The 71,929-nt window shown below is 37.6% G+C and overlaps 4 protein-coding genes across 7 annotated transcripts; 2 read left to right on the forward strand and 2 right to left on the reverse strand.

Moving 5' to 3' along the window:
* The first annotated feature begins 8,177 nt into the window (after positions 1-8,177).
* LOC148867735 (putative N-acetyltransferase HLS1-like) lies at positions 8,178-10,520 on the forward strand. Of its 3 annotated transcripts, none has more exons than XM_088979759.1 (3): positions 8,178-8,245; positions 8,819-8,952; positions 9,464-10,520. In XM_088979759.1, the coding sequence occupies exons 2-3, from the start codon at positions 8,870-8,872 to the stop codon at positions 10,329-10,331; spliced, it is 951 nt and encodes a 316-aa protein (XP_088835885.1). In that variant the 5' UTR covers positions 8,178-8,245; positions 8,819-8,869; the 3' UTR covers positions 10,332-10,520. The 3 variants fall into 3 exon arrangements, with proteins under 3 accessions (XP_088835885.1, XP_088835883.1, XP_088835886.1); XM_088979757.1 differs by lacking the exon at positions 8,178-8,245 and adding an exon at positions 8,257-8,554; XM_088979760.1 differs by lacking the exon at positions 8,178-8,245 and adding an exon at positions 8,440-8,565.
* Positions 10,521-20,897: 10,377 nt separating this feature from the next.
* On the reverse strand, positions 20,898-36,642 carry HCF107 (high chlorophyll fluorescent 107). Of its 2 annotated transcripts, XM_088980602.1 has the most exons (8): positions 35,956-36,642; positions 35,607-35,750; positions 34,493-34,798; positions 34,314-34,373; positions 33,950-34,195; positions 32,545-32,655; positions 26,176-26,352; positions 20,898-21,729 (listed from the first exon to the last, which is right to left on the reverse strand). In XM_088980602.1, exons 1-8 carry the CDS (start codon positions 36,523-36,525, stop codon positions 21,328-21,330), a joined length of 2,016 nt encoding a protein of 671 aa, XP_088836728.1. In that variant the 5' UTR covers positions 36,526-36,642; the 3' UTR covers positions 20,898-21,327. The 2 variants fall into 2 exon arrangements, with proteins under 2 accessions (XP_088836728.1, XP_088836729.1); XM_088980603.1 differs by lacking the exon at positions 32,545-32,655.
* A 6,485-nt stretch (positions 36,643-43,127) lies between these two features.
* LOC148867737 (rust resistance kinase Lr10-like) lies at positions 43,128-46,781 on the reverse strand. The gene is made up of 3 exons (XM_088981089.1): positions 45,946-46,781; positions 44,415-44,468; positions 43,128-44,311 (listed from the first exon to the last, which is right to left on the reverse strand). Exons 1-3 carry the CDS (start codon positions 45,971-45,973, stop codon positions 43,260-43,262), a joined length of 1,134 nt encoding a protein of 377 aa, XP_088837215.1. The 5' UTR covers positions 45,974-46,781; the 3' UTR covers positions 43,128-43,259.
* An 11,913-nt stretch (positions 46,782-58,694) lies between these two features.
* On the forward strand, positions 58,695-62,279 carry LOC148867738 (TPD1 protein homolog 1-like). The gene is made up of 4 exons (XM_088975380.1): positions 58,695-60,103; positions 60,324-60,488; positions 60,677-60,778; positions 60,956-62,279. Exons 2-4 carry the CDS (start codon positions 60,416-60,418, stop codon positions 61,255-61,257), a joined length of 477 nt encoding a protein of 158 aa, XP_088831506.1. The 5' UTR covers positions 58,695-60,103; positions 60,324-60,415; the 3' UTR covers positions 61,258-62,279.
* The last annotated feature ends 9,650 nt before the right edge of the window (positions 62,280-71,929 follow it).

The raw sequence follows: 71,929 nt of genomic DNA on the forward strand, positions 1-71,929 counted from the left end.
CACCAGGCAGCTCGCCACCAAGGAGCTCGCCACCAGGCAGTTCGCCACCAGACAGTTCACCACCGGGCAGTTCGCCACCAGGCAGTTCACCCCCAGGCAGTACTCCACCGAGCAGTTTGCCAGTAGGCAGTTCACTACCAAGTAGCTCATCACTAAGGCACGCCACCACAGGGTCAAATAACGAGGTACTTAGCCAAAAAATTTGACATCACAAAACATTGGTACGTGGCCGAAAACGGTTACATCAATAGCCAAATGCCATAACTTGGTTCTAGATTGATTATTAGAACATCAATTAATCACTTCAGAGCTTCATATCATTATTTTTTTTTATTGGTGATTGATCATATTTTATAGATTTGTTGATTTCTTATATGTAGGGGTGTTAATGGACCGGTTTCGGGTTGGATTCCGTCCAAATCAAAATCCATTTGGATGGATTGGACGGACTAATATAACATATTGAATTTGGACGGACTGGACAGACCAATATGACATAGTGGATTAGACCTGGTCCGTCTGTAATGAATTTATATTGTATTGAGCCAATATCTGGTCAATTGATAAAAGATAAGAACATAGGTGTCAATAAACCAGGTTTGAGTTGAAATCAATCTAAATTAACAAAAATTTGAACAGATTGAACAGTCTTTGAACCAATCCAAAATATTCATTGGATTGGATTGGACCAGATTCATTTATAATAGACTCACATTGGACTGGACCGGATTGGACCTAATCCAGTCCAATTGACACCCCTACTTATATGATTGTGTTGTTATTATTACTCCTGCTGCTACTGCAATTTTTATTACGATACCACCATCATCACATCACCATAATTTGGCGGCCAAGATATTAACTAAAAGATGTGGCCTCAAATAGGCATAGAAGTCGTATTTGTGTGATATATGCCTACATTGTGACAATATATTGTTTTTACTAAAATTAATAAATGATACAGGAACACATTCTTTTGGTATTGGTACGGCAAAAATGAACCTTGAGCTGTAAATTTTGCAGCATGATCAGTTCTATAATGCTGCAGCCCGTATGTTTGCAGATTCTATATTGCATCACCCATGACAAGATGCAATGCTAAATTGCTCATGGTGCATTTAAACTTTGTTTATATGAAAAATATTTTTGTTTGTTTCTTTGCTTGTTTTTGTTTTAAACTCAACCATATTAGTTATTGACATCTCTGTTAATCTAAAGTTTGCTCAAAACCATATATGTGTGGACGTTTGCACTCTGCAGCTTAATTAATTTGCATCTATCAATAGCTGTGATAAAATCCAACCATTTTTTTCCTACGAGAAAACAAAAAAGAAGAGAAGAGAGAGAGAGAGAAAATCCCCAAAATGCCTCAACTTTCAAAACTAATAACCACTTGCAGCTGGTACCGTCCAACAACAATATTGACTTCAAGTTGGTATCACACTGTGAGATTTGTTGCTTACAATAAATGGCAGAATTCAGTACTCTGAGAAATGCAAGCCAATATGGTCCTGTAAAGCAGAAACAGACGAAAGCAAATCAGAGGTGTTTTGGCTGTTACATGGAGCCCTTGATTGATTTTGTTGCTTTATGCTTTCCTGGTCCCCTATGACCAAACGTCCATTGCTAGCTCCTTGTAGCGTTTTGCGACTCTACAATCGAATCTAACGGTCCATTTGATTTGCAGGAATAGGGGTCTGAAATCGGAATCGACATTTAACTGTTTGGTTGAATGGAATTGGAATTTCATCATTCTCATTTCAAATTTTGGAGGAATGACATTTTCTTATTTGAAGGAATGACAATTTCCTCCCCTTTCCTGGAGAATGAAACCTCTTTTTCAGCTGATTCCAATTTCCATTTCAATTTCTGTCTTAACCAAACATAATATTGAAATATTATGTTTTTTCTTCCTTTCTTTTTACTCCACGTGAAATGGAATCATGTTTTCATTACGCAAATCCTGCAGCAGAGTCCTGATTCTCTTCATGATCATGATCAGTTCTAACGGGGTTTTAACAAAAGGTTTAAGGTTTGAGTAGTTCTACTTCTACTTTTACCTTGCTGCAGGTGTGCGGGTAATTTAATTTATATATACATGTATGTATGTTGGGTTGGTTTTTGGTTGCAGAAAGAGTTAAATGTACGTAGTACTTGAACCATGATGAAATCGTATTGTGGTTGGTCAGTGGAGAGCAGACCAGTTATCATGGTTGGTCCATATCGCACAGGGTTGGGCGAGCTGAGTCATTTGTAGGGCTTTCCGCCTTCAAACAACAAGTAGCAGGCATGCACACACCAGGTTCAGGTTTCCGAGTACTACTGATGTCAATTTAGCGGGCTTACGGTTCAAACAACACAGCCAATTGGACATGTACTTTTTATTAGTTTTTTTGGACTCTTACCAAATTGATTTGTTTGGGGTTTTATTTCTTGACCCGGTCCATCAACTTTTGTCTTTTGGTTGGATTTTTCACTGTCACCTTGCACTTAATTGTTTTGAACCACTGACCCACATAACATATAAGTCTTATCCCAGTTTAGGGACCATTAGTCTCAACTTAGATTCAGGATTGCCCCCAGTCATTATTAGCAATGTTGGGGGGGGGGGGGGGAGCATATCTACAGAAGTTCAGTGTAGCAAAAGTGCAAATCTTTGTGTTAATTATTACTTTTTTTTATAAAAAAATTAAGACCTAATTAATACAGTTTCATTTTAAAAATTTGGGGTTAATATATATATATATATATATTAATGTATTAATTAAGATTACATAATACATATTATTCCTTTTTTTTATCATACTTTTGAAAAAAAATCTCACAGTTAAAGGTTTTTGGGGTTTATTTTTGTTTTTTTTTTGAAAATTCATATCAATAGCAAAAAATTGCCACCATTACTACAGTTTACTGCTGATATACAGTTGATAATATGGTATTGCAGTCCCTACCTTGTTATGGGTTTCACTGTGATCTGTACTGATCTACAATATCTCGTGAACTGCATGGTACTATACTACAATCTATCTATATAATTTCTTAAAGACAATCCCCATCATTCGGGCTGTGTTTGGTTCATTGGTTGCAGTGCAATTTTTATTTGCACTAGTACAAATTCATGGGAGTGCAAATGAAAATAATGCAAATTTGGTTTAATTTTGATTTGCGTTTTACTTCTTTTTGTTTGGGGTTTTATCTTATTTCATTTGTACTGCAATCAAACAAAATAAAAAAAAAAGATAAAATTTAAAACAAAAATAAACCAGACTTTGCACCCAAATCATTCCCATTATCATAATTTAATTTTCTTTTGGGTTTTCCTTCATTATGTTTGAGGTCTTATTTTACTTCATTTGTACTGCAATCAAATTAAACAAAGTAAGATAAACTTTGAAACAAAAATAAATTAGAATTTACACCCAAACCATTTTGTTTTGGATTTTACTTCATTCTCTTTGGGGTCTTATTTTATTTCATTTTATAAAATTTGTAACAAAAATAAATCAGAATTTGCACCCAAATCATTCGTACCATATATCATAGTTGTACATAATTGCAAATGAATGCACTGCAACCAAACGCAGCCCTAAATTTGATCAATCTATATATATCAACCCTTCCATGTCTCACAAAGACGGGTATAATTCTCTGTTGATCCAAAAATGGAAAGAGAGTGATGTAGAAACATAAGTTGGACCAAGGACAATTGTCATGTGGAGGGGCTAAGTTCCAAACACTGGTAGATGTGATTTGGTCAGGTAAGTATCTTTGGATGATTGGTATTCCTTTGCTGGCCAACCCCCCTTTTCTCTTCACATAATCACATGGTCTCTTCACATCTTAGGTGATATGAGAATCAAAGAATATGAGGGTGAATAAAAACAATTGAATGTTTTAATCACAAGTACAAGGTCAACAGATTTCGCCGACATTTTGTTTGCAAGCTTTCCATGACTTTGGGATTCTGAAATCAACATGTGGATGTGACTTGGAAGGTAGCTACAGTAATGGCTGAGACCAACATGGCAATATACAGATGTTAATATATTTGACAACTTCAATATTAATTTCATCATCTGGAATAAAATATTATTATATATATATATATATTTTTTTTTTTTCCCCTCTTTTTTTAGGGGTTAGGGGCCGGGTGGTGGATCTCCCAGTGGGGTTGTGGGGTGTGGAGAGGGGACAGTTTTCAGAGGCCAAGTCTGAGGTTTTTGGATTGTTATTTTGACAATGATTCTATTTTTTTGTTGAGGGTTAAGCTTTTTGAGTAAGATTATAATATTGAAAATACATGATATTGGAAAAACTTATAATCAATCAATTGATTCTTAAAAAAAATGACGAATGGAAGGGTATTCATCAAAATTCACGGGTGCTTTATTAGTCAAAGCTCTTCCGGTACCGTGTCTTTTCTATGTCATATTGTAATTTACTTTCTAGCTGTTTAAATTTGATACTCTGGGTTATCGACAAAGCTCTCTCAGAATGATACGTTAATTCATATAAGCTCTTTGTAACGAGACCATATCTACTCCTCACATAGGATGCCTTATACGCACATCCTACCATGCATTGAGAATATCTCCCGTACTTATAAGTTATTTTTCACGGGAAATGTTTTCAATGCATGGTGGATGTGAATGTGAGGCGCCCAAGTGTGAGGAGCAGATCCAATTCCCCTTGTAACAGTATCAGTCGTGGATTCGTTTTTTGGATAAACTATTAACATGTCATATAGGACAGTAGGAAGAGTACCAAAAAACTTTGGCACTTAGCCAACAGTCTATACTGTTAATAACATTTCCGGGAATGCCACGTTACCATGAGAGGGTTAAAATAATAATTGCCCCTATTTCCTTTTGAGCAAACAGAAAGACATGTGGATGAACGCATCCAGCACATAAATGCTCCCAACAGCAAAGTTATCCTGAAAGAGTGTTGAACTGTTGACAGCGCCCTAATTAACTACCTAATGTGGATAGCCAAAGTTTTTGTCGTCATAGCTATCTAACCATGGAATTTCATCAAAATTCACTGGGTGGCTTCGATTGGCTGAACTCTAAAATGTGAGAAGTGGTCCCATGATTTTGATGAATTTTCATTGGCTAGTTTATGTATTAGAATGCGTTTAGCGTAGGAGATCTAGGGCTGGGTTAATTAATTTGTATGAGAAAACATTCTTGCAGACAACCAAAATATAAACCCAACAGACAGCAATTCATGAGCTTTGTTTACAGTAAATAGATTTGATTTAATTTAATTTAATTTAATTTTTTAGCAATTAATCTTTGAAACTTCTTATTGGGTTGGCTTAAATTTTCACCTGTGATGCATTACTCAACCTTCATTATGAGAAATATCTCTTTTTGGACTTTGGAAAGTTATGATCAAAGCAACAACCTTTTGATTTTCGAATATATATACACACACATTTGACACTTTGGTTTGACAATTCAAGTAGTTTAGTAAAGTATCAAGTAATCAAGAAACAACATATCCAGAAAATGAGTGTGGCAGATTAAGATGAAACTAAAATGAAATCATTTTAGAAACTTAGGAATAATTCTAATAGGTGATAAAATGAAAGAAAGTAGATTAAGATGATTTGATCATGTGCGTAAAAGACCATTAATAGCACTCATAAAGAAGTGATTTGCAACAAATTGAACTGACAGAAGGGCAAGGGGTAAATCAACAAAGGCATGGGTAGAAGTTGTAAAAAATGACTCTAAGTGCTAATAACTTAACAATAGATATGGCATTGAATAGAATGAACTAGCCGAACAAGATTCATGTAGCTAGCTAGTCCTATATAGTTGGAATGAGACTTAGATGATGATGATATATTCCTTATATTTTTCTTTTTCAAATGACAACATTGTTAATTGGCTTTATTAATTTGGGTAAACTTTTGCTTTAGAGCTTTGGGCTGTGAAAAAGAAAATTGAATGAAAAAAAGTGTTTTGTTAGTAAGAGCTGCTTTCAAAAGCATAATTATCTGAAGCCAAAACACTTTTAAACCTTAAAACACTAGGGCTTTAAATGCACATATTCTGAAGCTTATCCAAATGTATCCTTCGCTTGTTTTTGGATAAGCTTTAGGATCTATGTTTTAAAGCACCAAAGCACAAAACCTCAACTTTAGGTTTTGTGTTTTGGAGCTTAAAAGAGTTTTTAATTTAGTGATGTTTGGCATCGATGCTGATTTTTCCTTATCAATTTTTCAAAAACTAGTGAATTTTGTCATTTGGCATTAGTAAGCTGATTTTTGAGAAATCAACATATTATTTTTGCGTTGAAGTTATCATTCAATGCCACGTTGGATGCCATGTCATCCTCAAAAAATAGGAATTAACTGGAAAATAGGGACTCAATGAAAATGGTACGTGATCCTTAAAAACGGATCGATTTTTGGCTGATTTTCCAAAAATCACCAAAATCAACCAACCAAACAGAGATTTCAACACCAATTTCTCTAGCATTAACGTAGCTCCGACATGACAGTGATTTTCAGGAAATTAACATCAATGCCAAACATCCCTTTTATGTTTAGATTACACTATATATATATAAAACACTTGCCAAAAGCTTAACACACACTTTTTGTCACATTTTTGTTTACCACAACCCAAAGTTCAAAAGGTAGAAGCCTATCCAAACATATCCTTAGTTTCAACATTTCATAACTTCTTACATTACAATTTCAGTAATCATTACTTTTAAACTGTTTTAAAAGAACATAAAATTTTCCTATTTTAGTAAACCCAAATATAAATATAAATTTGGATTTGCTGCAGCATTTGCTATACATGGCTATTTGATGCTACAAAGGTATTAATTAGATACAAATCAAACACCACTCTATAACAAACAAACAAGGGATATACATATATGAGGGTAATTATATAATTAATTTTATCCCACCAACATTCTACATATACATATATGAGGGTAACTATATAAATAAAACTATTTTATTGGCTCCTCTTAAATCATCCTTACTATTCCAATCTATGTCTTTTTTTTATGGTGTGTTGTTAATTCATTCAGCCTAGGGATGGCAATTTCATGGGAATTTTTGGGTATCTTACCTTAATAGGATCCGTTTATCAAAAGCCTATAGGGTTTGGGATTTTAGATTAAAATCCTATAGGGTTTGGAACGGGTTTAGGTTTTGACTTTAGGTATCCGATACTCGATACCTGGGATGTATAAATATGAACCTATTATATTATATATCATGCACAAATTTATAAATTTTAAGTACTAGGATAATTATTCTATTATTAATATTTTATTTGTATAAATTTTTTGGGACTGAAATCATCATTTGATGTAAATATTGTTTATTTCTTTTAGTTATAAAATGCTAATTTTAAATATTATTTATTTTAATTTTTATTTGAAATTATTAATCATATACATGTATTGATTGTTTTGATGAACACAAAAATTAATAAAATCTATTTTATTTTATCAAATAAAACAAAAGATGAGATGGTTTAATAGCTTAAAATAGTATTAAGAGATTTAACGCTATCATTAATTGATCCAGGGGTTTAACGGGTGGAAATGAATTTAATGAGTTTGAGACAGATTTGGAATTAGGGATATAGGCGGGTTTGGGAATGACAGGGTAATTTGCACGGGTACCCTATTGCCATTCCACTTCAGCCAGTGGAATGGGCAAATGGGGAGCTACTGTTTTATTACTAAAATGCCCTGCACCAGTTCCCGTGTGTGGACAAATAGGGCGTGTCACGTCATGATGTTTGTTGCAGCAAATCTGAGCTTGTTTTCATTTAGTGTCGTTTTGCATTGCTTGAGAGACACAAGTACACAATATAAATAAAGGCAGGTGAATGATTATAGAGATTCGATGAATCGTTTACGAAAATAATTGATCTTTCTCTCTTTTTGTATTTTCATGTACATCAGGGGTACGCATTTTGCTTGTCCCCATGCTAAAACAAAGGAGCTATGGATATTGCCAAGATTACACTAGTAAATAAGCTCATCTCCCTCTGTCTCTCTCTCTTTCCCATTGATGGGTTGGTATCTACCACAGAGTAAATATTAACTACCGCCTGCATTCCTTGTCACCATATCAAGTTTGGTGCCATTGAGGAATCAAAACCCAACCATATATTCTCTTACATATAAGAACAGCTGTGGTTGGATGTGCATATGGCGGTAATGTGGGTAGCTAACTCATTCAAGCAGGATATATAACTAGGTACTGTTTGAACCCCCTTCATGTCTCCCTCCCCTTGAAAATTAACTTCTCTCAAGCTGCTGCTGCTTCTTCTTCTTTTTTTTTTTCTTTTTCTTCTTCTTTCTCTTTCTCTTCTAAACAGAGAATATGAACACCCGCATAGAGAATCAAGTTCTTATAAGGGAATTCAATGAAGATAGGGATACTGAAGTGGTGGAGAGGCTTGAGAGGAACTGTGATTTTGGATCTAGAGAAGGGATCTCCATATTCACTAATATGATGGGTGATCCGTTGTGTAGGATAAGGCTCTACCCAACTCATGTTATGATGGTAGGAGGCGGGTGATTCCCTTTCCATATATCTATCATCTCTTCCTAATAAAGTCTTAGCATCTACAGTAGTAGTAGTAGTTTTTTTTTTTTTTTTTTTTTTCTCCCATCCAATTGAAATTCATTCTCTCTCAGGCTTTGTCTCCCTCTTCACCTTTACTACTTTTCTATAAACAGATCTTCTTGTCCTCTAGACTAGGGAACATACACAGATGTTTAGATATTATTATACTATTGATTAACATGTTTGGAAGTGGGATAACAGGTAGCTGAGCTTGTTGCCAACGGGAAGCTTGTCGGAGTCGTTCGAGGATGCATGAAGCATGTAGGGACTGGCTTTGGGGAAAAACATGTCAAGATGGGTTACATCCTGGGCCTTCGTGTATCTCGTAAGCACAGGTTAGTTCCATTAATTAATTCCCCCTCTCCCCCTTTCTATTTCCATAAACAAATTCACTTTTTTTTTTTTTTTTGGTGGATGTGTTGAGTCTTGAGTGGCTCTCAGCTAGCTAGGGCTCAGTCTTGGAATAATTAAAGGGATATATCAGAAACAATACTAGCTACATGATAAAAAACATTAGTATATATCGTTGATTTGATGGGCAGAAGATATATATGAACCAAATTTAAGAGGGGCTAAATTGGAATCAAGAGGAGTCTCATTGGTTGTTATTGATGATGATGATGATTTTCTTCTTCATTTTCTCCTTTACCACCACCACCTCCTCCTCCTCCCCCTCTCTTCCCCATTCATTTAAGTTATCTCCATGGAACTGTAATCATCATATTCAGCAACTTGGTATAAAAAAAGAGAGCACCGATCAACTAATGGGTGGGGTATTGATATTATTTTCTAAGTCATATGTCTTAGAAAATAATATTGTTCTTGTTCTTGTTTACTCTAATGCAGGCGCATGGGAATAGGGTTGAAGCTGGTGAAGTCGATTGAGGGTTGGGCTATAACAAATGGAGCACAGTACATCTGGGTGGCCACAGAGGAGGACAACGTTGCAGCGACGAACCTCTTTGTTCTGAAATGCAATTACGTGAAACTAAGCTCGCTTGTCATACTGGTTCAACCAATAAGCTCTCATGTTAAGGATTCCCCTGGGGATGTCACAATAGAGAAGTTGAGCATAGATCAGGCAATCTCCTTGTACAAAGACCGTCTGGGAAGCAAAGGTTTCTACCCAGTAGACATGGATGCAATCCTGAAAGAAAAGCGGAGCCTCGGCACATGGGTGTCGTTCTTCAACGAGGAGGACTGGGTTGGTTTACGTAGCAAAGAAAGCAGTGAGGACTTCACCAGTAGAACTCCGAGCTCCTGGGCCATTCTCAGCATTTGGAACACTTCTGAGGCTTACAAGCTTCAAATAAGGAGGCCATATCCATTCAGGTGTCTCCACGCCACTCTCAGCCAAGCGAGAGCCAAAGTTTTCCCTTGCCTTCGGATATCATTCTGTGATCTGCTCCACAAACCTTTTGGCTTTCTCTTCCTTTACGGGCTTCATGGTGAGGGGGAGAGACTCGGGGAGCTTATGAAATCTCTGTGGTGCTTTGCTTCTAATATGGCTGGAAGTATGAAGGATTGCAAAGTGATTATTACAGAGCTGGGGAACTGTGATACTCTCGTTGGCCATGTCCCCAGAGGGGCCTCTATGTCGTCCATTAACGATGTTTGGTACCTAAAGAGAGTGAATGATCCCAGCGAAGAAGACGACCAGTGGATGACAACACAACCTTCTGGGCATTTGTTCGTTGATCCAAGAGACTTCTAGCTAGTGTTGGATCGATGATATGAGCCAGCTGCTACCCTAGCTAATTAAAGCTTGGTATTATTATGTATTAACATTGTTTCAGAGGATGAGTTTAGCTCGTATGCTTCAGTTCAGTCACCTTATCCTGGCTACTGTAAACCCATGTTTCTAGCTAATAAATTCATCAGGTGATGAGAGAGATTGGGATTATCTTACTGCTAGCTTTTCCAATTTTTTTTTTTCTTCTGTTTTGAATCTTAACGTGTCCATAGAAGCTTACACCTCCACCAGGCCAACTTCTTTTTCTTTTTTCTTTTTTGCTTTGCTCTGAACGCAATAAGAGTTGCGATCGAATCCATGTTCCTTGCTCGCTCAGGGAAGCAACTTTCTGAAAACTCCCCTTGGAAAACCACTCAACCAGAAGCTAGCTAGCTTACATTGCCGGAAAAGCTTGTTGGGTTGTCTCTTTCAGTTCAGTATATCTTTGAAATCTTTCGACTACGTACCGGGTTCTTCACATTATATTGGTCTGGACTCTGGAATGAGGGCTTTCCCAGTTCCCCCAGACACTATCTTCCTGTGTTTGCAGAATCGTGGTAGATCCACCATTATCATCCCTCGGTAGTTGAGCTAATGAAAAGTTAGTGGAGAAGAAGAGAATTGCCTTAGACCAAATAAACATAAAGTTGAGAGGGGAAAATAAGGCCATGTTTCTTTCATTGCTCACTGCTTCATTCTTTTAATTCTTGTTCATTCTAGTGACAAAAATCCTTTCGGAATTCTTGTCCGGCCTCATTCTTTAGGAATGAAAAATCAGTCCATAGCATAAATTTTAAGATAGCCTGCAACATGAAAAATAATATTACCCCTATCTTGCTTATTTTCATTCTTTACAGAAATTCTATGCCAGTAGTGGCTTAGGTCTACAAAACTGCTACCATATTAACTGATTGCTGTGGAGAGTTACACAGACATTGACAATTGGCTATCCACCCGTAAATATTTTATACCAAGGGTTTTTTGAGAATTAGGCCAGTGGTTTATGCTTGCTGATACAAAGTTTTTTGAAAAATGAAAATGAGCAACATAGGGCACTTGTCTGTCTGAAAAGAATTCACTTCTTAGGAAAAGTGTTTGGTTTATAACAATATTTTCTCATTTTGCCCATTTTTACTCATTCTTGTTCGTTTTACAATTTCATCTTGGGTGAGAATGAGAAAGAATGAGAAAACCAAACAGGAGAGCAAACTTGCATTCCAAATTTCCAATTGCTTGTAGCAATTGAAGTAGCATTGTAAATAATTAAAGTGTAAAGATGCAGACTTAAGTGAGCCCAACCTGAGCCCAGACCGACCCCGTCTGAAATTTTATGCGACTTGGGCTTAGATTTTTGATTCTCAGGCTGGGTTCAAGCCCAAAATTTCAGGTTTTTCTTTTTCAAGCTAGGCCTAGGCTAGTCCTTAGGTAGCCTAAACCCTGCCCGACTTTGTTCCAATCAGATTATACAACATACATACATACATACATACATGCAAACACACACATGCATACATATTTGCACATATGTATACATACATATATAATCTTAGATTGGGTTCATTGACCAACCCGACCTTGGCCTGGGCCCAAGTCCAAGCCCAACCCAGTAGTGTGTTGAAATACACTATGGACTAGGCTCAGATTGAGAAGATCAGGCTTCATCTCGGGCTCAGTCCAGGTTCAGGCCTTAGGCTCAAATCTTAGGGTTGGGCTTAAGTTGACCATAAACCCCAACCCTTGAGTTGACTATAAACCCAACCCAGTCCACCCATCTTGCACCCCTAAAAAGGTGTTATCATTTGAATTGCATAAAGAAAAATTCGATTAAAAATCCATTTCCTGACCCAAGGATGGCCAAAGAAAATGGGTGTTTCACCAACTCTGGTACGTATGTGACAAATATGCTATTCACATGTTAGTGAATGCTTAAGTTGCAATAATATATATATATATATATATATATATATATAGGCACATTCTCTCGATTACGGAAGGAAGTCCACATTAATAGGCACACCATAGTAAGCTCATTCAGTAGGCGAGGAAGGTTTGACTGAACAGGATGGCAGTTCAGCACAGATAGAGCTGACATCGTTTATAGTGGAGCCCATGAATTTATTACTGATATGAAACCTCATCATTGGTTCCATAGTATGTTGAACAGCCATCATGTTTCATGTTTCAGCTAATCCAAATTCTCAGCAGGCACCCAATATATCTTTTGATAAATGTATTAGAAATCAAATGTAGGCGGAGGTATTTTATGGGAAAGTGGCACATAAATTTGTTTAAATTAGCATACTCATCTTGAGTGCCTACCTGATCCAAAATTCTCCAAAAACAAGTGTTTTTAATTCATGATTGAACTGGTTGATCTGACCGTTGTCCCATCACCTGGTCATAATTTTGATTTGGGTTAGTCCAAACCTATCATTATTAAAAAATTTATTGACTTGGTTATCAATCTGTTGACATGAGCGGATATAACTGGTTGAAACATGAGTCAGTATCTAACAGGCACAACATTGTAATTTGTAAGCATGTTAAATGAACAGTTAATAATATTATGACAATTGTATAAAAAAAGGGGATAACCTTGGGGTATTTTAAGGGACTAGTAATTAAGTAAATGCGTTGTATGTGAGAAAATTTTCTTCATATTAATTAATTAAATTTTAGATATATCATAGTTAAAATAGAAATTGAAAATTAACAAAAGTAACAATATGATTAAAAATAAACTTAAAGATTTTTTATTTAATCATGACATCATGTGTTTCTTAGAAAATTTGGATCATTGACCCACCATCTAGATAAAACAAATAGCATTGCTTTTGGATTAGTTTTAAGTTAGGGAAAATTATAGTCAAAGTCGGTTGTACATTTAAAATTAGGCTACAAGTTGGTCCATAAACCAACATAACTCTAACAACCGGATCTATATTTCAAATTATAAAAACCCCCGTCATGTCATCGGAGGCATATGTGGCTATTGCCAACATGAGACTCTTAATCCATGTTAGATACAATAAAAAACTTATACTAAAATTGCCCTTTAATGTTGGGTGATTGGAAAATTAAAAAATTGGTTTTTAGTTTCTCTCTCTCTCTCTTAATCTCCCTCACACCATCTCATTCACGATCACCTTTATCTGCTCAACGATTATGTGATTTGCAAATAAATAAAAATGGTTTTTGGTTTTTGTATTTACGTTCTCTATATCAATTTCTCTCATTCTCATTCTCATTCTCTCTCTCTCTCTCTCTCTACCTATCGTTCTTCCTCAATCTCTCCCATTTTCTTTCTTGGTCAATCTTTCATTCTCCTTTAATTTCTATCGTTCTTCTTCAGTTTCTCTCCCGCCCCCTCTCTTGTTTATTTTATTTTCTTATACACTTATACCAATTAATCAAGTCGTATAAAAGAACATGAGACCAACTTGGTATATGGTTCAAAAACTATTACACCAATTTGATAAAAAATCACAAGAAACTCTTAACTATAAATTTATAACAACTGGAGAACAATAGAGATTGAGGGAGAAGGAGATATTGATCGAGAGGGAAAGTGAAGAAAAAGAATGAGAAAGATTGAGGGAGAACAATAGAGATTGAAGGAGAAGGAGATATTGATCGAGAGGGAAAGTGAAGAAAAAGAATGAGAAAGATTGAGGGAGAACAAGAGAGAGAGAGAGAGAGAGAGGTTTTGATTTGGCCACAAACCGAAACTGAGAGAGTGGGAGAGACAAAAGAAGTAGGAAATCAAGAGATGACTGTGAGAGTGAGAGAAAAGAGAGGGAGATTGAGAGACAAAGGGAGTGGGATAGAAATTGAAAACCTATTTTTGGTGTAGGTTATTTGCTATGTCCAACATGGATTAAAAGCCCTATGTTGGGAACAACCACATATGCCTTTGATAACATGGTGGGGGTTTTATAATTTGAAATGTAGAGCCAGTTGTCAAAGTTTTGTTGGTTTTTGGATTAACTTGCAGCCTAATTTTAAATGTACAATCAACTTTGTCTATAATTTTTCCTTTAAATTATATATTTCATTTACATTATATAAAATATTTTTTACTTTTCGCACTTAATTTTTGTTTGTCTATGGTATCATTTGACTCAAACCATTAACCCGCCATCTAAAAATAAAAATTGTTTGATTTCTAGGTTGACATTAAATTTTGTATTACATTTCCATCATTGATAAAATTATTTCTTATGTATAAAACTTATTTTTGTTTAATATAATGAATGCACAATATTATAGATGTGCCCAATATTTTATTTTTTATAAATATATAACATTAGATATGTGTCAATTGGGTCCATTTAGGGGTGTCAATTGGGTCCACCCCTGTATTTAGGGGTGTCAACTGGGTCCATTACAAATGGAACTGGTCCAATCCAGTCCAATGAATATTTTGGACCATTTTGGACCGGTTCAGCGACTGTGCAATCTGTTCAAATTCCTGTTAATTTAGATTAGTTTCAACTCAAACCTGGTATATGCAATTATCTCCCTATCAGTAACAACTATTTTATAAGTTCACTTGCACTTGAATCCTACTTTTGCTGATACTTGCACTCAAGTGTACACCACATGAATCTTACTTTGGCCCATAAGATTTATATTATTCTGTTAACATATTCTACAAAAAGTCTGCAGGTGTCTTGTGTGAATTGACATTTGATGGAATTTAGGCAGATATGAATACATGTGACCAACGTTTAGAAGCTAAAAATTTTACTTCAGTTAGAAAGTTAAGAAAATTAGATCAATTAAAAAGATTTACTTTCCTGAAGATATCAAAGAAATTTTAGAGAAATAATTAAAAGACGCACTGAAGAGGGATAAGAAGTTGGTCCCATATGGTCGGACAATGCTTTGTTGAATTACTGAATTGATTTCAAAAGGAAGCTTTCCTCTCAAAATGAAAGACCAAATAAATAATCAAGTAGAATAGAAGGAACAGTCATCCCCTTGTGCAGATACTCAAAAGAACAGAGGAAATGGATTCAATGGTAAACAAATCATAAAATTTATTTGGAACATTTAGTTCAACTCTTAAAAGATAGTATAGATTCCAAACTTTTAGTTTTGTTCTTTAAGTCATGGATGCACTAACAGGTATTTTGTTCTATTTTTATTGTTAACATGCATTTTATTCTCCTTACAGGAATAAACATAATTCATAGTGTAAGCATGCCAAAAGAAATCAAAACCAAGTTACAAAGTATGGAGAAACCTACCCATGTAAGTGCTATCTGTGCTGATTCTTTGATAACATCACCAAGTTTCCCAGTGAGATGCAAATCCCCTTTTCCTTCCATAGTTGTGACCTCAACAAACTGAACCTCCCCACCAAAGGAGGTCCAAACAAGCCCAACTGATACTCCAGGAGTTGCAACTCATTCTGCAGTCTCTCATCAATCCTTCGAGGCTGCAGCATAGTACGACCATAATATATGATCAGCTATACCAAAAGTACAGTGAAAAAGCTAAATCTGAAAAATGAATAAATGAGGAAACCTGGGTATTCAAGCAGAACTCAGAATCATGGCATATGTGCCCCATTTCAAGAGAGATAATATTGATTGAACACTTAAGAGCGGCTGAACAAAAACGGAAAGGATGTTCTCCAATGATGAATTGGTCAATCTGGGTTTTGATTTATATAGGCATCGCCGGCTGGTGTTGTCCAGTGGAGAATAGAGAGAAAATTTAGGTGAATTGAATACAGAGAGAGATTTACTTGTGAATCAAATGCTGTCGATGTGCGACTGAGAGAGAAATCGCGCGCGCGCGAGAGAGAGATTTACCAATGTGCACTAAGAGAGAGAGTGTGCATGAAAGAGAGAAAGAGAGAAACAACTGAGAGTGAGAGAGTCGACTGGGAGAGGCAATGGACGGAGAGTGCGGAAGAAGACGAAACGTGAAGTAGAAGATTTGCAGGAAGGAAAAGTGGAAAACCTACCCGGCCCGCGCTTTTTTTAGCGGAATATCAACATTTCTAGCAGCAGTCACCGAATAGCCAGTTCAAGAATTGCCTCTAGAAATGTATATTTTTTGTATGGAATTGGATGGGATGGGATGAGAAAGTGTGAAGTTTTCACTTTTCATTGTATGGAATTGTTTGTTTCATGGAAAAATCATTAAAGCTGAACTAAATTTCTTGCACCCCTCCGTGTTTCTTCCTCTTTAACTTGTAGAAACATCAATTTGTAGGAATGATGAAAAACTTGGGTTGGATAAATTTTAACACAACCTGACATGGTCTTTTTAAATTTTTTAGTAGGTTGGATCTAGCTAGCTGGGATTCAAGCAAGGTGAAAGATTGAGCTTAGCTCTAGTTAGGCTTCAAGCGTGTTGTGGTGAGAGCCCAGCTGAGCTCAAGTTGGGCTTCAAACAAGGTGAAATCTCAGCTGATCTTGAGCTAAGCCCCTTGTTATATGCACCTGTCTAAGTTTACATGTAATTAGCAAACCGAGAAAGGTGGAAAGCCTCTTAACCTAGGAACTAAACTTAGGAAAGGTGTTATATGCACCTGTCCAAATTCAAAGATCTCCAAGTAATAAGAATTGGATGGACAATTACAAGCATTAATCACACAAAACAAAGAACATGATTGGGTATTGTTACTATCAACTTAGAAGTTTGAGGCCCAACATCTTCAAAAGTACATCCCAAAACCTGCTAAGAAAGAGTACATAATCTTTTTTAAGAGAAAGAGATAAAGCCTAAGCCTGAATGAGAAATTTTGATTCAAGAAATCAATGCATAGTCCACGAGTTTGTCGAAGGTTTCTCATAGATTTCTAATACAAGTTTGCAGCCTCCATTGCTCTATAATGCCAAGTGTTCCTGTAACATAAGAAACATAGCAAATATATAAAGAAGTGATTAGGAAGGGTGAACAAGAATTCAAAAGAAAAAAAGGATGTGTCTCAAATGCTTGATATCAAAGAGAAACCCAATATACATTAGCCTAACAGAAAAACAGAATAAAGAGGGCTGCTTATTCAAGAAAGTATTCCCTACCTTTTCAGGAACTTGTGGCTACACAAAGGGGGTAGTCCATTCCCTAAACCCATGACACCCCCGCAAACTTTGGTGAAAACAGAAGAAACAGAGAAGTGATCGTTCGGAGGTGTTTTATCTACAATGACACTAGGGCTTTAGCAAGCTACCCAATACCAAGCATTGCTAAATCAATTTACTTGCACAAGTTAAAATTGATGGTTTTAAACAAGGAGGGAAAAAAAGATAAAATCCTGAAGTTAGAATTGACCTTTCAAGTTGATAATTCATTATAAGTACCTTATAAAAGTAATATAAGTAAGAGATATTGGATCCAAGAATCTGACAGAAATGAAAAGAAAAAATTCATGATATATAGCACCAATTATTTTTTACCTCTCTCTGTAGAGCTTCATCAAGCTCTTGTTGGTCCGCCGATGGTGAGCAATCTGAACCTCCTCAGCCAAATTGGCCAAGTTAAGCATGTGGGAGAATGATTTGGCAACAACAAGAGAGTCCCCTGAATCCAGAGACTTGTTAAGACATTTCCAAGCTCTTCTAGCTTTTTAAAGTCATGCTTAGCAACAAGCTCATAAACCTCTTGAACCTGTAAAATATAAAATGCAACTACCGTCAAACTAAATGATTTTCTGCATGTAAAAGCACATGATAAAGCAGGAAAGTTTTAAATCAAGAATCCATGATTTATTAGTCAGACAATCCTGTTCATATAACAGTTGGAAGATAAAATCAAGCATTTATGCATCACTTATTTCCATTTTAAAGTGAATTCCTAGGGGCTTCCCTTTCCTAGTTTTTTTCTTCCATGAAGCTAAGATCAACATACATGCAATGCCACAAGTAATCATTTGCCGCATGAAAAACAAAAACAAAAATAAATGCAGGAAATCTAAGACTAAAACATAAAACTGCAAACCGACAATAATATATCACAAGACGAATTGGGTTTTCATCGTATGCTTTTCGCCATAGATTTTGCAAATCAGATATTCATTAAAACCAAACAATTAGCCAATTTTAATCCTAAGAAAAAAAGCAAAAATTTCAAATCTGCAATTCATACACATGGATATCCGTACGTTGCTCTATTTCAATGATTTGGTATCATTGGTTTTAACATAGGACTTCTAGCAAATAAAAAAAAAATTCTTTGAAACAAATAAAAAAAGCATTTATTAAAAAATTATAAGTTTTATTTTCAGTATTTCAATAGGAACTGATTTACATTCCTTAGAATTAGTAGAGAATAGTATGGGAAATCGATACTGCGCAATGCGCGCATATGTGTGCAACATAATGAGGCACTTTAAAAGTGCACTTTGCTAGCACTTCACGATGGGTAGTTTTGGTTTTGGTAAAGGTTTCTTTGGAGATTCTTCAATTTTGCTAGTTGCAGATTCTCGCCCAATACTCTGTTGTATCCTGAAAACGAATTTACATGTAACCTAACAGCAAACTCAGTAAAACTGAGTGGGGACAAATAACGTTCTAAGTGCCTCAGAGCTTCTTCTCCAAAGTTATAATAACCTCATCTTCTCCGGCATATTGATCTCTCTCTGTCTATCTCTCAAAAAATAAATAAATAAAATAAGAGACCACTAAAATCAGAAAAATTGGGAATACTACAAAATAAAATACTCTCTTATGCTCCGCTTATTGCCTACACACAAGGAGAACGGAGCTTTTCCATGCCGAAAGTAATGAAGAAGATGAAAGGGGGTCAGTCGTTGGAGAGGCTGGCGCAACAGTGGCAAAGACATTCTTATACATCATATAAAAATATACAAGATAGAGAAAAAGGCTCGCCCACGCAAGAAGATTGTCTTTGCTCGAGATCAGCAAAGAAATCGTCGGAGATATGACCAAGAAGAAGAGACTCGAGTTCGAGTTCAGGCCTCACGAAGCCCAATAACTTTTCTTAAACGCGTCTCAGTTTTTTCATCTCAAACAATTATATCCCAACAATGAAACAGAGCCAAGTTGAATAGAGTATATCAAACGGAGCCTATAGTTGAATTGGGTGCTTATTATTCGTGTTTTGAGACCAATTAAGAGTAGAGTTGCTAATCCGTTCAGAAAGTTAATAGTTTAAATTTAAATTGCGATGCTTATTCGTTTCTCGTAAACTGTTTTATCTGCCATATGTTACTATGACCTTGTTTATTTGTAATGCAATTTTGTTTTAAAATGGTGCAAAATGAATTCGGAGTGCAAATTCTCATTCATTTTTGTTTTAAATTTTACTTCGTTTTGTTTTGTTTTGTTTATTTGCAGTGCAGTATAATAAAATGAAACTTAAAGCAAAAAGTAAGATTCGAATTAAAAATAAGCCAGAAGTTGCACTTCCAATTTGTACTTTCATAAATTAATACAAATGTAATTGCATTAGTCACATTACAATTTGCAAACAAACAGAACATATATGATTTTACTTGTTTATACAATTAAAAAGTATACCACAAGTTACACAGCCGATTGGATTTACCAAAGGAAAACATAGTTACTACATTAAATTATATTGCACCATTTTTAAGAGTAGGATGGTAAATAAAGTCTGACCCAAAACCCAAAAGGAGTAACGAGGCATCACACAACAGACGGCTGTGTTTGTTGCGACAAGTAGTAGAGAAAGGAAGAAAAAGGTAGGAAACCCATAAAAACCTCCCTTTGTTCCAACAATCATGGCTGCTTATTATGAATTTACATCTGCCCCCCACTCACAAATTGTGCCCCAAAATGCCTCACATACACATCTTAGCGTACATTGGGAACATCTCTCATATTTATCATTGGGAGATGCTCCAATACAAGGTTGGGATGTGCTGTAGGACATTTTTGGGGTGCAGATGTGAACTCCCTATTATGTGATGCCTTGAAACCTTGAAGGAAAGAATTGAGGTGGCTCTTTGATTCTGGGTCAGGCTTTATTTACCATATATCCAACTCTTAAAAATGCTGCAATGTAATTTAGGCTATAGGGGTCTGGAATCAGAGTCAGAATGGGTTATTCTAATTTCAACCGTTTGGTTGGACAGAATTGGAATCCCATTTTCCATTCCTGGTAGAATGGCATTCCCCCATTCCATCCTCCTCCTGGGCAAGCTTGACCATGAGGTTTGAGACCCTGACCCAACCCACCCAAGTTGCCTCCCATGAAGGGGGATTGTGACATTCCTCTAATGGACTGATGGTTTTTTTTCTGTCCAACTGTGTGTTACCAGGATTATTAGATAGTATGTCCAGTTTATTTTGACGGATTGGGTAAAGAAAGTTCATCTTGACGGATTCTATGTGCTTTTTTATTATCTGCAGTTTATTTTGACGGATTCTATGTGCTTTCTGATTATCTGGCTCTCTACTTCCGTGGAGTTTCTCTCTCTCAAGTCAATCACTGCTCTTATTAATGCAGTATTTTGTAGATACTTTCTCTTCTTAGAATGTTCATGTTCAACATATAAAGATTTTATTGATATTCTTTATCTTACACGAGTCCAAGTGGAGATGAGTATGGCATGTAGAAACAGGCAGCATCTCTTCACTCTTCAGTGAAGGAATTTAAAATTTCTCATACATGAGGTATTAACATTTTCTGAAAAATGTACACAGCATCGCTTCCACACCGAAAGAATTACAAATGGCAAATTCTTTTGAATACTCAACGTGCCTCTGTGAACATCATCTAAAATGGGCCAATACATGGATTAACAATCTTTCTCATTGAATTCCTCTTACTAGTAAAAATGGTCAGTAAATTCACAACTTACATCTCTGAGCTGTTTTGCATTTTCATTGGACTGATTTGATATTTTTTGTGAGCCATCCACACAAAAGGCCGTTATCCATTGTTGGTCCCACCTATATTGGATCTTCTGAACCATCTACATACATGGACAAAATGGTTTTAGGTATATCTCCTCAAAATAGAACCATCTGAAAACTCAGGGCTGCACTGATGTCGTGACAGCTTTATTTTGAGATCTCCATACCCGTCTAGAAGATCCAATTTTCTTGGGCACAGATGCATCTATCTGAACTTCCAAATTTGATACATCAAGAGATAATTTTTCGTGGACAAAAGCATCTAGATCAAAATCACTTGAATCTTGACCAGGCTGTACTTCTCTTAATTGCTTGCCTTCCAAAGAAACAGAGGACAAAACTTCTGATTCCTCAATGGCACTCTTGCTGCTCATTCCGTTTATGTTTCTCAGACCATCCTGCCCCTTAGAATATGACTTGTTTGATTCAAAATTCAATAGTCGTTTTATGCTGTCAAGAGCTGGATCAATGATATCTAGGAAACCCATAACCCATGAACCATCATCAACAACTTCCGTTCGCTGTGCATGTAATACGGTCAAATTTTAGTTTTACAGAGGACTTTTGACTGACAAAAAAAAGTTAATTACAGAAACAACATACTGTAAGAAGGCATTTGATTACCAAAACAAGTAATACTAAGTACTAGAAGCATGATCAGAATTGTAAAAAATGAAGAATATGTGAAAGATGAAATTTTAATTGTTGGCAATGACCAATCTGACTGGATTTTGAGAAGAAAAAGCACCAACTAAACACTGATCAGAATTCATAATTATGAATACTGGTACAATCAACATAAATGCATACTTCTAGTGTAAAATATTTTAACAGAGTTGAATCTATATGCATATAAAGTAATAAAACATTATACTGCACTATGTAATTAGAATTCTAGGTTACAAAGATTGTATAGCAAGGAACTAGCCAAATAGATGTTTTTTTTTTTTATTTTGATCAATAACACTTTCATTAAATCATCAATAAAGAATTTACAAGAGGAAGACAAACACACTTATCTTCCAAGAGCCACAAAGAGCCTCATGAAAGGAAAAAAGAAAAGAGGACACTAAAGTTACAGTTTAGCCCAAAACAGTGAATCCATTTCTGCCCCTTGTTTAGCTAAACCGTCAGCTAGGGAATTAGCCGATCTTTTAACCCAACATGTCTTAACTTCCATCTCCCGCACCAGCCACTTGAATTTCCTCCTCTCATTATTGTACTTCCATAAACCATTTTGATCTTTAGTCAGCCACCCTATCACCACCTCTGAATCCCCTTCAATTATGAATTTCTTGATGTTCAACTCCTTAGCTTTCCGGACTCCTTCCATAACTGCAAATATCTCAGCTCTAAGGGAGTCACCCACTCCAATTGGGCCTGAGAACATGGCAGAGATGACCCCATTTTCATCCCTAAAAACACCCCCAATCCCCGATTGTCCCGGATTTCCCCTACTACACCCATCAAAGTTTAATTTCAAGAATCCACCAAGTGGGGGAGTCCAAACCACATTCATTTCTGACTTGGTCTGTGTGCAATTTGCAATTTCACCCCACCTCCTCAACATGTCATCCACAGTGTAATCTGTGAATAGTTCCAAAGATTTAAGCCACTGTACCGCCCTAATATGTATGATAGCCCTCAAATCTGCTGCTCCTCTCTGGGTTTCTGAGAATATCCTGGAGTTTCTTTCTTCCCACAGTGTCCAACATACTGCAGCCCTTAGTCCTCTCCACATTATCCTTCCCCTTTTTATCCGCCACCTGAAGAAGAAAGGGGTGAAAAGGCCCTGTAAATCTGATGGGGGATTCCAGCTGCATCCAAATAAGGAGTAAGCCCAATCCCAAATTGACCTCGCAAAGTGGCAAGACATCAGTAGGTGAAAACCAATCTCTCCATCCACTTTGCACAGAACACACCATTGAGGTGACAAGCAAGTATTGGGTCTCTTCTTTTGGAGTAGATCACCAGTGTTGATTCTTTCCAGATAGGCTTCCCAACAAAAACTACCAACCCTAGGAGGTATTGCTCTGAACCTCACCAACAGGAAAAGGGGGGAAAGTAGGACTAGTGGATTGACTTAAGACATTGAAGAACGAAGCATAAGAGAAGATGCCACTGGGGGTAGGTGTCCAAATTCTAGAATCCGCCCTAGTGGGGTCTAAGACAACGTTATCAAGAAGAGCAATAAGGCTCGAAATACTGTCGAGGTTTGAGTCCCTCAAATCCCTTCTTAGACCCAAGTTCCTCCCAATCCCAGAAGTGGAAGAGGACAGGGTGGTGAAAGACGAGATCGGCTCATTTTTCAAATCAGAAAGAGCAAAAAAAGAAGGAAACTGGTCTTTTAAAGGGGCACTCCCCACCCAGGTTTGTTCCCAAAATTTTATGGAGTTATTGGAATTCAAGTCATACCTGATATTAGGGGAGAAAACTGGTAGCAGGTCATGAATGGCTTTCCAAGGAGAATTGCTTGTGGTCCTAGCTCTGATTCCAGCATCCCATCCATTGTGCTCCAGCCCATGTATACTTGCCACTATTCTAGCCCATAGCTTCTCCTTCTCCATAGGGAACCTCCATAACCACTTCCCCAACAGAGTCATATTCCTTCTCCTAATACTCCCAAGCCCCAAGCCACCACAAGACTTACTCCTACATACTATCTCCCAGCTAACTCTATGATCCCTCTTCTCCTCTCCCGGCTCCCACAGGAAATCTCTCATTAGCTTCTCTAATCTGTTAGCAACCTTCACTGGGATTTTAAACACTGACAGGAAAAAGATGGGTAAGTTAGCAAGCGTGGCCTTTATTAGTGTAATTCTCCCACCGAGAGAGAGGTAGTTCTTTTTCCAGGATGCCAGTCTTTTTTCAATCCTTTCCACCACCGGGTTCCAAAAGCTCTCTCTCATGGGATTATCACCTAATGGCAACCCTAAGTAATTCAAAGGCCACCCCGAAACTTCACACCCCAGCACTTCAGCACTCTCCTTGATCTCTCCCTCCTCCAAATTCACCTCCACTACATAGCTTTTCCCAAGGTTAATCTTCAAGTTAGACATTTGCTCAAACAGTTGTATCACCAACTTCAAGTTTCTGATAAAGCTCACATTACCGCCTTCACAAAACAGAATCGTGTCATCAGCAAACTGTAGGTGAGTGAGGGGGGTTTCCACCCTCCCAACTCTCTAGCCTCTAATGAGCCCCCAAGAATCTGCTCTGTGAATCAGTTTCCCCAAAACCTCCGCAATTAGAATGAACAAGAAAGGAGACAGGGGGTCTCCTTGTCTTATACCCCTACTGGCTGGAAAGAAGTCTACCACTGTCCCATTCACTAGCACTGAATAATGACAACTCCGGACATAGTCCATGATCCACTTACAACAGTTATTGAATATGATGAGAAACTCTAGTTTTCTACAACTTTGAAACAAACAAATATTAAGTTGAAAGAAAGATAGCAACAACAAACCTTGATTTTATATTTCAATGTTTAGTTAATCACATGCCTTGAGGGAATCATGTTACATCAAAGATACCAAGATAGAGAAAAAGGGAGGAAATAAGACTCTGGACGTTGCTTCTTGACCGCCCAGCATATGCATTTCTGTCACATCCGATTTTGGACATGTTGCTTCTTGACTGCTCAACACTTCATTCAATACAACTGCTTTATAGAATTTTCCTTTTAACCTTAGTGGTATTTGCCTATCACATAAGACTCTGGATGAACTCATCCATTTTCCCTATCATGCTCTAATTCTATAGGCAACATCCTCCTCTATCTCTCTCTCTTGTTATTAATTATCAAACCAAGGTAATGGAAAAGGTTGCATTGAGTTATCTCTTGGTCTCCAATCCTAATTCCTATGCGTACCCTGATTTGCATGAATATTAGAACATATTCTGTTTTGGTCCTACTTATTTTAAAACTTAATTTTGCATTTAGTCCTTCATCAGTTTCATCAATTAATACAATGTCATCAGCAAACAAGCACCATGGGACCTCCTCTTGAATATGCTTATACCAATTCATCTATGATTAGTGCAAATAAATAAGGACTAAGTACTGAACCTTTGTGAAGACCCATCAAAATTGTAAAATCTGATGTCTTACTCTCATATGTTCTAATGTTGATGGTTGCACCTTTATTCATATCCATTGATTAGGTCCATATACCTATTTGAAACTCCTTTCTTTTCCAAACTCACTATATTATCTCTCTAGGAACTCTATCATATTTTTTTTTGCTAGACCAATGAACATCATATGATGATCTCTCTTCTTCTTTCTAATTTTTTCTATCAATCTTCTCAAAAGATAGTTTCCATGGTTGATCTCCTCAGCATAAGCCTAATTTGATTTTCTGATATACTTGTATCATGTTGTAATCTTTGCTCAATTATTTTCTCCTAAATTTTAATAATGTGGTTCTGAGTTTAACCCCATGGTAGTTATTTCAACTTTGTAATAACACCTTTTGTTTTAAATATAGATGGTTTAGTGTTGTTTCTTCACTTGTCAGGCATCTTCTTTTCATTGTCTTATTAAATAGTTTAGTTGGCCATAACAAGCCTACCTCTCCCACTTAAATTATCAATTGTGCAAGGACCATCTTTTATAAAAGTAGCAATCATATAAGGACCATTGCTTGGTACAATGCTAAAATCTCAGGCCAAAAGGCATGGGAATATAGGTCCATGTCTGAGAGTATCCACTTTGTGAATGAAAAAAAAAAAATGCAATGGTTATAGGTCCGTATCCTCCCAAGATCCAGATAGCCAGAACTTTCATTGGGTAATGGCCCTTTACAAAATAATTAATCAAGTCCATAGTCATTATTATGCGTATGCACAAAGTTAATATTAGAGAAACAGAGAGGAGACAATTTCACAATATTAAAACGTATTAAAATATAAGGTCAGAGATCAGAAGGAAAAGACATTGACAATAAATATCAGCTACAAACCTGCTGGAAGTAGAGATTACGGATTTCCTCAGCACGTACAGAATTTCCTTGCTCTTCCTCCAATGATGCCCAAGTCATCCAAGTTATATAACTTTGAGAGTTAATATTTAACGATGATCTAAATAATCTCCGAGCTGCTGAAAGATTACCAATTCTCTGCTCTAAAACACCCCATGCCTGTAAAATATAAGAACACCTAAAATCAGCATAAAATCCATTGTTTGGAAGTAAGCCTAACAGAAGATACAGTTGCTGAAATACTGCAATTAATTGATACAAACATAAGCCAAAGACACAAACTTGATCCAAGACTTCCTTTACTACATAAGCAGCTAAAAAGATTTGGTTTATTAATCTTTTAGTTTTAAGGGTTGGACAACTAGACTCTTAAAAAGAAGTGCTGGATAATATCTCCACTGCAGCTGCCTAGAGGTTATAAGAATGGATGAAGCAATAATAGTATTGTTATTTCTTTCGGCCTTGGTCTTTGATAATTCCAACAGGCAATAAGATATATAAATTCAGCATATGATACTGGAATAGTTAAAACTTCAAAAGGAAACTAATTTTTAGAAACAGTACTTAAATTTTTAGCATTTAAAGTTTTTTTTTCCTGGTTACAAATGCTTTATTTAACATTAAGAACAATTATCACTTCTTCTGACTTCATTCTCCAAGAATCTTATGTACAAAGAAGTTGTTAGAGTTAGCCGAATAAGGGTAGATTAGTCAACTCACCTTTGTTAAGTTATGTGCTTATGTGGCAGTCTTATTAAAGACTCTCTGTCCCATACTTAAGTGAGGGCAGTTTAGTCTTTGTACAATTAATTAGAGCCTAATCACTATTAAAAGGTCGACTGATAGGGTTTAGTCTATCAGGTTCGACAGTTCTTTCATCTTCTTCTTCTTCTTCTCCTTCTCTTTCTTCTTCTCCTTACTGGTTCGGACTACCATAGCAGCAGTCGAAACATGGTATCAGAGCAAGGTTCGTGACCTGCTTCAGTTCGTGCTTCAGTTCTCTCCTTTTCTTTTCTGGGCTGTCAATGAAGAAAACCGGTTCGTCCTAGGCCTGAAACATCCCAGCTCTTCTTTCTCCCTGGTGCGCAGAACCTCATTTCTTAAGAAAACGACTTCAGCAGTGAATGGTTGGCTGAAGCTCTCAAAAGAACGTTGGTTATCTCTTCTCTTTGTGTTGTTGGTATTTCTGGGTTGAAAATTTTCAAGAACCTGCAAGGACTGATCAGAACCTAGAGAACAAATTTGGTTGTTGCCCTGGTTCTTGGAAAAAAATCCAAGAACAGGCTGTGTTTCAGTGACTGAGTGGTGTAAGGGCTGCTGCAGGTGGCCGAATGGTGTAGGAGCTACTGTAGGTGGCCGAATGGTGCAAGGTGTAATGCAGTGGCACTAGTTGAGTTCTCTTTGGTCTTGTAGTGCCCTCTTAAAAGTGTTAGACAGGTCTGTACCATGTGTGACAGCTATGGTTGTGTAGTGGTGCTTGTGATGCACAATCTCTGTTGAGTAGTTGTAAGAGGGCTTGCATGTGGTTAGTAAGTGCTGAATTAATGTCGGTGTGGTTCGTGGTTTTGTAAAATCAGTAGTGGTGTGGACAAGAACAAAGGCTTGTGTATCTATCATTGTGTTTAGGGACTGCTGTAGGTTCTGGAACATCAAACTCCTGACAGAAGCACTTAGTTGGTGACTGGGAATTCAGATTAGAGGCAGCATTGAAAGAGTATCATGGCAGCAATGGGAGATGGCTGTAGTGATCAGAAACCTAGTGTGGTGGTTTCCTCTAACTATCTAGGTGTACAAATGACCTCAATTAAACTGAATGGTGAGAATTACGTTCCATGGGCCAAGTCAGTGGAAGTTTTTCTCAAGGCAAAGAGGAAAGTGAAGCATGTGAAAGAAGATAAACCACCGGCTGACTCTCCAGGGTTTGATGATTGGGAACAGGAAGATGCTCAAATCATGACATGGCTATGGAATAGTATGGAACCCAAAATAAGTGCCAACTTCATGTTCTTATATACAGCTAAGGACATATGGGAACATGCCAAGAAGCTGTATTCTGGGCAAGATAATACTACAAGGGTATATCAGCTTTATCAGAAGTACTTTGATCTGCAACAAGGAAATAAAACCCTAGAAGAGTACTATGCCAGTATGAAGAACCTCAGAAATGAACTCAACGTCTATCATCCTCTCACTCCAGATGTTAAGGTTCAGCAACAATAAAGAGAACAACTACATGTCACAGGGTTCTTAGTGGGGTTGAAATTGCATGAACCAGTTAGGGCCCAAATATTGGGGGGCTCTACCCTTCCTACACTTGAGGAAGTGTTTGCACTGCTTCGTAGGATTTCTTTGGGACAAACAGAGAATCCCACACAGTCTGATAGATCAGCATTTGTGACAGCCAGAGGAGGTGGACGTGGTACAAAAGGGGGAGGACATGCCTCCCGAAGAGGTCGTGGTGGTTCCATATTTGGCTGTGGTGGTGGTCGTGACTCAGGGGGAGGCCGTGGTAAAGGAAAAAGCAACTCTACAAGGAAGTGTACCCACTGTGGCAAGGAAGGACATTTGGTAAATTTCTGTTATGATCTCCATGGCCCTCCCTCTGCATGGGCCAATCATGCTGTAGCTAGTGGGGTTGACGCCAGTGATAATCAATAGGCAGACCTAACTCCTTCCACATCTACATCTGTTTCCGGGAGGGAGTTGGTGAGTGTACCGTGTGATGAGTATGAGCGGTTCCTTCAGTCTACTTCACAACACACTACTGCTACTCTTGCCCACTCAGGTATAGCTTGCCTGTCATCTAAAACCTCTCCCTGGATTATTGACTCTGGAGCCTCTAATCACATAACCGGGACTCCAGGTGTGTTCTCTTCTCTCTCTGAAACTTCCACATCTCAAACTGTTACCCTTGCCAATGGTTCCTCCTCTCCCATCTGTGGTGTTGGCAATGTTGACATGGCTTCTCTTTCTTTATCATTTGTTCTATATGTCCCTAAGTTTCCATTCAATCTTATGTCTGTTAGTAAATTAACCAAGACTCTTAACTGTTCTGTTACTTTTTTCCCATCCTCTTGTGTTTTTCAGGATCTCAAGAGGGGGAAGAAGATTGGTGGGGGGCATGAAGCTGGTGGATTGTATTATCTTGACGGTGGTGGATCGTCAGTTGCACTTCAAACTTCACTCACTCCTCTACAGTGGCATTGTCGACTGGGACATCCTTCTCTCAAGGCACTCAAGATACTAGTTCCGTCTTTGAATCATTTGTCGGTGTTACAGTGTGAGTTGTGTCAGTTTGGGAAACATCGTCGTGTTTCCTTCAATCCTAGAGTTGAAAGTCGTATGTTGAGTCCTTTTGCTTTTGGTTCATTCAGATGTTTGGGACCCGATCAAAATAGAGTCTTATAATGGTTACAAGTATTTTGTCACTTTTATTGATGATTGTTCAAGGATGACATGGATTTACTTAATGAAAGAAAGAAGTGAATTATTTTCCATTTTTCAGAAATTCCATGCTGAAATACGTACACAATTTGGTGTTCCAATCAAAGTTCTTCGTTCAGATAATGATCGAGAATACTTTCTTACTTCGTTTCAACAGTATTTAGAACAGTATGACATCATTCATCAAACCTCATGTGCATCCACTCCTCAACAAAATGGGGTGGCTGAACGAAAGAACCGTCAGCTCCTTGAAATTGCTCGATCCATTCTTCATCATATGAGTGTTCCTAAATGATTTTGGAGTGATGTTGTACTTACGGCGTGTTTCCTTATTAATCGGATGCCCTCCTTCATTCTTCATGGTCGGTCTCCTTTCTCTATCTTGTTTCCTACTTTGTCTTCATTTCCATTAACACCTCATATCTTTGGTTGTGTGTGCTTTGTTCACAATCTGAGTCCTGGAATAGACAAGCTAGATGCATGCTTCATTAAATATGTCTTTCTTGGCTACTCTCAGACTCAAAAGGGGTATAAGTGTTATAATCCCATTACTCGAAAGTGCTATGTCTGTCCTGATGTCACATTTTTTGAGTCGGTCCCCTTCTTCTCAGGAATTGAAGCATCTTCGTCTCCACCTTTACTTCCTCTTCCTCTTCCGGTCAGTGATCCCGTTCCGGGTGTTCCTGTTGGAGTTGACTCGTCACCTCATCCAGTGCAGATCCCTACTAAACGACCACCGATTCAGCAAGTGTATACACGTCGAACGACACCGGCCCCTCCTCCAGCTTCTACCTTGTTCGCGGATCCTGTCGTTGCTCCTGTTGCTGAACCCTCAGGACTTGATCTACCCATTGCCTTACAGAAAGGTAAACGTAGTTCTACTCTCCATCCCATTTCCAATTTTGTTTCAGTATCTCACCTTTCCGCCTCACATCGCCAGTTTGTTTCACTATTGTCATCTATCTCCATACCTAACAATGTCCAAGAAGCTCTTAGTTCACCTGGGTGGAGGCAAACAATGGAGAAGGAACTCTCTGCACTTCAACATAATCACACGTGGGAGCTCACTACTCTTCCACCTGGTAAGTATGTTGCGGGTTGTAAATGGGTGTATACTGTTAAATACTTGCCAGATGGTAGTGTGGAGCGTCCGAAGGCCAGACTTGTTGCTAAAGGTTATTCACAGTTGTATGGAGTGGATTATATGGAGACCTTCTCTCTAGTGGCTAAGATTGGCTCTGTTCGTGTGTTAATTTCCCTGGCAGTTATGTATGGTTGACCCCTATTTCAACTTGACATAAAAAATGCCTTCCTTCATGGTGACCTTATGGAGGAGGTATATATGGAGCAACCACCTGGGTTTGTTGCTCAGGGGGAGGATGGTAAGGTGTGCAGACTGAAAAAGGCAATTTACGGGTTGAAACAATCGCCTCGTGCTTGGTTCGGGAAGTTTAATGAAATGGTGAAGAATTTTGGAATGAAACAATGCTAGGTTGATCACTCAATATTCAGCTATGACTCAGAAGCCGAAAAGATTTTATTAGTGGTCTATGTGGATGATATTGTCAAAACTGGCAGTGACAAATTGGGGATCGACAAACTAAAGGTCTTTCTGCAAAATCATTTTCAAGCAAAAGACCTTGGGACATTGAAGTATTTCTTGGGTATAGAAGTTGCTAAATCAAGACAAGGTGTAAAACTGTGCCAAAGAAAATATGTTCTCGATCTACTGGACGAAACAGGACTGTTAGGTGCAAAACCGACTGAGACTCCTATGGAACCAAATGTTAAGTTGAGCAGTGATACAGGGGAAATATTTGATGATCCTGTAAGGTATAGACGACTAGTGGGGAAGCTGAACTATTTGACTATCACGAGACCAGACATCTCCTTTGCTAGTCAGTGTGGTGAGCCAATTTATGCAGAACCCTCGTATATTTCACTGGGATGCAGTTCTTAGAATTGTAAGATATCTAAAGGGAGCTCCGAGCCATGAGCTATTGTATAAACCAGGAGGAAAACTTGAAGTAGTTGGGTACACAGATGCAGATTGGGCAAGCTCTGTGTCTGATAGAAGATCTATTACATGTTACTGCACATTTCTTGGAGGAAATCTTGTGACGTGGAAGAGTAAAAAGCGGACGGTTGTGGCTAGAAACAGTGCTGAAGCCGAGTACAGAGCCACGACACACACTACATGTGAATTAGTATAGTTGAGGAATCTCCTACAAGAAATCGGGTTCCACATGGATAAACCTATGAAATTGTACTGTGACAATCAAGCTATGCTCCATATCTCATCCAACCCTGTTTTTCATGAGAGAACAAAGCACATAGAGATTGATTGCCACTTTGTGAGGGAGAAGGTTCTTATTGGAGAGATAAGCACAGAACATGTAGGCTCAGGTGATCAGTGGGCAGATTTGTTTACAAAAGCATTAAGCTTAGGGAGAGTGAACTATATATATAACAAGCTGGGATTTTATGACATATATTCTCTAGCTTGAGGGGGAGTGTTAGAGTTAGCCGAATAAGGGTAGATTAGTCAACTCACCTTTGTTAAGTTATGTGCTTATGTGGCAGTCTTATTAGAGACTCTCTGTCCCATACTTAAGTGGGGGCAGTTTAGTCTTTGTACAATTAATTAGAGCCTAATCACTATTAAGAGGTTGACTGATAGGGTTTAGTCTATCAGGTTCGGCAGTTCTTTCATATTCTTCTTCTTCTTCTCTTCTTCTTCTTCTCCTTCTCTTTCTTCTTCTCCTTACTGGTTCGGACTACTGTAGCAGCAGTCAAAACAGAAGTAAACCATTATTATTATATCCAATATATGCATGTAAGAAACTGGATATCAGGCCTTCTAAGGAATAAGGATCTATCAAAGAGCATCAATTGACATGTTCCTACCTGCAGACAACGAGCAGCACTTTCACTTGTTGAATTGATTGACAGTGCTTTCTGGTAGAGTTCTCTTGCTGTGGCTATATTCCCTTCCTTCCACTCCATCCATCCCCAAGCCTGGATCCATTTCTATGATCAATTTTTTGGTAGACTGAGAGAAACAGTACACCTAATACCCAATGAAAAGGCATAAAATGATTGTGCATCTACATATGTGTGATAGTAGCTGAAAATTAAGAATGTGGTTCAATTCTTCATCTCTACAAGAAAAGGAATAAAATAAAACCATTTATGTGCCTGGAAAAGAAAGAGAAAAAGAAGTCTATGCTTCCTTGGTCCCTGGCTTTCTGTTAATTTGCAAAGTCAGAATATGACCATCAAACATAATCATCAAAAATCAGGATCTGCATTTCTCATCATATGCATACCCCTCAGCACTATTTATGAAATGTAAAGAATGCACTTTTCATCCCTTGACTAGGGGGCCTTACTAGTTCCCATTTGGCAAAGTTTTAGAACATGGACAGAAGGTAACAGTGTAAAATTAGATATTTTTTTTATCAATAGAAATTTGGCACAACCTTTGATATTAAGAGCCAATTACATCAGTTGCCAACAAGAACAACTGGACATACTATATGATTTATATGATATCAATTTTAAGGCAATGATATCTAGGACCTATTCACATAATGTTACTTAAGTATTAGCCTTTGAAACTAATACTTAAGCTAATACTTAAGTATTGGGGTGTCATCTTGACACCTGAACAGCTTGTATCTGTTTTTAGTTTTAATAAAATTTTTACTCTTGTTCTTCAAAAAGATAGTAACAATTATATTCTTCAGCATGCAAGAGATGTTTGGGCTGCCTTTACAAGTCTCAATATTTTGCTCAGGGGCATGTTTTGGGCCAAAATCTTTTCTAATTTCTATCATATTGTATTTACAAATTATATATGTTTCATTACTCAATATATCCTTAGTTGTTTTCATGCTTAGCTTTTAACTGAAAAGTTTTGGAGTCACTTCATGGTCAATTTTTTACCTTGACCAATGTGAAATTTCTTTTTCAGCAAAGTGAAACTTCATAGTTGAAGCATTGGAACATGGTGAAACAATTAGGTAGACATCGTTTTGTGTACCAATGTAGAACTAGGCCATGATGATCCATGCCCTTGGGTCATGCCTCTACACAAGGACCAAGTGATGTTTATCATTAAGGTAAACTTGATCCAAGAGTTTAGATGTCATGAGCTGTGATATAAAGATTGACCAAGCATATAGGAGATAGTTACTAAATGTTTCCTAGAAAAGAAAATGGTATATTAGATTAGGAAAATGGAAATCAATATCAATAAATGGAAGGAAATGCTATTGATGAAATTGCTAAAGTGGGAAAGATCTATTACAATCCACACTGGTTGGTGCCTCGGATCCAGTTCGGCTGCTCTCCTGAACAATACTCGAGCAAGATTTGCAGTTGAGTGTCTGTATTCCAATAAAGCTAGAGACTGAAGAAGAACAGGATCTCTAGGATTAAGTGTATGGCCTATCTTTAGAAGCTTCCTTCCTTTGTCAATATTACCAAGGTTAGCCTCAAAAATTCCCCAAACATGCCATGCAAACCTGTTCTTTGGACTAGCCTGGATTGCTCTCTGCACACCAATGACATTGGTGCATTTGTAAATGTGATGGAAAAATAGCATTACTGTGGAAGAAAAAAAAAAGAATACATGTGCATGTAATAACTAAACCAGGGAGAAGTTTTTTTACCTCAAAAAGTTTCCTGGCAAGGTGATTGTTATCCTGCTGCATCTCTAGTTGTGCCCATGCCTGATGGTGAGCGGGTTTATGAGATAAAAAAAATAAGACTTAATTGAAATCATATGCCTGAAATTGTTAAGAAGCCTTACTACAAGAAATCTTGAATTAGAATGGGTTTCCAAACTTACAAGCCAGCTGGCACAGCTTTTGGGGTTACATTTGGTGGCCTGCTTGAACAGATACCGAGCCTGTTCGATCCGATTTGCTTTAGCTTCAAGTAATGCAAGTGTTTGGTATATGTACTCATTGCCACCACAATATTTTAGGCCTTTACCAAGAAGATTCCTAGCTTTCTTGACGTTCCCTTGCTTCAGCTCCAGAATGGCCCATCCATGCCAAGCTGCTATATGTCTCTTATCAGCAACTGTAGCAGCATCAAATAGTTCTCTTGCTCTCCTTACATTTCCCATTTTACTTTCCAAAACAGCCCAACACTATCCAGAGACAGATGTGTAGATGTGAAACATTAAAGCATTCTACACAACACAAAGCAACTCAATTCAACTCAGCTTTAATCCCAACTATTTGGGGTCAGCTACAGAAATGCTGTACTGCCACAGTGCTCTAGCAAGAGCCATGTTTTCTTTCATATTTTAAGTCCTTGAGTCATTTTTTACCATCCAGATCATATTTTCTTTGGCCTCCCCTTGCACTTTTAGGGCCTTCTACTTTCACTAGTTCACTCCCTGGTGCAGTCATTGTTCATCTCAAAGCATTCTACACAACTGGAGGTAGAGTAATGCAGTTCAATCCTATCAATAAAATTTTAAGGAATTCTTTTCTTGTTGAATTTAAGAGCACCATCTTGAAGAAAATCACAACTGTGCCCTGATCTAACACAGCCACAAAGATTGGTTAACATTACAATAGCTTTCCCCGGCTTGTCTTTTTTTGTTGAAAAAATTGTAGGAATATAGGATACACCATTTAATCTAAGGGGTGAAGCAGTCTGAGATACTTGAGAGATCTAAGAGATTATCTCTGTTTCTGAAGATTGGTAATGGTTTTTCAAGAACACCAGATTCAAGCTTTTGACAGCAGCCCCCCCTCCCCCCCCCCCCCCCACCCACCCACCCAATCATGGGAATGATTGATTGCCCTTGCCCTTGATAGAGTGGAATTGAAAAACGGGATTCATATGACTAACCCAGATACCTGGGATATAAGGCTTTTTGAAGTTGAACTGATTAATAACAGGATTAATTATAAAGAAAGATCACAAAATTTAAGTATTGCATTAACCTGCCAGATATATGGGTTTTCTCCTTGTGTTGCCTGACAACCTTTTTCGTACACCTCTCTCGCTTCAGCGGATTTGGATTGCTTACTTAAAATCTTTCCCAAGGCCACATACGGTCGTCCATCTTCAGGCCAAAAGAAAATACACTGGATAGTTGGACGAGCTAAATCAGTTATCAAGCCAAAAAAACAAAGGAAAAAGAAAATAAAATTAGAGAACCTGATCCATAACAACCAGAAACCTTGAACGTAAACACCATCATTCAATTTGTATGCTTGTCGGGAGAATATTCAGGATAAGCTAAATGCGAAATTAGAAAAGAAAATTAATATCTGCATATCCCAAATGCACCTGACGAAGGATTTTTTCTGCTTCTTCGAACTGGTATTTCCGCGCCAAAATCTTGGCTCTGTACAATGCCAGCTCCAGGTTCACCCCAAGCGGCTTTTGCTCAGAACTCAATTCTACTCTCTCTGGCTCGAAAATGGGCATCTTCTTCGCAAACTCTGAGAGACCTGCATCGATGGCTGATGAGGACGAGCCTTCCTCTGAATCATCTCCCTCACCAATCTCATCTGAAGAAACATCGGTCTCTTCTGCAGAAAGCTCCATCACAGGCCTACGAACCACAAGTAATCCATCAGGAGATTCACTAGAAGACCTGGTATATTCTTGTTCTGATGCTGCTTTCTCCTTGTTCTCTTCATTGTCTTCATCTTCGTCTGATGACTCGGCGAAGAGGAGCTTTTCTTCGAGAGAGGGAAACGAATCCTTGGAAGAACAGGGAGGGATCCTGAGAGGTGAAGAGGGGTGGAGAGTTCTGATTGGGAATCTGAAGTGGATTTTGGAAGGATTATGGTTGGGAGAGGGAGAAAAGAGAGGGAATTGAGATTTGGGGGAAGAGGATGAGAAGAGCTGCATCTCTCTCCTTCACACCCACTCTCAGTCACAGAGTTAACGGATAACAAGTGGACGTACATTCGTTTCGTTTTACTTGGAAAAATAATAAAAAGATCATAATTTGTAAATTGTAACTATAACTGTAAGGCGGGCTTTTGCCTTTTGAGGAGATGAAACTCGAAAGATAACCGATTTTGTACTTTTACTAATATACCCTTCAAAGAGTCGACATTCGTCAATTGGTATCTGCTCTCCACGAAGAGTTCGAATCTGCGCCCCACTACCTTGGCGCCCCAAAAACGTCCCACAAATGAAAGTTCGTCGCGTGCCTTTCACACGCATTCCCTCTCAGCATGTGCTGATTCACTCAAAATGAAAAATTCTCTCCGTCCGAGCTCATGTTCTTTCAGTCTCTCGACCTCAATGTAACCCTAACTCCTACACCTTATCTTCCATTCAAGCATGGGGAGAAATTTGGCGTCAACGACATCGGAGGTAATCTCGTCTCTCTCATCTCATCTCAAGCAGATACATCGGACGTACCACACAGAAAACGTTTTTTCCTCTTTATGTCCATCTTTTATGTCTAGATAATTACATGAAAAATAAAAGTATGAGTCACCCAAGAATGTAAGATCTTACAACTTTAATTATCCAAAAAATAAAAGGGGATAAAATAAACAGAAAATCATAACCTTGTAACCACATATTACCAACAGATCATCACGTAAATTTTCAATTTTGTTGGTACAAGGAAGAATAGCTCCCGACTAAATGTCAATATTGAGCAATAATAGCTCGAAATGGAAACGATAAATCACATAAGAATTATTGTATTAACAATGAAAATTTGACAATTGTATCTCCTAAAATCGAATTCAAGATGGGTTTCAATCCAAAGAATGTAGTACGGTAGATAGGGTCGAAATAGAATGACAAAAGAATAATCACTCAAAAGGGGAGATCAAATCACCCCCCCCACAATGTCCCACAGCACATCCCAGCTCTTTATTGGGAACATCTCCCCATGATAATACCAGAAATGATGATGTCATCATCGGGAGATATTTCTAATACACGACAGGGATGTGTTGTGGGACGTTGTGGGGGCAATCTTGTGGGGGGCTGATTTATCTGTTCTCTTTGGTTCCCCTCTCCCTCTGTGTTGGGGTTGTATAGCTATTGTCTTCTTCTCGTCCCAAAGTTTCAATTTTTTGGATCGACTCAAAGGAACCTAAAAGGGGTAATTGGATCATTAGTTTGGGTTTTGCTTGAATTGTTTGAGAGGTTTTGATGATTGGTGCTTGGGTGGTGAAAGGAATCCACTACTTACGCCTCAAATTTCAATCCCATGCGTCGGAGAGCAACATCCCTCAGAATAAGATGACATTAAGACATAGAGTATGAGCGGTTGTTGGTGCCGGATTTCTCCCATGTATTTGCTAGAACAGTCATCAACTCTCTCTCCCTACCGTCTAAACATGCATCAAACCCTCAGAGGGGCGGGGAGTACCTCCTATATCTGATGGAACGGTCGTTGGCACTAGTTTTCATCCGATAGGGTGAAACTCCACATCAATTGTAGCTTTGCATGGGGTAGTCGAGAGACTGAGAGCATGAGCGAGAGTGGGAAAAATATTTTCGTTTAGGGTGAAGCTCCACATGTGCTGAGGGCAAATACTCGCCAATTACTATGGCATGGTACCACAATTCTTTATCTAGAACGATTATACTTTTTGCAAAGATGGATTTGGAGCCGTTAGTAGTAGGGTTCAAAACCGCATCGCTCCTGGGGCTTTCCCAGTTATGTGCCAACAGAGCCACCACTCGGTTGGTATTTGGAGTTCAGATCTGCGCCCTACAGGCTGTGCCCCAAAAACGCCCCACATGTATTGAAAACATCTCTTGTACTTATCATTGAGAGATGTTCCTAATACACGGTTGGAATGTACTTTGGGACGTTTTGGGGGCACAGATGTGAACTTTTGTGTCTATGCATCTAAACTCCAAATCTAGGCTTGAATCTGCTGCCTAAGATTTTTTTCCCACGTCACTACCCACATGCACTAATGTTGCATATTGGGAATATTTCTTGATGTTCCCAAATATAGGACCATCAAGGGTTTGCAATTTGTAGACAGTAGATCCGGAGTGCTGGAACCCATCAAGGGCTTGCAACTTGGGCGGATCCAACCCGAACCTAAATTGCTCCACCTAGGGATGTCAATGGGTCAAGTTAAATGGCAAATTTGGCTTGACCCGATTCGGGGCAAGTATATTCGGTTTAGGGTCGGGTTAGGGTTTTGAACTTTTTTACCCAAGTTGGGTTTGGTTTGGGTCGGGTTAGGGTTTTGAACTTTTTTACCCAAGTTGGGTTTGGTTTGGGTCGGGTTCGGGTTTTGGCTGGCATGCCCCGACGAGTCATGATATTTTGCATATATACCAAGTATTCTTGCAATTTTTTGACTTCTAACTTATAGGCTTAAAGTTTATAATTTATATGTTGTTGATGCTCGGAATGGTCGATGACAACAAAGTAATTTCACCCCTGGACTCCGAAGGCTTTGAGGACTCGGAGAGGTCGTTGCTGAGGCCAAAGTGTGTAGGTCGAGGCGGGGTGGACTTCGAGTACGGTAGAAGTTGAGGGTAGACAGTTGAAGTGCTACAAGATAGGAACTCGTCATAGGCCCTGGGTGAGAACGCGAGGCAGAGCCTCCGATGGTCAAGTTAGTACAGGGTACAGAGAGAAAGTACCAGGACAAGATCCTGGTAGCTAGTTCTCGACTAAAGTCACAATAGCAGTTATTAGAATAACAATTATGACAATAGTTGTAGGTCTTGAGTTTTTGTAACCCCTTTACTTGGAGGGGGTACCTCTATTTATACTTGAGATGCCTAGATAAGATGAACGCCTGAGATGGGAGCCGTACGGGGGCTTGCAGCGGGTTTGGCAGGGTCATGTGAGCACATCGCGGTTGGCTCTGTATGATGGGAGCAGGGTAACCCCTGCTGTAGTGGATCTGGTTCCCTGTTCTAGCGCTCGTGGGCTGGAGCTCCCAGCCTCGAATGGGCTGGGTTGGGTCACCCCACATCATATGTTAATTTTGATTTTCTTATTTTTTAAATAGAAAAAATAATACTTTAGAATCTATAAAACAGTTTCTTTATTGAAACCCTATAAGGTTGGGCCAGGTCGGGTTTGGGTTGAGGGAAACTCATGTTGAATCCGACCCGTTGACATCCCTACCTCCACCTTGCAATTTTATACAAGACAGGCTTAAATTTCTCATCCTTGGGTTAACTTTTTGTGTTTTTCGAACTAAGCCTAGCCCTAGCCCTTAGATTACCAAAACCTAGCCCGAGATTAATCCTACCCTATCTTACCCCAAACCTAGTTGAACAGTTTGGGCCTTAGGCCCAATTCTTAGGGCCGGATTTATGCCTGCCCGACTTGCACCTCCCACCATAAGAGTGGGACCCGCCATAAATATAGATCATGTTGAAACCGAACCCGGATCAGGTCCCAACTGAGGACAATGGAGATGTTCCTAATGTGCGGTTATAGTGACAAGTTGGGACACTTGTTGAGACAAAATCCAACTCGTTGAAACCGTGTTAGAACAGTTTTCGTGGTAGATCCGATCTACAATCGCGCGCGGTAATTGCATGGTAGAAATATTGTGGCTTAGGAACAGCCACGTTACCAGTCAGTTTACGGTGGTCGCCAGCTGATGCGAGCTCGATAGTGGATTAATCGGCTTTCGAACAACTTCCACTGTCCAATGACGAGACAAGCACAAGATCTTATTTGGAAACTCTCGATATCTTATCTAGACAGTGGGGCACTGATTACGCCACTGCGTTCCATGGATTTTTAGGACCAAAAATAAACCATAACGAGTGTTCACTCGGTGGAACGGGATCTGCTACTCACACTTGGGCGCCTCATATGCATATCCACCGTACATTGAGAATATCTCTCATAAATAATAATTTAAAAATATGAGAGATGTTTCCTATACATAGTAGGATGTGCGTGTGAAGCACGTGTGAAGCGCCTTTTGTGAGGAGCTGATCCAGTCTCCCACTGGATGCTCCTTTTGCAGAGATAAGACTTTTCTAACACATGGAAGGCCAAGCTGGAAGGTTTCTAGCATAAGGTGATGTTTGTTTTTTCCTTTCTGTTTTGTTTTTTTTTTTTTTTTTCAGGATTTTTAGACTGCAATACCTCTCAGAAATCTGAAATGACAGCTCCCTCCTAATAGCCCCTTTACAAACGGCATCCTGCCCATGGTCATGATTCAGTCCGCCCCTAGAAATCCTACCTCCACCTTAGGGGTGGACTGAACAATAAAATCCCCCTTTCTTTTTCTGCTTATGGGTTTCAACATTTTAAAAACAGTCTGACCGTCTTATTCAAATAGACTATCCATTCTTATTTAAAAAATTAAAAAAATGATCAAAAACTATTGTCCAAGGCAACAGTTTGACCACCACCTGGATAAACACTGACCTTTTTGGCCTAGAGCGGTTTTAGGGTGAAAAAGGAGGATTGGATTCCAAGCCTCTATTACAATGAGTCAGATCGAGATCCTACCAATTCAACCATCACCAGCTGGTGCTTAAGGTGATGTTTGGTATCATGACCTTTCTACTTAAAATGTTAACACACTAGCACTACACAGGCCTTTTGAATTATTTTCTATGTATTTATACAGTACATATTTGTATTTATACTCCTACCAATTTTCTGTTGGGTTAAGACTATTTTGAGTTCTAGAGGTCATAAAAGTTTCTACTAATGATAGCATTGCAGAGATTATTCTGATGCAACCATCTCATACTAGCAAAATATGGATATACAAAATCAAATACCCAAAAACCCTACCTCCAAATCAAAGATTCTTTTGTTTTTGTTCTATACTTCTTTTTCAGGTAAAATTGTTCGATGCTTCTAAAACCATTAGATCTGCATCTAGATGTTATTTTGTTTGTAATAATGAGCTAATTATCAAAAAATATTTATTTTTAAATTTGACAATTGGATGAACGTCATATTGAATATCGTAGGGTGGCATCGCATTGCATATGACTGTTTTCAACAATGGGGCCGTTTGACAAGTCTTTTTGTATGGTTTGTCGGCTATTAGAAGCCCAATAGATCATGTTGTGGCTTTTTTTCCATTTGATTCAGAAGAGATTTAGTCACAAAAAATACGTGCAAATTCTATTTTGGGAAATTTTCAGGAAGCTCCAAATTGAGCATTTAGTTTTTTTTTTTCTTTTTCCAATTCTTCTTTGCGTGGAAAGACATGCTTTAACCAAATGATTTTCATGCTGTTAAGATCTTGATGTAAAAGTTCTTTGATTGTCAAATCTTTCAAAAGATATTTCAAAAATGACTTGCCAAAAGACTCCAATATTTGCAAACCGTTATTGTCTTGGCCAATCATACAATTAGAACCATCACTCAGCCATAATTTTGGTTTAGGCCAATCTCAGCCCTCATTTGGTCAGAACTTGGTCGACCCAGTGGTTAAACTGTTGACACGCTTGACCCTGTTAATGAATTGCAAGTTGAAAGTTTATATATACAAGTTCATTAACACGCTTGACCCTGTTAATGAATCATAACTTTGCACTCAGTTCTTCCAATGGTGTAATTTTTTTTTTTTTTGAGTAAATCTTTGCAATCGATGAGATGCAAAGCCTTAACCCGGCCACTATATATCACATCTAGGTCAGTTTTTTAAAGCATTGGTTTTCAGTTGGGTTTCACCCTAGAAAACGGATATGGTTGTTTCCTTTATATTGTTTGTTTGGATGATCAGAAAAAAAAATCTATTTATTAAGTCTCAAAAATGAAAATAGAATGATCATTTGTACGTGTGTAACTTGGTTAGGCTCAATTTGAACTGACTCGACCCAACCTGGTATTTTGGGTTGATTGGGTCGGATTTTGGGGGCCTCAAAGGTTGAGCAATACATGTATAGTATTGCACTACTGTGTAATATAGTGATAACTTATTAAGTAATACATGATTACATGTATACTATTGCACTACCCCCCGCCCCCCTAACAAATGATCACTCAAAATACATTTGAAAGCATGGTTTTCAAAACCAGACCGGATTAGACTATCGAATTGGAAAAATCGGGAATCGATTTCATTTTCTCCAAAAAGTGGATTTTTTTTTCAAAATCGTTGATTTTGGTCAACGAATCGTTGAATTAGACGGTTAATTGTTCGAACAGTTTTAACCATTTTTTATTTTTTTTAGTTTTTTGTCAGAATGGACCGAGCATTCGGTTCGAATGGTCAGACCGTTCGACCCAATAACTGGACCCCTGACCGGTTCAGTCTCCAAGTCAGTTTTAAAAATCATGTTTGAGAGCTTTATTTGGAGATGCAACGATAGAGTGTGTATCATCAATATGGATACAAGTCAGACCCCGAAACACTCACGATTGAGGTATATCGGAGGGTCACAGATACGCCCCGATAAGTTGCAGAATTTTAATCCCGGGTTCGAAGAAGGAATGACATATCTTGTAACTCTGCACATGTTAATTTCGATTTTCAGCCTAGGTGCGAGTAATTGAAAATTGGGGAGAGAAAGCATTATTCAATACTAAGGAATTGTACTCTTTCCAATTGAGCCTGTACAATGAATATGCATGCATCAACTTTCCCAATTTCCAAGAAGAAGTTGGTCTTCAAGAGGATTCAAAAATAAGGTGGTCTAGGTGGTATTTACAAGCTTTCAATGCTTCCTTCCAGCATCTCTACTACTCTACTCATTGAAGGCCGACTGACTGGATCTATCTGTACGCACCACAAACCCACCAATATCATCTTCCTTGCTACTTCCTCCTCGCTACCATCTTCAAATCGCTCCAGTCCCAACCCACTTGGTTGCTTGATACGGTCATATATCCAATGTGGAAAATATATCTCACTGCTATTCTGAACTCCCAAATCTAAGCTCTTTCGCCCTCCGACCATCTCTAACACCATTACTCCGTAGCTGAAAACGTCAGACTTGTATGAGACACCTCCAAAGCTCGGAGAGAAAAATTCCGGTGCAATGTAGCCGGCTGTCCCTCTGGCACAGGCGACTGATACAAGACTCTCTCTCTTCGGACAAAGTTTTGCCAACCCAAAGTCGGAGATCTTTGGACAGAAATCTCTGTCCAGAAGAATGTTGTGAGGTTTTATATCGAAATGTAGAATGCGCATTGTGCAACCAAGGTGCAAGTATTCCAGTCCTCGAGCAATGCCCAGAGCAATTTGGTAGAGATTTTCCCATCCAAGAGGAAATGCCGTAGATGGGTTTTTGAAATAGATCAACTTTTCAAGAGATCCATTGGACATGTACTCATAGATGAGAGCTCTCTTGGAACCCTCAAAACAAAACCCCAGAAGACTAACGATATTGCGATGGTTTGTCCTACCGACGGAAGCAACTTCGTTGATGAATAGATCGACATTTCTGTTAGAAATACCCAAGATCTTGACTGCAATGAGTCGGCCATCTACAAGCTTTCCCTTGAACACAGCACCACAACCTCCTTCTCCGAGTTTATCCTGGAAAGATTTGGTCATCTTTTGGATATCTGAATATCTGTATCTTTTTGGAACCAAGGATCCGTAGCTCTCCAGAAATACCTCAATATTTTCTTCGTGTTGTATTCTCCTTCTCCAAGAGAAGATTGAACCGTGAAATGAGAACAACTTAACATTCTTATGGTGTATGCAGCAACAGAGAGTAGCCATTAGTATCATTCCACCAAGGACATATGCAACTGCAACCAAACACCAAATAATGTTAGAAGATTAACATAATTAGTAGTAGTTATCAATATGGGAATGAGCTTAATTAGAATGCTGAAGAGTAGGGATGATTACCAGGGTAACCAATCAGCACTAATAAGCTATGTGAGCCTTTATTCCAAAGCCCGCCTGCAGAATATCAAATCAAATAGGTGAAAGTTGTTAGAGAATGAAAACCTATTCAGGTACTTCACCTAATAGCTTAAGCCTTTAGGTTGAATTGTTTCCTTGAAATGGTATGGGAGCTTGTTTAATCAATTGGTCTAGTATTTGATCCTCATTGCGCCCCCTTGGTAGTTAATTAAATTTCAGCACAAAGTATGGGTGGGTCTGTGCTTGTCCACGTTTCAAGTCCCATATGCTTTTGTGTGACGTGCGTTAGAGAATAAAAACCTATTTGGATACCTCACCTAGCAACTTAAGCTTTTAGTTTGAATGATTTCCTTTAAAAGAATTAAGTGAAGGTACCGAATAGTCATTTGGCAACCCAGTAATGTGTGTTTAATTAGCAGGAGCAGGACTCCTTATGGGAGTCAACCCATTTCAGGCATCCTAGAAACATAAAAGTCAAGTTCATGCATTAATTGGCTATAAGTCCAGAGAGTGAAAGGTCTCCAATATAACCATGCCCAGATACAGACGAAAATTAATGTTTCTGGGTGTTTTCTAGTAATCTGGTATAGGGTCAGCATTCCTCTGGTGTGAAAACAAGAAGCTTCCCTTTGGAAGAAAAGTTGATAGCTGCAATGTTTTTCGTATAATGATGGGCTGATGGCATCTTAAAAGGTTCTATTCTTGACTCTATTGGAAATTTCTTCTGTGTATCCTTGTAATTGGAAAAAGAAAACATCCACATGTTCTCAGCTCTGTCACGGCTCCTATGCGTGTACTGAAGGATCAAATTGGGAGTTATGACTAGTTGCACCGTTTACATCATCTCTCAAAAAATAGAAGACCTTTATGTAATAGAAAAAACATTTGCAATTTAATGGCACACAAGGTCCAGAGACCCGAAAATACAGAACAATTTAAGGAACTGGAATGTTCTCCAACAGAGCAGATTATACAGATTCTGCCCATTTATGAGGGCGGAATCTGTACCGCTACAACTAATAGGAGATCTAGACCTCTTATCAACCATCCAATTAACACATTGTTTTTGGAGGACAAGGTGATCATTTTCAGCCCAGCCTGCACCTTTAATTTCTTTATATAATAAATACACGTGTGTGTTGTGGAACTTCTAAACCTCTGTTGTTTCTGATACACGGCGGGAATATGATGTGGGATATTGTGGGCAGCAAATGTGCAGATCGGATTTAGTAGGCACAATAAAATAAGCATGTTAAAGTTTGTTCACGTTAATCGTAATCACACATGGAAAACATTTCATCTTTTACATAGTATTATACAGGGGAAGATGATCCCAATTCACGGGAGATAGTATATTGTGGATACGCGTGGGCAGGAGATCCGAAGTCCGTTAATACCAACCTTTGACGGTTGTTAAAATTTTAATCAAGTGTTCATTTAACGTGCTTATTTTATTATGCCTAAGCCTCTGTTGTTGGAATGTTAAAGATTGACTAAATGAAAAGTAACGTACCTTTATTACAGTCCGTTATATCGATCATCCGAGGAAGAATAGCAAGAGCAGGCGGCCATATCCTCAGACCAGCAACACCCACTGAACTGCTTGCAGTCCCCACGAACTCTACTAGGACTCCAATTTAACCGAAACCCATTTCGCAACGCCTCGCTAATGTCGCCAACGCTAACGGGCATAACTTCAGCAGCGACCTTAATCGCCACGGTCGATTGGCAATTCCCATTCCAGTCCGGTGGGTTCAACCCCGTACCACCGTCATCACCTCTAACAAACACAAACGAGCGATTTGCTTCACGGTTTTCGCTTGCCGGACAGGAGAGAGGCTTCACCGGTGTAGGATAGGAAGGATACGAAGAGCAGTTGAAGTAAAAGATGAGGTCCTTATTGTCGGAGCCATAGCTGGAGAAAGGTGAATCTTCTAAGCTGACGTTTTTGCGTGGTATGGGACAACTTTGTTCACAGAGGGCGGCGTTGACGACGGTGAGGGCATTCTGAGAATAATTGATACTTTGCACGTAGTAATCGTCGTTAGAGAAGCTAAGGACGAACTTTCCGCTTTTGCTACAGGAGACACCAAAGCCCGGGAGCCGGCAGCTGAAGTCGATGTCGACGGCAGGATCCTTCAGCCAAAAAGGGTACCTTATGGTGACGTTGTTATTGCCACCGCAAGCGGAGGAAGGACAACTGCTAGATGTGGATAAATTTACAGGATTGTCAGTAGAGCAGAAGTTGCAGAGGTAGCCGAGGAAGAGGACGATAAGAAGATGGGAGCGAGCTTCTGAGATAGCCATGAGAGCTCTATGGCATGGATTGATCAATCGAGAAGCCCGCCCGATGACTTTTATTTCTTCTATTACTCTTGGTCTTCGACATACCGTGAAAGTCCACTTCGAATATGCTACAGACAGTCAGACACAGACGTGCACAAAAGGTTAAACCCGGACTATCAAGAATAAGCATGCACTGATGTACATTCTCATCTGCGCCCCCACAACATATCTCAACCATGTATTGGGAACATCTCCCACTAACAATTTTCGGAGATGTTCTCAATGAACACTGAGATATTCATGTGGGGCGCAGTGTGATTTTGTCAAGTAAGGGTGCAACTTGGGGGATCAAATCCAAACACGGCCTCACTCAATCTGATTTTTGCATCGATTGGGCTGAAGTTTTTGAACTGTGGGCGGGGCCTGCGTCATAAAATTCGACTTTGACTTAAATTTGGGGTGGGCTTGATTTGAGGTCTCAGGTTGCGCAAGCCCAATCCAACCTAAGTATTCGCACAAATTGGGGCAAAGCCTTTGGACTATTGGCTGGACCTGATCTAAAAAATTCAGGCCTGACCTGAATTTCGGTTGGGCTTGAGTTGAGGTCCCAAGTAGCCCAAGCCTGACCTGAGCCTGGCACAACTCAACACAAGCCTGAGCCTGCACGAGTAAATACTTAAATATGTGTTGTATATTTATATAAAATATATATATATATATATATATATTTAAATGAAATTTTTGCATATTTTCAATCAATTCTACCAATTGAGTCATGAAACTTAATAAAAGATAAATATATAAAAATATATACAAAAATTCTTTCTAACTTGACCAACCTATATTGTGTCGGGTTAAGTTTGGGTTGAGCCTTGATTAATAAAGACGAAATTAACCTATAATTGGGCCTAATTGACTTTCAACCCAACTAACAGCTGCCAATGGAATATCTCTGGCATGTTTACTTCTTTTCAGTGTTGGCACCCCATTTACATATTCTATCTCTAGCTTGCTTCTTCCTTCTTTTTTCACGGCTTCCATTGCGAAAGCTTAAACCCTTCTTTGTCATTAATTGTAGTACAACGCTGACCACATGTTATATGTTACTCACTAGTCAGGATTAGGGTTGTTCATGGTTCGATTAACCGAATCGTTGGGGCATTTTTTGAAACTGAACTGGTACTATTGGTTATTGGAAAATTGGTAATTAGAACTAAATCGAAACCAGTTAGTTAATTGTTGGTTTGGTTCATCGGTTTTTTAATTTTACAATATATATTATAAATATATAATAAAAAACTATAAATATATAGCATATTATAAATATATATATATGTATATATGATGCATATTTATTAATTTATAATATATAAAATATATATAACATACATAAATATACATATATAAAATATATAAAAATATATGTATACCAGTAGATTCAGTTAACCGCTGATTTCCTATATTGGTTAACTGAATCCAAACCGGTACCATTGATTTTTTAAATCACTAAACCGAAACCAAACTGACTGATTTGGTTAACCGGTTTTTCGGTTTTTTTGCTCACCCTTAGTCAGAATTCACATATGTATCCCACAGAGCGCACCCTACATCACATCCCAACCGTGCTTTGTGAACATCTCTCAATAACAAGTATGGGAGATGTTTCCAATGCATGCGGATATATGCATGTGAGCATGCTTTGTGAGGCGCAGATGTGAACTTCACTAGTCACCAGGGCACTCGGATTTTTTCCTTTTTTTTGGCTTTTCATCACGTAATCCTCTCTGATGCTCTTTATCACTGATAAATTGCTAATCATTGAGGACATCAGCTTGGAAAATCTTGCTAGGAACAGCAAAAACAAAACCAAATATTGGTATCAGAGCCATGCACCTAGAGTCTCTCAGGTGAGATAAAGATAAGAATTGGGTCTAGTAAGGTCTAGTTAGATGTAGCAAGGTTAGAACCCTTGATTTTATTAGGCAAATTTGCAAAAGGCAACGTTGAGTGATCAAAAGGCCAAAAACTGCAAACTGCCTCCAAGAATATTTAAACCCAATGGTTAGGTTGTTGAAATCCTTATCTAAGTCTGAGAGCAGTACTATTACCTCCCGAATATGTGGATTTTTGGAAGTGATGACTTATGCTCAATTTGGAAGGAGTACGAATGCAAATATGTACAGTATAAATACATATAAAATAATGCAAAATACAAGGTTTTGCACTCTACATATTTGTAGTATCAGATTTGACCAATGGTATAGATTTCTGAATTATAGATCTTCATATGTGACTTGTGATAAGGTTTTAGCTACATCTTTTTTCTGTGGATATATCTTTTCATCTGCATAGATAATTATATATAGGGGTAAAATACAAAAACCTCTCCTAAAGTTTCTGACAATCATAAAAACATCCCCTGTAGTTTCATTTTAACAAATACCTCCCCCGAACTTTTGAGAAATTCAACAAAAACATCCCTTCCGTCATTGTCCCGAACGGAAAACGTTAGATTGATGCACCAGTTTTTTCCAAATACCCATTCTACCCTTTTATAAATTACTTTACATACAAAATTACTGAAATAACCCCATTTTAACTCAACAAAAACCTCTTTTAATGATCATTTCAGTAATTTTACATACAAAATTACTGAAATATGTTTTCTTGTTGAGTGAAAATGGGCTTATTTCATTAATTTTATATGTAAAATAATTTATAAAAGGGTAGAATGGATATTTGAAAAAAACTGGTGCATCAATCTAACATTTTCCGTCTGGGACAATGACGGAAGGAAGGTTTTTGTTGAGTTTCTCAAAAGTCCAGTGGAGGTTTTTGTTAAAATGAAACTATAGGAGAGATTTTTATGATTGTCAGAACCTTCAGGGGAGGTTTTTGTATTTTACCCTTATATCTATAGGTATAGGTTCTTTTCAGCATTTGTTGCAATAGTTTTTCTATTTTTTTTATCCATCACTATACATTTTTTTTGTTGGTACAATGTCAATCTATATGTTGGTATGATGCCTGTTTGTAGCTAGCAATAGTTTTCTCTATTTATATCCATTAGTATAAATCTTCTTATTTTGATCTTACATTTAAATCCAATGAATTTAAAATGCATAGAGGATGCCAAAATTTCTATAATCTAACTCAAAAAATAATGGACAAATATATATACAATAAACAGCCATTCCATTAATTAAACATATTCACCATATTAAAAATCACTTGTGCATACAATGTCTGCAATATCTAAATTAATCTAAATTGTATCCATATAATATCCTTTGAAATTTAAATTAACATAACATTAAAAATCACATAAAAGGTTTGAATCCATGACATTCAATACCAAAGATTAAATCTACATGGACATGTGTTCTGCTCCATCCCTGTGGTGCTTGTGAAAAAAGTAAATAGCAAAATATAAACTTTACTAAAGAGTGTAAGTCACATAAGCAAAAATAAAATTTTATTGAAGTTATACTAACAATTTTTATAGCAATATCATGATCGGAGTCCAACAAGGCCCATATCCATGTGGGTATTGACCTTGGGCATTGTTAGTGTCAATAACCCATTCAAAAATATACAAACTTAGTGGACAATCTCAAAGCATGGCATATCTAATCAAGCTTTAAATAGTTTGACCAATACAAGTACCAATATTTATCAAGAAAAAGAATATTATAAATATATAAGAACCAAAAATAGGAAAAAATATACAATTTTGGTGGAACACTCCAATCTTAGTAATACCTCATAAATTAGTACGTAGAAGTTCTAAGCAGGAAATTGCTGGTGAAGAAGGAGGTAGGGGTTTACTTAATTAGAAGCTCTTTTGGAACCCTCATGTTTGCTTTTCACTATTACTTTGGTCAGTCTAGCTCTATTCAAGCAAAACTTTTAGCTTTGTATGATGGTCGAAGTCTTTATTTTCAAAGAGGCTACAAAGAAATTAAAGTTGAAAGTGACAATAGGACAATTATTGACATTTTTTTATGGGTAAATTGGATTATCCTTGGAATTCTGTTTACATCTTGTCTAGGACTAAGAATTTAGAATGTGGACCCATATCTTACATGAGGAAAATTGTTGTGTTGACTCCTATCTAATAAAGGAATTGATGAAAGACGCTTGCTTAAGGTGATCGAAGGTAATTCCTAAATTCCAAGAGATTTGGGTCATCTTATTCATGAAAATAATTTGGATTTGTCTATTTTTAGAATTAATTAGATTTTTTGTTAGGTCTTTTTACTTCGATTTGTTTTTTATTTTTCTAGTGGGCTTGAGATGGTGAAAAAGAGATATGGGGCAAGGCAGACTAAATCCTCTCCTGTTATTACAAGTTTTACTTTTGAAAATGGTTAATAAAATTTAAGGTGGGTGCCCTTCACCTTCACCTGGAATCACCTTCACCTGGAATAAAGTTAAGGACTATAAAAAATATATATATATCTAATAAGGGAATAAGGAAAAAAGGAGGGAGAAAAGCGAACCACATTTCTCAACAAATAAAGCCCCAAATTAGCTCAAGCACGCTGATCTACTGAACGTTGAGCTCATTAAAGAAATAAATAAAAGATCTAAAAACAATATAGATATAAAGATGCTTTTCAACTTCTTTAACAAAGGTTGTATTTCTCAAGTTGTGTGATTTTGTTGGCATTTTTCGATTCTTCTTAGGCTGTGTTTGGTTGCAGTGCAAATTCATTAACACTGGTGCAAAACTATGTAGTGAAAATGATTTGACTGGAAGTTTTGATTTATTTTTGTTTTAAATTTTATTTTACTTTGTTTGGTTGCATTAAAAATGAAGTAATTAAGACCTAAAACAGAATAAAGTAAAATCCAAAACAAAATTAAACTTAAATTTGCTTTTTTTTTTATTTGCACTCCCATACATTTATACTAAAACAAATAAAATTATACTACAATCAAACACAGCATTTGCAGGGAGGTTACCTTTGATCAAGGAGATAGCAGGATTAACCCATTATTCTTTATATACAGCTACCCCATTATCTGCAGTGTGCAGGATGCTGATTATCCAATGTTGGTCCTAACATTCCAGGGTCTTGCAAACGCGGACCGGGCATGGACCCACCCTTGGACATTTTTTTGCACATAATGGCCACTTTTAACCTTATGTTCAAGTAGGGGTGGCCACGAGCCGAGCTTCTCATGAGTTATTCGAGTTCGGTTCGGCTTGGTTTAAATTGAGCTTCAAGCTAAGCTCAAGCCTGATATATTTGCTAATCGAGCCGAACTCTAGTCCAATGAAGCTCAGCTCGTGAGGCTCACGAGCCGAGCTTCTCATGAGTTATTCGAGTTCGGTTCGGCTTGGTTTAAATTGAGCTTCAAGCTAAGCTCAAGCCTGATATATTTGCTAATCGAGCCGAACTCTAGTCCAATGAAGCTCAGCTCGTGAGGCTCACGAGCCTAGTATAATAAATAAATATTTTTTTATTATATACATACATACATACATACGTACAAATATATATAATAAATAATTTTTATTATATATAATAGTAAATAATTTTTATTTCTTAATTTTTGGTATGTAAAACAAAAAAAAATATTTTTATATGTATAATTTTTATTTTTAGAAAAAAAAAACTTGGCTTGTAGTCAAATTCGAGTTGAACCAAACTCAAACTTGCAAGGCTTGAATCGAGCTCGAGCTCAAATTCAAGTCCCTAGCTCGAATCGAGCTCGAACCTAACATAATTTCAGCAAACCGAGTTCGAATAGCCAAGTATTCAACTCTGCTCAAATCCACCCCCTTAGAAATGCTTGTAGGTTAGAGACTAACAGTTGATCCCAACACCCTTAATCTATTGGAGATATGAGAGAACCATGTAATCAATTAGACTTCTCCATACTAACCATAAATTAATCAAAACACCGAATTGCACTTGGTTTGAGGCCTTGGGTAGTTCGAACCAGGCTAACCCAACCCACCCAAACCCGACTTAGGTAAATACATACTGATACTGTTGATACAAAAAATTGATGTATCAAAAGTCAATTGATATCACAAAGATGTGTTGTACACAAATATTCATAAATTGTTTCAAATTAAACTCAGATTAGGCATAGAATAGAAGGACTCAGGCTTCACCATGGATTGGGCCAGGCCCAAGTCCATGATCTGGTTACTATTATAAATTAGTTATCAAACAAAAAAATTCTTATTTAATGAAAAAAATTTTATACTTACCTTTTTTATTTAACTGTGACCATACTCTCTTAGAGGGAAATAAATAAATAAATAAAGCTTTCCTTCCATTCGATGCATTGACTCGAGAACCCAAAGGAGTCTCTTTTATTTTGGGGGTAAAAAGAAAAAGGAAACAGTGAACTAGTTAGTAGCTTTACTATTAGTACTTATTACTTACAACCTAAAAAATAAAAAATAAAAACTACTAATAATTATGACTAGCCTCAACAAAGTAAAAAATCCATCCCATTACTTTTCAATTTTCATATATATTTTATCTTTATGGAGCAAAGAAGAAGCAAACGTTGAATTAACAGTCAGTTCAAGCGCTTGGCTTTATGATGGTGGATACTTTGCCCAATGCCCATGATAATAGAGCTATGTTTTACCCCCCAAAAAAAAAAGATTATAAAGCTATATCAATTGTTTTTACATTTTAGGCTCAGTTTGGAAGGAGTATAAATACAGGTATGTAGATTGTAGAGTGCAAAACCTTATATTTTGTATGTATTTATACTATATATATTTATATTTGTACTCCTTCCAAACTAAACCCTAAGGAAGAAAATGTACATTAATTAATTTCATTTGGACATTGATTCGACTTTGGGCTTATCACATACAATATAGTTATTATTATCATCTTCTTCTTCTTCCTCTTCTATCATACATGATCGTCAATCCCGAGGATCTCCTTCTTTGTTCATGCACCAATCACGTGGGGATCCCTTTGGGATTGAGAGAACTTTGGCTGTTTGGAGAAAAAATCGGGGCTGTTGGAGGGTTTCCTTGCCATAATAAATTATTCCAGTCAGTCCCTTATTTGTCAATTTGTCTAGCTGCATTTGTTTTAGGTGTAAATTCAATTTTATACGGATGGAAATTATGAATCGATTTTTACAAAATAATGGATTTGACCGGCTTGGACTGATATATTCCCGGTGAGAGGTGTTCACTTCTCGCCCATGTGAATCCCTTTGTAGCTTTTACAATTAACGGAGTAACCGGGAATAGTCGATGAGAAATCTTATGGAAGAGGAAACACATCTGCATCTGACAGGTTGTTGTTATCGGCATCGTCAAGAGAGCTATTGAATATCAATATATTGAGGAGGGGGAGAGAGTAAAATGAATAAGCGTGGAGTGGAGGAAAAGGGAGATGGAATTTGACATGTGGCAGTTATGTCTAAAAGAGCTAAGCTCTTTATTGTCTATAGTACATCCAACGACAGATTCTTTTGCAATGTTGATACTAGCCGATAACAACCGTGTGATTGATTGTAAATCCAACATTCCAGATTAAGTCAGTGGTGGGCAAATGATCCTAACCGTAAATGCAGCTTCAGAGTGGGTTTCGCGAGGAGGAGATTAGAGCAAAAAAGAAAGAGAATAAAAGCAGAGTGGGAGAGAAGGCAAGGAGAAGGTAGAGGAGAGAATAAGTAAAAGCTGAGATTTTTTTTTCTCTGACATTTTTTTGTTCACTGGTTCGGAAGAGTTTGACACTACAATTGTTTTTCTGGTCCGAGGAGGGCATGAATGTGGAGTTTTCTTCCACTGAATCCGGCAATGAATGGATTGTTGAGAAGACAAAGGAGCAACAATTTGAGGGATTCGCTGGTTCAGATTTCCCCAATCCGACTTTGGTACTGCTTCTCCGACCTTTTTCTATTAACTGGTTTGGGAGAAAGAGAGAGTAGAATCTTGTACCGGAGATTCCACAGAGAAGTAGCAGTATTGGCGAGAGCAAACGAAAAAATGGAAAAGAAAGACATTAGAGTGAGGAGTTTTACTTCGATGGTAGAAACGGCTAAGTTTTACATCGATATTTTTTCGATGCAAAAGGATTTCAGAATGGAGTTTTGTAGCGATTTAAGGTATAAATATACACTCTATCCAAACGCCTACAAAATCAAACCGGGGTGTAAAGTTGACCCCGGTTCGCTTTTGCACCTTAAACAAATGCAGCCAAATACCCCATATACATTGGTCACGTGTCATGTGCAAAAAGCTTTCAAACAGCCTGAGCTATTTATTCCAGAAATCCATCACAAAATAACCAGGTCCCATCCAATCCAATGAATACTCTAGACCATTTGGATCAGTCCAATTCAATATCTGGACCATGATACCTGTATTTTTATTTTCTATCAATGGACTGGATATTGGTTCAATCCGACCCAATACAATGTAAATCTATTATGGATGGACCAGGTCTAATCCAATCCAATAAATATTAAGTCTGGATTGATCCAATTTAATATGTCTTATTGGTCCATCCAAATTAAATAGGTCCAACCCAAAATCAACAGCTAAGACAACTAAATACATACAAAATAGATTGTAAAGTACAAATACAAATATGTATAATACAAATACATACAAAATAATATAAATTACAAGGCTTTGCACCATATTTGTATTTATACTCTTTCCAAACTGACCCTCACGATCGACTGCTTGCCACACTGTCTGTAGAAAGCTACATAACCAATGAACCCACCAGTGTTCCATACACATAAACGCGAATTCCATGTATATACAAAATAGTGATGACCATTTATGATCCGGTCCGACCTGGCCCCCAAATTTCCAGACTTGGTAGCCATATTTCTGTGAAGCCCAACCCAGCCTGGAGCCACATCAAGCCTGCAATGTGGGCTGGGCTCGGACCAAAAAATCAAGCCTGCAATGTCTGGAGCAGCCCGGTCTGGGTGGGCCAGGACAGGCCCACAGGCCTTAATACTATCGATACCTATAAAAACCCAACCGGCCCAGCCCATGGTCATCCCTAATATAGAACAGTGTGGTGATATATTAAGTAAGCATGTTACACACAGCGTGGCAAGCAGTAGAAACAGTTGTGGGAGGTCCATTGTCCATGGGCCACAAAGCCCACACTCTTAAGCAGTTGAGCCTCAAGAATCTCTTGCGCCTTATCTTCATCCAACATTTTTCTTTATGTCGTACATAGATAATTGCTTCCACGAAGTAAAACAAGGGCAATTGATTACGAACACTGCCTTAAGCTCATCATATATGCCTTGAACCTGAAGAATATTACAGAGTTGGATCGGATTTAGATATCATGGACACTTGTCATTTAGGTAAGGTAGTAGAATTCTATGAAACCTAGCCTAGTTAGGATTTGTAGGCACCCCATTTTAAGATGTAGATAGGGGGGGCACAAATATAGAGCTAGCTGCAACATGCTTCCTCATTCTGAATACACCTCCAGCATCTCATTTACATTATTTGCACAACTGGGGTTCCTCTCTCTCTCTCTCTCCCCAAGAAATTTAGGCTCGAAACCATATACATAGGTTTCTATGTCCAGAATACAAGCCAAGAACAATAATCTCATATTTGAGACTAATGAAAAGCTTTCATGTCTTTTGTTTGTTTCTTTTTTCCGCTCCTAATCATAAAGCTGTGGATTGCTAGGTCCCATCCCCCAATTTTCCCAGAGAAAGAACGATCGAAAGGAAAAGCTATAGGCATACAGAAATGTAAGCATCCCTCTCCTCATACTTGGTTCCAAATGAAGGAAAGAACAGAAGACTTTGTAACCGTTTCGATTCAGACAATTAATTTAACAACTATTCTCTTTTTCATAACCATGTCCTTGCTTATAGATTTGACTTGTATTTGTCATCTATCTTCTGTTTCACGGTTCACACTCTCTGATGATATCCCCTATTCTAACCAAAAACATAAATAAAGAACCTCTCATCTGATTTCTTTTCTATTGTTGTAAGAAGCTTTCTCTCCTTGAGTCCCGACTCTGTAACAAAAATCCAATTTGTAGGTCAGTGGATATGATGATTACGATTGGCTACGGAAGTCTGAGGAGGGATAGATGGAAATAGGCAAAGTGATGGATAAACCCTCAAAGGGGCTGTGTTATGTGTACCATTTGAAGAGTAATCAAGCCATGGTAAGTTAGTTATATACTGATAATTTTATCCATAAAACGGTCATTATTGAAGGGACAGTTGTTTATCTTATTGCATTAAACAATTTCTTGCGTGGAAAAGAAAGTTGTTTATTCAAGTCTCAAGAAGGTATTAGTTATACAGATAAATGAGCAGTTCAAAAATTGTTAATTTGTTATTTTCTACGGGACATATCAATACTTAAATACGAACGTGGATTTCTTTCTAATTTTTCATTGTCATGCGACCTACCAATTTATATGGATGTAAACGGATTGGATCGGATTTGAATTAGAATATATTTAAATCCGATCAAATATGATAGGCCTTGGTTTGAATTCGAATCCTATCCATAAGTCAAATCTGATCCGATCCGACTTGTTTTCTTTAAAATTAATAAATTATTAAAAGAAAATAAAATATACTAATTTAAATAAAGAAAAAACAAAAAATACAGGTATTTTTAATTATTTTCATCATATAAATATATGTTTTTTATAAAAAAAAATAAATAACATATATATGTATATATGTATATATATTTACATTCATAAATATATAACATATATCAAATAGGGGTGATCCAAATCTGATCCCATTTCTGATAAGATCTTATTATCTGATTCAAATAGGGGTAATCTGATCTATTCAAACAGTTGGTTCTTTTCCGTTTGGCAGCTTTCACTTTGTTCCAAATACCTCTTTTCTTGACAGCCTTCTCCCTTATTCAAACTTGAGACTTGGTGACAAGTTTTCATAACATTTTTTGCATGCTTAAACATTACATTAAGGCCCCATTTACTTTTCGGGGAGTTACTTATCAAGGTAAGTGCATTTACCCATGTTCTTTTATTTTTTGAGTAAATAAGGCAATGACCGTTTTACATTTTTACTTACCTAAGAAACACTTATCCAAGTAAGTGCATTTATCCATGTTCTTTTATTTCTCAAATAACTTGAGACTAAACCGTCAAAACACTTATCCACGTAAGTGCATTTACCAATCAAAACTACTCTTCAAAAGAAGACACTGTTCATTATCTTCTACCGTGAGATTGAATCGGTTATCTTCAAAGAAAAAGTGAGAAAAAACATGAAATATGATAGAGGAAATCGATAAATGAAAACAAAGAAATAATTAGACAAGAATGTGTTTCAGATCTAAAGTTAGAAGACAATGACTTCATAGTCTAGAATCTCAAACACCTTCAATCTCAAACAAGAATACAATGAGCAACGTCTTCTTTTGAAGGATAATTTTAACATTTTTAACAGATAACTAGCAGTCGAATAACAACCGGGACCAATTTAATACTTTTTGAAAATTTAAGTACCAGAATGACACAGTATAAAAGTTCGGATACTAACTTGATACTACCCAAAATTCAGGGTACTAAAGTATAATTTTCCTAATTAATAAATATATAGTGAGGTAGGTCGATCATTCGAAGAAATGGATCCGTGATCATTATGCTTCGCCAAGGGCCAACCTAGCTCCTACAAAATACAAATCTACAATGTGCTAGTGCGACGTGTAAGTGGCTGCGGTGGTGGGGACTGGGGACCGACCAATGGGATGAGAGAGAGATGAGCAAAGAAGGCATCAGTGATTAGGGGAATAGCAGAGTAGGGAGTAGGGGGTGGAAGACAGAGAAATGAAATGGGATTAAGGTAAAATCCTTCTGAAACGATAGGGGTCTATTCCTACAAGTTTCTATTTGTGGTTCTCTCCTTTGCTTGGTAGGGTACTACCACTTCTGTATCCCTGCAAACCTCCCCTTGTTCTTTACAGCTCGGAGTCATGGCTGGTCTCTTGTCCTTTTTCAACATCCTGGCTTAGACGAAGGAGACACAGACAGAGTTGGACCGACCGAGACCGAGAGAGAAAGATAAGACTAGCTTAAGTCTTAACATACATAATAAAATAAACACTTTGTGTTGGAAGGTGGAAAATCAAAGATGGGAAGCAAGTACGACAGAGCGTGAGACGGAGACCTAGAAAGTAGAAAGAAAGAACCGATTCTTACTTTTTGACCAAATTGCTTCTATTGTGTCTTCTGTTCTGTGCACTAATCGGACTGCTGCTACCACTAGTGCTGTGATGTTACATCACATGCCCCCGCCCTTCGGCCTTGGAATTAGAAGCCTAAACACCTGCTTTACAGATTCTATGTTCTCTACTTCTTGCTTGCTTGTTTGCTTGTTTCTTCAATTAACAAACTATGAGTAAAACAGTGTAACCTCTACCGTGTTCATCACTCATTGTTTCAAAAGTTAGGCACTTGGAAATTTGTAACTGTGATGAACTGGGTTTACCCTCCATATGATTCATTACACCCAAAAGACAAGTGGGTAACCATTAAAGATTATTTTCTTTACTCTCATCATGCTTTTTTTTTTCTTTTTTCTGCTACTAGTACAGAAATTATAGTGGTTGTTACTGTTATTAGTTATTATTATTATTATTAGGAAAAAAATATGTTATGCACACACAGAGGAATTCTGTTTCTTCTGAAGATCACATTTTATTTCATAATTTTACTTTTATCTACATCTTGTATCTTTTGTGCGCGAAGCAAAAAAAGAAAAGCAATATCTTTTCTCTTTTCACTCAAAGCTTTGCCTCATTTTAAACTTTGGAGACCAATATTGAACTTGGAAACCTGAGTCTTTGCTTTTAAGTTTTAAACTTTGGCCCCATCATCTCCCAAACTCATAGACCCAAATGGATCCTTGCTGAGGAAGGAGTGAATTTTCCTGATTTGTGGATCAGAGACACAGTTTTTCCATCCATTCTGCAATGCAATGTGGAGTAACTTTACAATGATTAATGATGTACAAAAGATGCAAGGGAAATCAGTAGGTGAAACAAGAACTTAGTCAGGGTTGAACTGGAACCCAATGTTTGAAGTTTTCAGTTTCTTTGTTCTTCTGGAAACAAGTTTTCAGATTCAAGGGTGGAGGAAATATACTGTTGCTACAAGGCTAAGGCTTGCCCCATAACATAACTGGGTGCTTTTATGGATCTTGCCAAAGTGGTTTATTCCCCCAAAGAGATAGCTAACATGACTGAACGGGAGATTGAATGAGATGGGTTGCACAACAAAACTAGCTTTTGCTATTATGCATTAAAATGCTGCTTTCTTTCTTTTGAGTTCTGTCTGAGCAAGAATAAAGCTAGTGGTGGGAATGGGATAAGACTGTTACTCTGTTAGAATGAAATTGTAAGTGGTCCTCTCTCTCTTTCTCTCCTCTCTCTCTCTCTCTCTCTCTAGCTCTCTGTCCTAGTTCTGTTACTTTTTTTTGCAAGGACCCACCAAACTCTGTAAACCTGTACATCTGTTGCAAACTTGCAACCCTTCAATCCCCAGCCCCCTCCTCGGCTATTCTCTGTTGAACAATATTCATCATTGTATATTGATGCCTTAACTATCAAATTGGCAGAGGAAGAGATACATTCGAGGAGTTGAGGAGCCACACTAGCAGACTCCTAGACTCTTGGTAACATAGTTGGTACCAAAACAAAACAACCCATCATGAGCTGTTTTCAGATGTTCTTCTGCTTAATGGCGTTCATCATTCTAGTCTGCAACATTGGACTGCATTCAGGTACCATAATTTATGCTCATTGCACAGAAATGATAAAACTCCCACTCAACTCATTTATTTCTACACACTTCACTTGTTTTTTTTTTTTTTTTTTTTTTTTTGATATTGCAGTCACCTTCTTTCCAATAAATAATTCTCAGAAAACTCTTTGTTGATCCACACATTAATTTCTTCACTTCTTTTCTTAGGTCCTTCAAAGGTGCTTCTGCAAACAGTTAATGGAGACAACAACCAATCGACAGCATTAGTATTACCATCTTACTCGAACACTAGGAAGCTTTTAGTACATGGTAATTACTCTTCTCTATACCATTCCTGCTTCCAGTTCAGCAGCTTCCCTTAAGTTATAATATTTCATGAAACATTGCTTTCTTTGGCTTCTTGTTGAGTGTTTGCAGGTGTTTGTTTTTTTTTCCCCCTTTTGTTTCTGATAATGGTTTTTGGGCTTCTACTTTCTTCTCTATCAGGGAGTTGTACAAACAGAGATATAAGCATCTCACAGAGCAGAGATTCAACGTCAGGGATCCCTCAGTATATTGTTCAGATTGTCAACACCTGTGTGTCTGGTTGTTTTTCTTCAAATGTCCATCTCCACTGTGGTTGGTTTGCTTCTGCAAGAATAGTAAACCCAAGAATTTTCAAGAGACTCTCCTACGACGATTGCTTGGTGAATGCTGGAAAACCTCTGAGAAGCGGCCAAATTATCCGTTTCACTTACTCAAACTCCTTCATGTACCCCCTCTCATTCAAGTATGCTAGGTTTTGCTAGGTTGAACATCTTTGGCCATGGCCGACGGAAATGCCACCAAAAAGAAAAGAATAAAGAGAGAAAATAAGGGACCCAATTCCACAATGAAAAGGAAATCAAAGCCAGAGATGAGAGAGCCCAGAGTCCCAGACCCATTTCAAAGAGACCAACCACCCAAATCCCAAAAACCCAAAAGTCCAAGGCCTAAAAAGACGAGCAAGCACCGTCTGAGCTCTTTACAGGCCTATTTATATATAGAGAAGCTAATATAGAACCTATGTGTCTCCTCCTCTGTTAACCTTGGAGCCATGTTAAAGTCCTCCTCTTTTGCTATTACAAATTTATTGTTGACATTATTGTTTCACCATCCATATATTCGAGAATTTCATTATTCACAGGTATCTGAAATTCCAAGTCAAAAGCTACTGTTTAAATGACAGAATGGCGCATGAATCAGACACTCTGTTGCTTTTGCAGTATATGCTGTGCAGACAGTCTTTCTGTCTTTCTGTTGGGGAGAGAGAGAGAGAGAGAGAGAGAGAGTTTCTATTGTACATTTATCATATGTTTCCTTCTCTAGAGTTGTAAATGTCGGGTGTTTTGCCAAAGGATCATTTGAAGATTTCAGACAGTGTCAGCATGGGTTGGGGTTAGAAGAACAAAAAGACAAAAGGGAGAAAAGAAGAAAAAAAAGAAAAGCATAGTTTGATTCCTCTGGTCCTCTCCCCTCCCATCTCTTCTCTTGCCGTGAGGAGGGTTTACCAGAACCAGACATCCCATCAAAGTACACAAATCGAGGAGGAGAGGGGAGGAAGCATGAAAACAAATGGATCTTGTTTGTTTTGTTGTGTAAGTTGTAACGATGTTAGCAGAGGGACAGGGCAGAACGCAGAACAACTTAAGCTGTGATGTGAGGATACCTCAGTCCTCACTATGATGTCTTTTCATCAGTTCGACTACTACACATCTGTGTCTGTGGGGCGAAGAACCCCAAAAAGTTGCATAAACTTGTTTACTAAATAAAAATTCCGTCGTGTATCCCATCAGCCTTGGATTGATATCCTAACAGTAAATGAAATACTCACCACTTCACCAGGGGCCAGGGGGAGTTGTTAATTGGGATTTGAGTCATTTGACTGGAGGAGAGGGATGGCTTATCCAATCTATTCCAAAGGTCATTTTGGCTTTTGGGTTTGATAGAAAATAAGGAGATGAAAATTTGAGGGAAAAACTCTTGACAAATTCTGTAAAATTCAGTAGAGGCCTCGTATGTTTCCAATGCAATTTTGTTTGCATTGGTACAAAAGCATGGGAGTCCGAATGATTTGAGTGCAAATTTGATTTGTTTTTGTTTTTATTTTCTTTGCATTTGCATTGAGATGAAGTAAACTAAACCCTAAAGTGGAGTTAGTTAATACTCAAACCAAAAGCAAACGTGAACTAAGTTTTTCATTTGTATTAGTGTTAATGAAATTGCATTGCAAACAAACACAACCACAACTTTTCATCTACTTCCTGCTTCACTCTCATTTTCTGTCAAACCAAACACAGTTTAATTGTATCTGTTTGGCACACTTGGGGGTATATGGTATAGTGGGCTTGCCTTTCTCTTGCATTTTGAGATCGTCAATACAAATTTGTGAGAAATGTGTTTTCACATCATATAGAAATACCAAATTGTATTTAGAAAATTGCATATATTTAAGAAACATCAAATTTGACATTTTAGGTAAAATTACCAAATTGTGTTTGGAAAGAAAGTTTCAGACGCATAATTGAATTGAAGGTAATAGATCACCTTTTTATTCTCGAGATTAATAGATGGCTATAAGGAGATTAGTTTTACGTACGGTGGGAATAATAGTTTCCAGTTTGGCACTCTCTTCTTGTTGACATTCCTAACAGTCCATCACATCCTAAGAAGGAGAAAATTAGATGGCTATAAGGAGATTAGTTTTACCCATGTGATGTAAGTGAAAATCCAAATTTCTGTTAGATTATTAGTTGATTAAATAATTAAATTAACAATTAAAAAAGGAGAATTTATTTTGTTAATATATTGAAAATTATTGAATATTTTTATTGATTAAGTGGTAGATTAATACATATCTATATATTAAAACAAGGTTATGCACGCTGCTTGTTTTTAGTTGAAACACAACCAATATTTTTATTTTGAGTGATTAAATGAATATTTTCATACTCAATCCATTTATAATTAGACTAAATATGGATTCATGCTCATCCAATTGGATTTTGTTTACATATCTAGGTCATATATACTAAAAATATATATTTTATATTTTAGTCAAGTTGATTTGAATGTTGTATTTAAGTTTCATACAAGTAATTTTCAATTCATTTTGTTCATTAAACATTTTGTTCCTATTTTATATTTCAATCATTGTTCATACAAGTTTCATACTAATATTTCTGCATTAGCATCACCTTCTTCCTCCTTGAGTCTTTGGCATTCTCAGTTAGGACATGCTTCGCATAGTAGGTTACACACTTTGGTCTCAAGTGGAAAATTGGGAAATGTTCCTATTAATCATTTTGATTGTCAATCTTATCAACTTGCAAAAAAAAATCCTTTGATACTTTGTTATTTTTGTGGATGATTTCTTTCATTTTACATAGATATATTTTATGCACAATAGATCTCAATTACCTGAAATTTATTCCAACTTTACCAACATGTTTCAAACTCAATTCTCTTGTAAAATCAAAATCCTTTGAAATGATAATGCTATGGAATACAAAGAGCAATCACATTTTAACATTTTGAAACAGAATGGTACTCTTCTTCATCATTATTGTCCAGGTACGTCTCAACAAAATGGAAGGGCAGAATGAAAACATTGACACATACTAGATACTGTTCGAGCTCTCCTTATTTCTGCCTCTTGTCCTAACAGTTTTGGAGAGAAGCTGTGTTATTGCCGTTTATATCATTAATCACATTCCCTCTCCAACAATTGGAAATCAATCTCCTTATGAACGACTCCATGGTATTCATCCTAACTATAATTTGCTTCAAGTTTTTGGTTGTACATGTTTTGTTCAACTTCAATCTCATGAGCATACCAAACTTGAACTTCACTCTCAACTATGTTGTTTTCTAGGTTATAGGATCAAACACAAAGGCAACCGATGTTGGGATCCAATTTCTAAGAGACTTCGAATCTCTCGTCATATTGTTTTTTGGGAACATAAAATGTTTTCAACCATGTCAGAATTCTTTATTCCTTCAACATCTTCCTTCTTCACTAATCCTTCTATTGAGCTATCTTTTAAAGATGTTGATGTAGGACTATCTAGTGAGCTTGGTCCAACGCCCACTACTACGACTCTTCCCAATAGCACTGCTCCATCTGCAGATCCTACACTTTCTAATTCTACTCCACAAACTTCTTCTGATGTTATTCCTTTACGCCATTCTACAAGGGTAAGCAAACGTCATAGTCATCTCCATGATTATCATTGTTTTTTTGCCATCAGTTCTCTGTATGAACCTTGTACCTTTCACGAGGCCAATTCTGATCCTCTTTGGCAGCAAGCAATGGTAGATGAAATACGAGATTTGGAAAAAATGGGTACTTGGCTGGCTCAGAGCTATAATACCTCCCAATAAATCAATAGTGGATTGTAAATGGGTCTATAAAATTAAGACTCGTTATGATGGCTCAACTGAACACTATAAAGCACGATTTATTGCTAAAGGATTCACTCAAGAGTATGACAATGATTATGATAAGACGTTTGCCCCTATTACTTGACTTACTGTAAAGAGTTTAATTGCAGTTGTTGCAACACGACAATGGAAATTGTTTCATATGGATGTGAAAATGCATTTCTTAATGGTGATCTTACGGAAGAGGTATATATGCAACCGCCACCCGGTTATTCTCACCCACCCAATAAAGTGTGTCACTTTCGTCGTGCTTTGTATGGTCTTAAGCAGGCTCCTTCTACATGGTTTTCAAAATTTAGTGCTACTATATCTCGGTTTGGCTTTACCTCTACTTCCTATTATTCAACTCTTTTTATTCAAAAGTCTAATAGAGGTTTAGCACTGCTATTACTCTATGTGGACGACATGACCATTACTGGAGATGATACTTCCAGCATCCGTGAACTCAAAATGCACCTTAGCCAAGAATTTGAAATGAAAGACTTGGGTCTAATAATTTATTTTTTAGGCCTTGAAGTTACAACCAGACTTAAGTATGCATTTGATCTCATTTCTCTAGCTAGATTAACAAATACTAAGACCACCTTTGCGCCACTAGAGACTAATGCCAAACTAACCCTCACTGATGGCACACCTCTTTTTGATCCCACACTCTACAGAAAACTTGTTGGAAGTCTTGTATATCTTACTATCACTCGTCCAAACATTTCCCATGTAGTTCATATTGTTAGTCAGTTTATGACAGTTCCTTGCTCCAATCATTATGTTGTGGTCCTTCACATTCTTCATTATACCAAGGGTACTATTTTTTATGGACTGCACTTTACTACTAATTCTTCTTTACAATTGAGTGCTTATTCAGATGTCGATTGGGTTGTGTTGATCCCACTGATAGACGTCCAACAACTATCTATTGTTTTCTTTTGTGTTATTTTCCTATTTCTTGGTGTAGTAAGAAACAAACTATTGTTTCTCGATCCAGTACTGAGGCTGAACGCAGAACAATTGCAAACACCACTACTGAACTTATTTGGCTTTGATGGTTATTTGAAGATATGGGAGTCAAGCACAATGGTCCAACTACACTTTATTCTAACAATCGCAGTGCAATTCAAATTGCCCATAATGATGCCTTTCATGAACTCACTAAACACATTGAAACAGATTGTCACTTTATTAGACAACATATTCAAAATAACATTATGCATCTTGTATCTATTTCTTCTATGAACCAGATCGTAGACATCTTCACTAAAGCTCACTCACTAGGGTGTTTCCGAGAGCTAACTTCCAAACTCAACATTTGTTCTATTACACCACTTTGAGTTTGAGGGGGGATGTTAAGATATGATATTGATTGCCTTGTCGTGATTATTATAATCACAAAATTGGATCTAGTCATGATGATAGTAATCACGGATTGGACCTAGATTTGTTCTAATTTCCTTTTGTACTGTTTCCTTCGTTTGTACAAACTAGTTGTATATATATTTACCTATGCCCTTGTACAGAAAGACAACAATTCAATACATAATTCTTTACAAATTGTTCGTTCTCCCTTGTCTCTGTTTCTCCACTATCATCTCTGCTTATCCTTTATCAATTAGATTAAACATAATTGATACAAAGAGAAACAAAACAAAAAGCAACATCAAAGGAACATAATTAGCTATGTTTGGTGGAAATCCAGTCATCGCAAGAGAACAAAAAGAAGTCCTATTCTTGTAAATCTTTCTTGGCTAAGGAATGGGCACGACCATTGCATTTCTTGCTTGTATAGACAAAAGGAGACATAAAAAATACAGTCAGGTCTAAAATGTCTTTTAAGAGGAAAGGAAAAAAAACTTCAGGAGAATCGGGACTAAATAATCAATGCATTACCTGCTATTTTTTTACTAGTGTGTGGATATCATCATTGGTTTGAGAAGCCCGTTAAACAATCAATGTGTTCAGTGAATCCAATCTCGCATGACATTGAAATCAACTCTATTCAGCTCAAATGTTGGATGTAGTTTTTTATCACTTGAAAGGTTCAAAGTATTGATATTCTTTTTTTTTTTTTTGGTATTTGTTACTGTGCACCATTAATAACTTTTCCTTGACCCCTTTTTTCTAAAGTGTTGGTTGTGGGATTTGATTTTGTGTTAACGAAGGAATAAATCAACTAATACACCAACGAGCCAGCCTTCCATTGGTTAAGTATTGTATTCTTAATATACAAAATTTGTGTATTAAATTAACTATTTTTAACAAATTGATACATATATTATGAAACACATTGATACATTTCTATTGAATTTCTTGTTTTTGTCAAGATTCTTAGGTGTGTTAAGGTATTTTTGGGTTTTCTCTGTTATGTTTGTTCTTAGGTGTTTTAAGTGTATATATTGTCAAAAAAAAGTTTGTATTGTGTCTTCATTATTATGGGAGTTTCCAAGGACTTTGTGGTTTCTGTTGAAGGATTATGACCTTTTGCTGGTGGTTTCCTCGTTAATGCCAATTGCAAAGACTTTGTTTGTTGATGCTCCTAATGCTCAGCTTACCCAAGGTTGTTGTTTCTTTCTTGGTGGTGGTGTCTAGGTGGTTTTGATATTATCTGTCTTATTAGTTTTGAGTCTTGAGTTCCTTAAGCTTTGTACTTATTTCTTGTAATCTGAGCATTTTGACATAACATTTCTTTCTTCTTTCTCCCTTTCATGGATGAAAAAAAAATATTACATTATCCTTGCAATTGGTTCACTGTAAGTAGATTGGTGTAGTCTGAGTTTTCATTTTTTTTTGTAAGATCGTGTTTGGTTGCAATGCAAATAAGTTTGCACTGAGGCAAAATCATGGCAGTGCAAATGATTTGTGTAAATTTTGATATTTTTTTGTTTCAAATTTTGGCTTATTTCATTTGATTGCAGTACAAATGAAGTAAATTAAGACATAAGGCAAGATAAATTAAAATCCAAAACAAAATTGAACAAGAATTAGCATTTTTTATATTTGCACTCCCATGCATTTGTACTAGTGCAAATAAATTTGCACTACAACCAAACACAACCTAAGGCTCAGTTTGGAAAGAGTGAAAATACAAATATATACAGTATAAATACATACAAAATAATACAAAATACAAGGCTTTACAATCTACATATTTGTATTTGTATTCCTTTCAAACTGAGCCTAAAAAGAAAAAATAAAATAAAACAGTTTTGTTTCACTCAAAATCAATGAGAGAATACATCACCATGAGCCAAATCTTCAAACGATTCGATCAAATAGGCAATATGAGACATTATCATCTAGAAATTCATAGGCCTGGCGAAAGAATGGCTCGGGACATGGGCCATGGGCCAAGTGGTTTACTCGTTAATAAACATGCTGGATCCACCAACGATATTAGCTACTCCAAGAGTCAAGATCTGAATCCTGCCTCCACTAGGGGAGATAGGATTAGCTGAACGCAATAGTTGTTAGTTAGGTTGTGGACCCAAATAATGACACTCCACACCAATCATAAAATACATGGGTCCATAATCATATCATTCAACCTCTCAGACTCTCAATATGGGTCTTATATATTTATTTCACCAATGTGGGACATTATCATTGGTTCCAACATGGTTCAAACTTCAAAGTATCAATACACTTCTATGTATCAGCAGAAGTATTGATGCAATACTATTTTTTTAGTTTTTTTTTTTAATTTCAAATTCAAGTATTATTATACATAGACTACTTAACATAAAAAGGGTTTTGCAATATAATATATCACATATAAAGTGTATTGTATCAATTCTTTGAACATTGGTTCCATAGCCTACTACACAGTTAAATTATTATGGTAAACTGAATTCGTACCTAGGTTGGGGGCCAGGCACTAGGAGATGGGCTAACCTCATTGTGTACTATAGCCCATGCAATGAAAAAAAAAAAGATATTATCTGAAGCTCACCATGACTCTTACATTTTTCTTAAACTCACCATGACTTTTCAAAACATTTGTAGAGCCCCTAGTCATAGAGTTTTATTATCTAAAATTCAACTTCCATTAAGATCTTCATTAGATGATTGTTAGTGACCATTAATAAAAGTTGTCAATATAAACTTTGACTATTTTACATGACTAAACTACCCCTAAAATGGTTAGTCAACCTTATTAAATATTTTTATGACAAAATTACTTCTGAAGTATTTTTATGACAGAGACTATGGCTTGAAGATGTTAAGTTAGCTTCTATTCAATGTGAAATTTATAGTTGATTACATGTACATGTGTTCAAGAGATAGTTGTAAATGTCAGCTATAATAACCGTCTCTATTGACAGTTGTAGTAACCGTTCACATGAATTCAACATGTGTCTAATAGGCTCCCTCAAGTTGGAGCATGGGGTGGAACAGTGCCCAACTTGGGTGTGAGAAGATGAAAGGAATCCCATCCCAAGGCTTTTGTGAAGATATCGTTGGTTGCAGATGTGATGGAATGTAAGCAGTAGTAATGTCGTAGGGCTGAAGGTGTTGTCTGACATAATGGCAATCTATTTCGATATGTTTGGTGTGCATGTGGAAAACAGGGTTGGATACTATGTGGTTTGTTGTCGTAGAACAGTTGCATTGGTTGGGAATGAGTGAGGCCCAAATCATGAAAAAATGTTTGGCCCAAATAAGCTCACTACTAGCAGTAGCCATGGTCCGGTATTCAGCTTCGACAGACGAGCGTGAAACCGTTGATTACTTCTTGGTTTTCCACGATAAGGGGGAAGAATCAAGAGTAGTAAAATATCCAGTGGTGGATTGTCGAGTAGACGGGCACCCAGCCCAATCAGTCACAATAGGCTCGTATGGAGAGATCACAAGACAATGGTAGAAGGATACCGTGGTCTGATGAAGATTTCAGATAACGGAGGACGTGCATGGCTACATCCAAATGTTGTTGTCATGGATTGCCCATAAATTGGCTGAGTATATGGACTGAGTAACAGATTTCTAGTTCGGTAAGGGTCAATTATATCAATTGACCAACCAATCGTCTATACTAATTTTGGATTGGTTATGGGAGATCCATAATCTGGTCCAAGATGATGTTGTTGCTGAATAGGAAAGGTACTTGGTTTAGACCCAAGAATACCAGCTTCTTTGAGGATGTCAGGAGTGTATTTTCACTGGCTAAGAAAAAATCCTTCATTGGAACAAGAAACCTCAATTCCTAGAAAGTAACTTAGGGCCCAATGTCTTTTATAGGAAAGCAGCTACTAAGATGGCTCTTAAGTGTTGAGATATTGGTTGAGTCATCACCCACAATTAGTAGATCATCCACATATTTCAAGATTTCCTTGAAACTCTCGGATTGGCGCAAAGTGAAGAGTGAATGGTCAGCAAAGGATTGAACAAATCCATGTTGTTTGGGGTTGTTAGACCTGTTCATGGGACGGGCCCGGCCGGGCTTGGGCTCGGCTTTTACTCTTCATAAACATGATTTTGTTAGGCCCGAGCCCGAGCCCAACCCTAATAAAAAGCTTGAAGCCCGGGCCCGAGCCCGAAGCCCGACCTAACAGAAGAAAGAACTCACCGCCGGTGACTGTGTTCACCGATGCTGAGTTCGTATCTGTGTGTGTGTGTGTGTGTGTGTGTGTGTGTGTGTGTGTGTGAGAGAGAGAGAGAGAGAGAGAGAGAGAGAGAGAGAGAGAGAGGATTCACCAACTGGTGCTCAGTTCGCGGTGAGATGCGATTTTGACAGTGAAAAGAGGAGTCAGTTCGCATCTAAGAGAGAGAGAGAGAGAGAGAGAGAGAGAGAGAGAGGACTCACTGCCACCGCCGGTGCTTGTGCTCACCGCCTTGTCGGTGTCTGAGATTTGAAAGAGAAGAAGTGAGAAGAGGAACGAGAAAGAGAAAGAGAAGACTCACCGCCGGTTTGCCAGAGTTGTTGCATTGGTGAATGTTCGTCGGTTCTGCAACTGCTTGAGAGTGTGAGGAGGATGTGAAGAGAAGAGAGGTTTGGCATTTGGCAAGTGGGCAGTTCGGTTAACAGCAACAGAAAATGTGGAAAGAGATGAATGAGAAGGGTAACGATATTAGAGATTTTGGGTTTAGTCTATAGGTCGGGCCAAGATTTTTGGCCCGAGGTCAAGCCCACAGGCTCATTTGCATGTTCAAGCCCGTCCGGGGGCCAGGCTTGGTCGGCTTGTCGGGCCACCCGACCCATGAACAAGTCTAGAGGGCATGCACTAAGGTTTCAAACCAATTGCGTGAAGCCTATTTAAGTCCATAAATGAACTTATTTAACTTGCAAACTCGTGCATCACTTGAGAGAAGACTTGGGGGTGGCAGCACATAGATATCTTCATGTAGAGTATCATGTAAGAATGTGTTGTTTACAAGTTTAGCGACCGACGCATAGGTGTCAGTGTAATTCACGCCCTTAGTTTGGGTGTAACCTTTTGCAATGAGTTGAGCTTTGTAGAACTCAATGCTTCCATTAGGTTGGCGCTTGATCTTGTATACCTATTTACAGCCTATGGGTGTCTTTCCTGGTGGTAAGTCACTAAGAGTCCATTTACGAGTTTGCTCCAGAGCTTGTAATTCAGCTTGCATGACCTGCCACCAGCATTCATGGCATTGGGCCTATATGTAAGTAGGTTCAAGGGTCTCATCAATAATTTCAGAAGTATGGGAAGCCAAATCTTTTTGTGTAGTGAGGTAATTTGATATAGGGTATGTTGGACCAGAAGTGAGCCGTGTTTGGAGAGAAGGACAAATGAAATCATTAAGATGAAACAGTGGTTTGTGGACCCGAACAAGCCTATTGGTGATAGCCCCATGATAAGATGAGTTGTGAGACCCTAGTTCACTAGAAACATGATTATCAATTTGAATAATTGGTAGAGCGTCAAACCTATTAATGGTTGGACCATTAGTGACAATATCAAGCCCACAATTAGGGGATGCAAGTGGGGATTCCAGTACATCATCAGAAACTGCAAGTGGAATTACCAATGAGTTTCTTGTATCAACAAC

Source organism: Nelumbo lutea, chromosome 3 (assembly GCF_056320005.1).
Source record: "Nelumbo lutea isolate HS-2025 chromosome 3, American lotus-T2T, whole genome shotgun sequence".
Lineage (NCBI taxonomy): Eukaryota > Viridiplantae > Streptophyta > Magnoliopsida > Proteales > Nelumbonaceae > Nelumbo > Nelumbo lutea.

What these genes read in the sequence shown, in the direction of transcription:
- LOC148867735 (XM_088979757.1), top strand. Translation starts at nt 8,372, where the DNA reads ATGAACACCCGCATAGAGAATCAAGTTCTTATAAGGGAATTCAATGAA. An exon ending in ACCCAACTCATGTTATGATG is followed by an intron (nt 8,555 to 8,818) that starts GTAGGAGGCGGG and finishes GTGGGATAACAG; the next exon opens with GTAGCTGAGCTTGTTGCCAA. An exon ending in CGTGTATCTCGTAAGCACAG is followed by an intron (nt 8,953 to 9,463) that starts GTTAGTTCCATT and finishes ACTCTAATGCAG; the next exon opens with GCGCATGGGAATAGGGTTGA.
- HCF107 (XM_088980602.1), bottom strand. Translation starts at nt 36,525, where the DNA reads ATGCAGCTCTTCTCATCCTCTTCCCCCAAATCTCAATTCCCTCTCTTT. An exon ending in AAAACCCATATATCTGGCAG is followed by an intron (nt 34,799 to 35,606) that starts GTTAATGCAATA and finishes GTCTCTGGATAG; the next exon opens with TGTTGGGCTGTTTTGGAAAG. An exon ending in AAAGCTGTGCCAGCTGGCTT is followed by an intron (nt 34,374 to 34,492) that starts GTAAGTTTGGAA and finishes GCTCACCATCAG; the next exon opens with GCATGGGCACAACTAGAGAT.
- LOC148867737 (XM_088981089.1), bottom strand. Translation starts at nt 45,973, where the DNA reads ATGATCGATATAACGGACTGTAATAAAG. An exon ending in TATAACGGACTGTAATAAAG is followed by an intron (nt 44,469 to 45,945) that starts GTACGTTACTTT and finishes GATATTCTGCAG; the next exon opens with GCGGGCTTTGGAATAAAGGC. An exon ending in AGTGCTGATTGGTTACCCTG is followed by an intron (nt 44,312 to 44,414) that starts GTAATCATCCCT and finishes GTTTGGTTGCAG; the next exon opens with TTGCATATGTCCTTGGTGGA.
- LOC148867738 (XM_088975380.1), top strand. Translation starts at nt 60,416, where the DNA reads ATGAGCTGTTTTCAGATGTTCTTCTGCTTAATGGCGTTCATCATTCTA. An exon ending in CAACATTGGACTGCATTCAG is followed by an intron (nt 60,489 to 60,676) that starts GTACCATAATTT and finishes TTCTTTTCTTAG; the next exon opens with GTCCTTCAAAGGTGCTTCTG. An exon ending in TAGGAAGCTTTTAGTACATG is followed by an intron (nt 60,779 to 60,955) that starts GTAATTACTCTT and finishes CTTCTCTATCAG; the next exon opens with GGAGTTGTACAAACAGAGAT.